The 71,474-nt window shown below is 37.8% G+C and overlaps 5 protein-coding genes and 1 pseudogene across 15 annotated transcripts; 3 read left to right on the top strand and 3 right to left on the bottom strand.

Moving 5' to 3' along the window:
• The first annotated feature begins 531 nt into the window (after positions 1-531).
• Positions 532-13,853, top strand: foxn1 (forkhead box N1). 2 transcript variants are annotated; one of them, XM_027148167.2, is made up of 11 exons: positions 532-768; positions 3,220-3,298; positions 5,624-5,774; positions 6,087-6,215; positions 6,819-7,154; positions 8,103-8,207; positions 8,948-9,075; positions 10,001-10,097; positions 11,404-11,611; positions 12,141-12,578; positions 13,361-13,853. In XM_027148167.2, exons 3-11 carry the CDS (start codon positions 5,769-5,771, stop codon positions 13,645-13,647), a joined length of 1,734 nt encoding a protein of 577 aa, XP_027003968.2. In that variant the 5' UTR covers positions 532-768; positions 3,220-3,298; positions 5,624-5,768; the 3' UTR covers positions 13,648-13,853. The 2 variants fall into 2 exon arrangements, with proteins under 2 accessions (XP_027003968.2, XP_047676786.1); XM_047820830.1 differs by lacking the exon at positions 5,624-5,774.
• A 633-nt stretch (positions 13,854-14,486) lies between these two features.
• Positions 14,487-28,088, bottom strand: unc119a (unc-119 homolog a (C. elegans)). Of its 2 annotated transcripts, none has more exons than XM_027148169.2 (5): positions 27,663-28,088; positions 17,411-17,524; positions 17,147-17,249; positions 16,570-16,742; positions 14,487-15,704 (listed from the first exon to the last, which is right to left on the bottom strand). In XM_027148169.2, exons 1-5 carry the CDS (start codon positions 27,775-27,777, stop codon positions 15,592-15,594), a joined length of 618 nt encoding a protein of 205 aa, XP_027003970.1. In that variant the 5' UTR covers positions 27,778-28,088; the 3' UTR covers positions 14,487-15,591. The 2 variants fall into 2 exon arrangements, with proteins under 2 accessions (XP_027003970.1, XP_027003971.1); XM_027148170.2 differs by having other exon boundaries at positions 27,597-27,730.
• Positions 18,247-18,341, bottom strand: LOC113643777 (annotated as a pseudogene).
• A 1,080-nt stretch (positions 28,089-29,168) lies between the features above and the next one.
• crybb1l3 (crystallin, beta B1, like 3) lies at positions 29,169-31,278 on the bottom strand. The gene is made up of 5 exons (XM_027147888.2): positions 31,185-31,278; positions 30,919-31,037; positions 30,636-30,768; positions 30,115-30,257; positions 29,169-30,027 (listed from the first exon to the last, which is right to left on the bottom strand). The coding sequence occupies exons 1-5, from the start codon at positions 31,248-31,250 to the stop codon at positions 29,859-29,861; spliced, it is 630 nt and encodes a 209-aa protein (XP_027003689.1). The 5' UTR covers positions 31,251-31,278; the 3' UTR covers positions 29,169-29,858.
• Positions 31,279-33,982: 2,704 nt separating this feature from the next.
• On the top strand, positions 33,983-36,485 carry cryba1a (crystallin, beta A1a). Of its 2 annotated transcripts, none has more exons than XM_047820831.1 (7): positions 33,983-34,056; positions 34,383-34,431; positions 34,556-34,626; positions 34,711-34,829; positions 34,975-35,116; positions 35,365-35,507; positions 36,029-36,485. In XM_047820831.1, the coding sequence occupies exons 3-7, from the start codon at positions 34,588-34,590 to the stop codon at positions 36,174-36,176; spliced, it is 591 nt and encodes a 196-aa protein (XP_047676787.1). In that variant the 5' UTR covers positions 33,983-34,056; positions 34,383-34,431; positions 34,556-34,587; the 3' UTR covers positions 36,177-36,485. The 2 variants fall into 2 exon arrangements, with proteins under 2 accessions (XP_047676787.1, XP_027003563.1); XM_027147762.2 differs by having other exon boundaries at positions 33,993-34,047.
• Positions 36,486-37,550: 1,065 nt separating this feature from the next.
• On the top strand, positions 37,551-50,432 carry dhrs13a.3 (dehydrogenase/reductase (SDR family) member 13a, duplicate 3). 8 transcript variants are annotated; one of them, XR_003440732.2, is made up of 9 exons: positions 37,551-37,814; positions 37,924-38,042; positions 38,137-38,260; positions 38,822-39,148; positions 39,589-39,855; positions 41,930-42,033; positions 43,069-43,238; positions 43,817-49,653; positions 49,746-50,432. XR_003440732.2 is itself a non-coding variant. In XM_047820835.1 (6 exons), the coding sequence occupies exons 1-5, from the start codon at positions 37,688-37,690 to the stop codon at positions 39,846-39,848; spliced, it is 957 nt and encodes a 318-aa protein (XP_047676791.1). In that variant the 5' UTR covers positions 37,551-37,687; the 3' UTR covers positions 39,849-39,855; positions 49,746-50,432. The 8 variants fall into 8 exon arrangements, 2 of the variants coding, with proteins under 2 accessions (XP_047676791.1, XP_027003150.1); XR_007144414.1 differs by having other exon boundaries at positions 43,069-49,653; XR_007144415.1 differs by lacking the exon at positions 43,817-49,653.
• Positions 50,433-71,474: the final 21,042 nt, after the last annotated feature.

Genomic DNA, 71,474 nt, shown 5'->3' on the forward strand with positions numbered 1-71,474 from the left:
ATGTTTATATTGAATATTATCAGGGATTGTATGTGATTTGGCAGTCATGACATGCTTTTTATACACAGTATTCTTTGTATCAATGTTGGCACCAGTCATGTCAGTATAGCAACATGCCTTTCAGACTTGTCTCCACCTGGGTAAAAACCTTGTGCCAAAATGCACCATGGAGAAAGCAGAGAAACCTTCAGATGAAGCAGAGGATAGTGTGTAGATAGAAAAGCAGGACAGGTGAAAACAGCTACAATCACAATGATGTTTAAGCAAGGTGACCCCCTTAGGCTGCATTTGGGTAAAGGGCCTTATAGGTAGAGTAATGGGATTGTGATTAAAGCTATATCCAATGTCATATATAAAAATCCAGAAAAATGTGTATATGTGTGTGTGTGTGTGTGTGTGTGTGTGTGTGTGTGTGTGTGTGTGTGTGTGTGTGTGTGTGTGTGTGTGTGTGTGTGTACGTGCATGTTGAGAAACCTGTTGCAGCAGGTCTTGCTCTCCTATGGCTGTGTGGCTCCTGTAGTTTGGCTCTGAGCCAGAGGGAGAGATATCTATTAACACTGTTTCAGCTGAAACTTCATCATTTAGCACAGTGACTAAGAGTAGAGAGTTAAGCAAAAAGAGGGAAAGAAGGACAAGAGCCCTTCCTAAGCTGCTTTAAGGGGTGTTTATGTTTTTGGGTGTGTTTATGAATGACATGCTTATTATGGGATGAAGTGTTTGAAAGTCTGAATGGAACAAGATCTCAGGAGGGCATTTACTTGATATAAGGTAAGGGATATCAGTGATGGATTTTGAAATGCATGATAAAGTCATGATAATCATGAAAGTTTTTATTATTTCATATTTATAGTTCATTTAACAACAAATAATGATTGGTCAGTCTGTCAGATGTTGTTGTTGTTATTATATATAATATTATCAATATATTAATTATACATAATATTAATCTCCATAATGAGAGATTGAGAGAAACAGTCCTTGTAGAATATGTTTACGTAAGTGTTTATTTTGTGGACTTCTTGTTGTCAGGTAGAATATTTTATAGAATATTTTTTCTCTATCTGCTTCCTGCAAGATTTCTTAAATGTTAAGTCAAAATGAGGAAACTGAGTCACACAAAAGGGCACAGGAAGGGCAAACCCACCGGTAGGTACAGCTGCTGTAACATTGATGTAGAACGAATTTCTAGACTTGACATCGGGGCAGTAGAATCACCCAAAATGAGACTTTAACCACAATTTATTCATACCCTACATTAATAATAGACAGTTGTACATTCATGTCCCTTACTATTAATTCTTGTAGCATACAATATACAAATGTTAAATTTGTGCTGCATATGCCAATGCATTACTATGATTCTGATATATGGATTATTATCTAATGTTTAAACTGAGGTTTAATTCTTGATAACATATCTTTTTTTAACATCCTGGTTCTTTTTGGTAATTTTAAAAGAGCACTTGTCACAGGTGTGTGTGTGTGTGTGTGTGTGTGTGTGTGTGTGTGTGTGTGTGTGTGTGTGTGTGTGTGTGTGTACAAGTAGATGCATGTGTAGAAAAGAGACTGTAGCATTCCAGTAACGTGACAAAGCACTGAGCCACTATGAATTAAATATAAGATATACTCCTATAACCGTTCACATAAATGTTCTCAAATATGTGCAAAATAAGGTGAGATTTTAAATATAATACTGCACACTGTCAAACCAAATAATTATAGTATTCAACTGAGGAATAATCAGAGAGATGAACTTTTCACACTATTGTATTGTATTGTATTATAAAATGCATTGAGGTTGAAAGCCTTTGTGTTACAGTGTAAACAACTTGTTTGGCATCATTTTGTCATTTTTTTAACGCGATGGACTGTAACCATAAATGGAAATCTCAGGATCTAATAGCAAGGAGAAAGCTAAACATGTTCCACACATGTAGGTCTTGCCAGCACAACAGCAATAACCAGGGCCTCTTTTTCTTTGCCCTATAAAACCATAAATCAGTTAACACTATCCTGTCAAATTATGCAATTTAGCTCCCTCTTTTCTAAGATTATTGTTTTTAACTGTTTACAAAATTACACCTCTAAAGCCAAATGATGCACGCAAGTAATGAATGATTTGTGACATATTAAATGGTAAAGAGTTGATTACTCATCTGTCATATAGATTTATGAAGTACAATGTTACAAAAGTTTGATATCCCTCTGTGCTGGAAATGCTTTACAAGTGTTTGGTATGATACAGTAAACAGTGCATATAATGTTATGCATAGTTCAATTTAAGGTCTAAGTGGAACAGCAGAATAAAATTCCCAGAAAAATCACTTCCACCAGCGGAGAATACTTCATTTCATGACACGTCCAATATTATGTAAGAAAGAGTAATTTGACTATTATTTACTGACAGACGAACCACAGACCAGTCAGATCTGCAGGTAGAAAGAAAGACATTTTCTCTGATGCTGATGACATTCACTCTCAGTGATTTGCACATCAAAAAGCAACACTAACAGCCGAAGTGTAGAGGAGGTAAAAAAAAAGAATTCTATTGACATGATGAATGACACGTTAAAGGGGAAAACACAGCCCATTAAAAATGTCAATCAAAACTGTACTGGATGTTGCATTGACATGCATAAAACAAGCAAGAGATCACTGAGGTAAATACTTTTAAGATTTACTTTGTACTGTGGTTAAAGTCCAACTATGTGCACTGATACATGATAGGGTCTGCAACACACTGCATATATTAGGCAAGTTCAAAATAGTAACTTTAAAACATATTAATGATATTTTTCTAAAGATTCAAAATTCAGGAATTCATACAATATAGTTAGATAAAATATTATTAAACAGATTAACCTCAAACTACTAAATGTATAAAATAAAATTGAAATTTAAAGCAAGTGACCTTATAGACAATGGATCAGATATCATTTAACTCAAGCAGGACGTGAGCTATTTTGCCTGCTCAGCCTTTTACTCTTTACACACCAGACTGCTTTCTTTTAAGTCACAGAGCTACTGTAAAGAGATAAAGCATAAAGACGTCTCAACTTCCTCTACAAGTCTCAGTTACACTGTCACTATGTTCTGCATGAAGTCCAACTCGCCCATCTCTCTTTCACTTTGTCTCCATTCTGCAGATAAATTTGCCTTTCTGTGACAAATGCTTCATGGTTTGTTGGTTATTTTAATGAGTCTCTTTTCCCCTCTCAGGCTCTTACTGTAAGTGACCGGAGACAGCATTTCCAGTAACTCACCTGTGGACACGTGTCTTTCTTGTTCTGTGTATCAGGTATCAGAAGTCTAAAATCAGTAATATATATTCCCTCATTGCAAAATTGCAGTCAGACAGTTTCACTGTGAAGATGCTTACTTGAGAAAGAAGATCAGTGTCTGTTAAGACGTTACACAACAATGAACATGGGAAGAACAACTGACAGATCTAGAGATTTGAAGTCCAGCTCAGAGACAATAGCAGAAAAATATAAGCGGTGTGAATCATTATTAAGATGAACAAAGTTATTTAAATGATAATTATATTTATAATTAGCTAATATTGTTGGCTTGAATTAAATGAGTTTAATTACAATGTCATCAAGAATCTGTGGTGTTCTGCTGCTAAAATCCAGGAACAAAAATCTTTAATGAATAGTTGACTTAATGAATGAATTTTTTATGTTATTTTACACATTAATTATGAGCCTAATATTTGAATACATGGGTTATGGTTGAGAACACATGAAAAGGCATGAGAACCCCTGATCTAACTAATTTTAACTGCAACTGACTGATAAAATGTTACCCAACTCAAGTAAATACAGGAAATTTAGTAAATGTATTTTGTCACAAGACTGTGGGTGTGAACACAGCTTATAGACATGTGGTGATGTTCTTCTACTTCAAGTTTATGAAAAATCATCATACATTTTCAGCCAAACAGTAAGACTGCAGTCTGCAGTTAAATTTGATAAGACACATCTATCTTTTTCTCTGCATAAGCTTGAAAAAGAAATAACACTTTCTGTATTCAATATAATTTATCTGAAAGTAAGTGACATAGCCAGCTTTCCTTTTAGTTCATCGCAGTACACTCAAATGCATTAGGCACAAGAATTGCAGCATTATTGTGTAACTCTTTTTAATAATGTTTTTATTTAATAAGGCCTTTTGTTTGGTCTATTTCTCAAAGTTCAAAAATTATCATATTTTTTTTTAATCTCTAGTCCTGATATAAGCAGTGTTTGGGTTTTGTATTTAATACATTTAATATTAAAAAATTGAAAAAGCATGATATTTGTTATTCTGTTTTAGTGAATGAAGGCATATTCAATTCCTGTATTATACATTTTTCAGGAATTACATACTAATATAATATAATATAATATAATATAATATAATATAATATAATATAATATAATATAATATAATATAATATAATATTATTAAGTTTAAAAAAAGCTTATTGATTGAAGGAGCCCTGGGTGAGGTTACAGCATTGAACCTGGACATGCAAATAGTGTAGATCATATTGTGTTTCCACAAGCCATGACTCAAAGGTTGGGTCACTTACAATATATGGCTGAATGTAAATAGACACCTAACCATCACACCCACTTGTGGTTCTTTTCCAAACTGTTGCCACCAAGTTAAAAGCTTCACATCAGTACTTTATGCCACTAATACTCTTGTGCCTGAATGAACACAAATCCTCACAATCATATATAATAAACTTATTATAAGAGCAAAGTGGGCCTAAATCTGGATTTATTATAATAATAATAATAATAATAATAATAATAATAATAATAATAATAATAATAATAATAATAATAAAAAACTTATTTTCTATAGCGCCTTTAAAAGTAGCATCTCAAAACGCTGCACAGAAGAAAAAGGAAACATACAATTATACAAATAATACGATAAAATAAGTAAGATATAAAAACACACCAAATAAGAACATGCTATCAAAACAAGTAAGGTAAAAAAAATCAATTTCTAGTAAAAGCTACCCTAAAGAAATAAGATTTAAGGGAGGATTGAAAGACACTAAGGGATTCTGCTTGCCTAAACTGAACAGGCAGGAATTCCAGAGTCTTGGAGCTACTTTAAAAAAAAATTATGGGTGTAATGATCATGTGTTTTTGGCCTTATAATGTATAATAATGTATATCGGTTCACATACAATGTATTTTCAGCACGTTTTACTATTGTATTATATTCATTGTATATAAATTACTACAAACTAGTAGTATGTGAACATGATTTAAGAGACTGGATTGTAAATGCACTTGCTTGAATATTTAGGATTTTTTGTAACCCATAAGAAAGTGATCTGAGCAAAATTTCAAAAGCATCTGATATTAATGTACTTTATAGGACTTTAAAGATTTAATCCTTAAATATTGATTAGGTTCCCACATAATGTTTTTTTTTCAATAGTTGCTTGTACATGTTTTGCACAAAAGGCCAAAATCACCAAATCTTCAAATCACCATGTATTTTTGTGGCAATCAATATTGTGTTCTTAGTATTTAAACGATTATCACAGTTCAATACACTGCAAAGGCAAAAGCCATTTTCAAGATTAATTACATTATTTTTCTTTTTTATACAGATGGTAACAGACTAAAGGTAGATACCCTGCTTAAGTAACTCAACTACAGTCATCAATAGTTAGTAATGACTAACAACACTATTTCTGAGAGGATACACATACCCAATGTGTACAAAATTGATTTAAATACAATACACCACCACCAATGAAGGTAATGTAAAGGTTTCAATGGAGAATGTTTTTTCTATCTTCTTTATAGTTGTTATGTAGTAAGCCTGGGAGTAGAGGTGTTCCTCAGGAGTTCAATCCCATGGCATTTTTTCATTTAATGCAAATAGCAGCAGGTAGATGCAGAACTTGACAGACAAAGAAAGGTCATGTTAATAATATGGGACCAAAGAAGGTTATTGCATCTGGTTAATTATGACATTCTCCTGCATACATTAAATGGTTACAGTGTTGTGAATTTTGAATTGATCTGAACAAATGCAATAATAAATATTTCTAGGTTTATGTTTCGTAGGGTTGCTCTTATCAGGGACAGATGTCTACAAATCCAGTATCTTTTCCACCTGCAGTCAGCAGCAGCCCACCACAAAGCGTTCAGGCTGCACTGCTGGAATCGCCCAGCCTGCAAATGCCACTGTCACAGGTCTGATTTCTCTAAACCAAGTAAAAAAATAAATTTGTTTAAGATGCTCCCTGTATGCTAAGAGGTTACTGCTGCCAGGCAGCTGCATGCATGAGTATGCACATGCTTAATGCCTCTGTAGCTTAAGGAGGCCATGAACCTCAACACAAGGCACCATCTAAGGACAAGGTGCCCTGGAGGCACAGTGCCTGAATTTAACCTTGTCAGGTTTATTTCATCTATATTAATATGTGACAGCTCATATATCACATCAAATGCTTCAATGTAATCATTATCAGATAAAGAGGCCATACATATCTTTGCATTTTTATACTGTCTTTTAAAGTAAAACTAGGACAGCAGGTGATGCCCTCTCAGTGTTTCAGAGTAAAATTTCTGGCTCATATGAAAGCTGAAAAATATGTTTCCGATTTGAAATAGAAAAAAAATTAGAAGCTGTTTTTTTTTTTTTTTTTTTAAAGATGTTTAAAGTTTTATATTGAACTGATTATGGTCCTAAAAGTACACTGATGTGCTTGCTGATGATTAAGATCAAGAAGCCTCAGATATCAAGTGATATGTGGATAAAAAGGTGACACATTCATGTTGCTGTGCCATGTCTAGTGTCTGAAATCCAGCAGCACACAAGCCTCTGTCTCCAGCTCTCAGAGAGACAGCATCATCTACAGGTTGAAGAGCGGAGCTGCAGAGCACTTCAGAAGGCACAGTGTTGATGGAAGCTGTGCGGATCTGGAGCCCGAATCAGGCAAAGACAAGCGCTTTCACCCTTATGGGAGGCAGTACAGTGATGGACAAGTCACGGGATCTTCACTGTACTGCTGCCTTAGGGAGAGTAAACTACCTGAATGGCTCACTCCAGTTAATGTTGACATTGCAGACGTACAAGAGCAGAATAGCTGGACTTCACTCAGCACCAATGTACAGTCCTCGATGTTTATGGTAAGAAGTTAAATAGATAGATTTTTTTTTCTTTATTTTTGAAGATGAATATGATTTGGGATAGAGAATGATCCTTATTGAGTATGAATGAAAAACAACTGGAGGCAGGACTCGTGTGTTGCAAAATAGTTTATTTTCATTCATATAAAATGAATATGTTGCAAAATGTTAAAGTCGGTCATTTCAAGACAATTTGTAAATTTTATGGTTTAATGTACTATATGTAGCATTTTAGTCAAAAACTAGTTACATAAAATGGAGAATGATTTATTCTCCTGTGGTGTTTTTTATATTGTAAAACTCACAGATGGACATTTTATAAGGTTTTTTGTTGGCAAAAAATGTCATCCAAATATATGTTGACAGAAAATAGCAGATTTAAAGATCTCTTAAGATCTCAAAGTGGGTCTTCTAACCTTATCATCTTTATATAATGAACTACTAGCTCAGAGCCAACATCCAGATCAATCCAGACTGTTATTTTTTTTTTAATTTGATTTGAATATTATTCAATCCTAATATAAATACAGAATTGTTTTCATCAAAATAACAAGGTCAGACGTTCATGTGATATTTTGCATTTTCGAAATAACCAACATTCATTCTGGATTGGCTCACCACAGCACACATTCTAATAGCTCCCTAAAGGAAATCCACTAATAGTGATGACCCTGAAGTAGACAAGGTTCAAGTTGAATAATAAAAAAAAGACAAATGTAGCAGTTTTAGGAAGGCATAGGTAGATAGATGATGAGCCTGTCAGATCTTTGAGAAATCTAATTTTGCCAGCACAGTTGCATTGCCAGGGGCTAGGCTTCTTTGAGTAGAGGAATGTTAGACAGGCAGATGTGATTGCAGATAACTTCTCTATAGGGCAATATTAACATTAATGAACTACTTTGTATGCATTTTCCAAATGATCTTATGGGCTTTTGGGGGGGGGGGCAGGGAGCTGAGGAGAGCACTGATCAGATACAGAAGCCTGAGGATCCACCGAGTTACTCCTCATCTACCCACAGTGTATACAGCACCCTCAGCTCCCTGCACCAACAGGTAAACTGAGTGTTTTTGTGTATGCGTTTTTGTGTGGCTCAATATGCATAGGTTTGTACAGGTAAATCCATTTATGTGCAAAGATATGTTCCAGTTCTAGTTATGCATTTTTATTTATCATTCCTGCAGCTGAACTCTGTACATGTGTCAACAAGAAATGCAACGTAGGATAACAAAAGGATAGTTTGGAAGTGTTTCATACTTGCAATCAAAACACTGGCAAGATGTTCTCCTACATAATCTGAATGACAGAAAATGAAATAAGAAAAAAAAAGTACAAGACAGCAGAAGACTTTAATTGTCACATACACTCTACAGCATAGTGGAATTCTTTTCTTTACTTATCCTAGCTTGTTGGGAAGCCAGGGTCACAGAACAGGGGCTGATGCATGATGGAGCTCCCTTGGAGCAGAGAGGGTTAAGGGATTTGCTCTAGGACCTAACAGTGGCAACTTGGCAAAGCTCAGGCTTGAATACTCACCCTTCTGCCAAACCAGAGCCTTAACCATTGAGTCACCACTGCCTTTGAGGCATCTGAACATGTGTACAGTATCTAAGGAAAAGTATGTGTGGTTTTGTAGAAAAGCTAGGCAAACCTTTTTGTGATTCAGCCATAGATTTTAAAATTGAAATGTACTACAAGACCTGAACGCATCTTTTATTATACTTGTGCAGCTCACAATTTATAAAACTGTTAAGTGCAACCATAAATGGCATTTATTTGAATGCATTTTTTACAGTTTCCTGACGAATATTCATCGGGAGGAATAGAAATCAGCTCTCGCTATTCGTACCAAAGCCTCTCCCCACAAACCAGTCGAGATGGTTCAGTCCAGCCGCAATACCCCAAACCTATCTACTCCTATAGGTAAGCACACAAGCCTTCTTCATCCTGTGCTGAAGTAACACACCTGCCCTTAAAAAATCACTCCCTGAGGCATGCAGGTGTGTGATGAACTCTGTACGTTGTTTAAGACATCTGAGCTTTTATATTTTCATATAGTGCAGACTTTTAAAGATCAGACGATCATCAATTTATTTTCTTTTCAGAGACACCCGTAGTAATTCCTTCAAGCTGTCTGCAGCAAAGAAATGTAGTTTTATTTTATTTTATTTTAAAGTTTACAATTTCTGATTACTTGTACAGTATTTGTACATACATGCACATTTTTGCATTATACATTTTAGATTGTTTACTACTACATATGGTTATGTGGAGTCAATTGCAATTCCACCTAAAGGACGGCTCTAAAAGCTGATTATACAAGCATTATTATTATTATCTTGGTTGGGGGTCACTTAACTAAACTTAATATTTATTCACTATAACTACTGTTAACCAAGTATAAAAGTAGGCTTACACAAGGACTAATATACACTTCTTTTAATGTTAACATGTTTATTCAATCCATGGTGAAAATGAATTACAAAATTTAGAAATTTGGTCTCTGTGTGTAAATATTGAGACTTGTTTCATCCTCGGTGTTGAATTTTGCTAGCTAACTTAACTTAGCTAATAATTTATTGTAGATTTAATTTTAAGATTTGTATTTGAATATTTAGTTTAATTATTATTTAATCACTGCATGTAATAGTTACTTTGTTAATGTTACTTATGGTGTTGTTAATTAAAGTCGTTCATGTTAGATAATTAGTGAATGTTAATTAAAATGTTTAAATGTTTTTAATTTTTAAAATGTAAAATGTTACATCTTAATTCCAGAAAGATAGAACTTTAAATATAATAACTGATAAAGTATTAATATATATATATTTTTCCTAATTTATTTTAGCATTCTTATTTTCATGGCTCTGAGGAATAGCAGGACTGGGAGCCTCCCTGTGAGTGAGATCTACAGTTTCATGACAGAGCACTTCCCCTACTTCAAGGTACTTTCATAGGCTTAATTTCTTAACTCCTGCAACACTGCTCTGTCCCAGGATTATGTTACAGAAGGATCTCGTACTTATTTTCAATTCTGACACACGTTTGCATTCATGGAAAAAAATACATTTCTTTCTGAAAGTGATACACTAGATACTACTGCCTGGAAAACCTCCTGGGGACATTAACCTGGCAAAGTCCCAGTCATGATCAATTGTGAGGGATTCGAAGAAGCAATTGGTGTTTAATCCATGAGAGGGGTTTATTAGTGACCCAGAGCAGACAGTCCAATATCGATAGGCAAAAAACACATTTGGGAAATTAAAAAAAAAAACAAAAACCAGAAATTATGGTTCCCTCTGGTGGGCGGGAGGAGGGACAGCTGGTAGAGTGGTTGCATCAATGATGGCGAATCACAAACCCAAGTGGAGCTCTGAGCTGGAGCTGCCTTGGGCTATACCAGTTATAGCTTGATTTCTATGCCTTCACCTGCCGACTGGGTTTGGCTTCTAACAGCCTTATCTAATGAAGAGATTAGCATGACCCTGTGTTGGTTGCCATGCGTGTGAAACACAAGTTCAGATCATGAGTAGACACTGACTTTACAGTAAGGAGCAGCTGAGGCATATACACATCACACAGGTTACCTCAAGTAAGGCAGAAAGATGAAATACCTTTCAAGACAATGGGTGGATTTGTAGAAGTCATAGTATGTTTGTTTTAATTTTGACTTAGTGTGTGAATGACATAATATTACTCTTCTGTGTGAAAGGCACATTCTTATGTGATGTCAATACTTACACTTTATTAAGTAGTCTTCTTTATAGCACAGTATTATATTAGATTATATTTATGTTCTGTGCATCTTTACTAAATAGTTGACATGCCTCATGATGACACATTTGAGTATTTTTCCTAGGAGCTGCCAATCAACAGTCACGAACAGTCTGCAGGCATAAGTTAAATTGATGCAGAGGTTAAATTCCTTATGTATTATCTCAAGTTGTCTTTTGGTTGTCAAACTAAATCTGCCCTGAAACCATTGCAGGTTGGATCGTTATAAAAGAAAGTGAAAATTGTTTGCGTAAACTTGATAAAAAATGATGAACAGTTACTTTTACTGTACACCAATATGTCAAACCATGACTTTTCTTAGAATTAGACATTGTAAAGTTTTTCAAGCACTTTACAGACACTACTTTTCCAAAGACTTGAGCCATTGAAAGGGTTTGTACCTTTACATAATTGTATGTCCTGCATGTACACAGCCAATATTCTTCTCAGTCTTAAATTTCATTTTTGTTTGATCAGACAGCACCTGATGGCTGGAAGAACTCCATTCGTCACAACCTATCCTTGAACAAGTGCTTTGAGAAAGTTGAGAACAAGAAGGGTAACTCTTCACGGAAGGGCTGCTTGTGGGCTCTCAACCCAGCCAAAGTGGAGAAGATGCAAGAAGAGCTCCAGAAGTGGAGGAGGAAGGATCCTGTGACAGTGCGAAGGAGCATGGCCAGACCAGGTGAGCACAGCTAAGCTAATAAAAGGTAAACAACACGGGTTATTATTAATAACAGGGTTACTTTATTACTTTTCCTTTGAAAGAAAATATGCTTGACACTTTATAAGGAACACCAATACAGTGGGTGTAGGCTCACTGTAATGGGACAGCTGAAGCCTGGAAAAACACTAGATAATATCCAATGATAGAGAGTATGTACTCAATGTTGCCTCAGATTCATGTTATGAGCTGACAGCAGGTGAACGTGATGTGGTCTTCTACTCTTCTGCATGAAAATCCCATCAAATCAGCAGTTTCAGAATAATTCTATAAGTTTCTAATGATTTAATACAATCCCGTGTATTTATGTACATGCAATGTTTTATAGTCTTGCAAATTAAATGCCACTTACTGTATCATGTTTTGATTAATTCAATTCTTTACACACGTACACTTTCACGCAAGTGATGTCTGTTTGTATAAAATTATTCAGAAAAGTTAAATAACTTTTGTACACATTCCAAATCAATCTCCTCTGTCAATCTTACAGAGTTACTGGATCATCTTCTGGGTGATAGACAAGAGAAGCCCAGGTCCATCTCTGCCCAACTCAACAACCACACACACAATCATTTCCACAAAGTCAGCCTGCCTCCTCCATACACCACCAAGACTCACCAAGGAAGACCCTACTACAGTTATTATAGTTTACCATCACAAACTGTCTCCCAGCAGGTCCCATACCTGCCCTCTTGTCCCCCAGGTTTCTCATTTTACCCCTCCATCCCCCAGCAACCCAGCACACAGTTGCCACCTAGGACTGGCAGCCTGGACTCACCTTTACCTGCACACACACCACCGAGCTACAGTGCTGCACAGCAGGCCAGCCACAGTGCTTTGGGAAGCATGCAGGAGCTCCTCATGGAGGGGGACCTGAGTAGCGACATAGACATGCTAAATCCAAGCTTAACAGACCTGCAACTCCACGGTAGTAAGTCAGATATTCAACTAGACAAAACATACTCTCTAAGCCATTCTTGGAGGGAAAATATTTTCATTTGAATGTTTCTCTAAGGGTATGGATACCACCAAAAAGTCATTATGTCGGCATAATGAAGCAGTTCCAGGGTCTGATCCTGACCTCCAGCTCCTGTCTGTGTCAATATATCAAAATATATTGATTATAGAAAAAACACATTATTTCTAAATGCAGTGGGCCATGAAAATATAGAACAGAGTTTGTAATACAGGCTCAACATCCAGCCTGTAATAAATGGAACATGTCATAGATTGTATCTGTATAATCCAAATGAACTGAATTTGAACTTGTAACAGAAATAGGGATTAGTCTGTATAATGTGTAAAATATGCCAACCACATACAGTTGTTTATTGTTTAGTTAATTTTAGTTATTGGAACCTTCATGGTTAAGTGTCTATATTAGATGATTCTATGTGTACTGAGAAGTCTTGATTAAATCTAGAATAAAAAAGTGGTATAAACCTTTAACTATCTAAAGAATAATACCAGAGAGATATTAGTAATAGGGGTAGAACATCAGGAATGTGGTAGGTCAGTGGTTAAGGTGTTAGACTACTGATCAGAAGGTTGTGAGTTTAAAGTCCAATACTGCTAAGCTGCCACTGCTGGGCCCTTGAGCAAGGCCTTTAAATTCTAACTGTTCACTTGTATAAATTTAAGTTGCTCTGGATAAGGGATTTATTCAAGTTTGTTAATATACAATCTGACATGTCATATTACTCTCTGCAGGTTGTCTCTGGGAGGAGCTTAGGAATGACAGTTTGGCTTCAGACTCTCTGACTCTCATGGACATGTCCATCACATCTGAGCAGCTCAGCCCTGATCATGTCAGTGATTGTGGGAAGGGCTGCGGTTCACGAAGTGAGGAGGTGAACACATCTGGATCAGCAGCAGCGCTGCAGGCGAGTGTTTCTGACATCTACATCACTGGACTGTGTTCAAGCGACTTCACCGGCACAGACAGCATGCCAGGTCTCCATTCCTCCATGACAAATCCTCCAATCGCTCTGCTCTGAAGTGCTGTTTTACATGACAAAACCTGTTCTACACTAAACATAATAATCAGTGAAATTGTATGCTGAAAAACAGTTGGACCCAAAACCTTTCTTTTAGTTTTGCTTTCTTTTTGAAAAATGTTTTGCTTATAACCAGTTACATACCAGTTTGATAAGGCAGTGCATTAACTAAATGCTGTGTGAAATAAAGCTTATCCAGACTGTCACTGAAGATGCGTGTTTTTGCATAACCTTAGCACTGGTTATCAAGTTACATTACTAAAAAATATTTTGCACCACATTTGTCGGCTGTGATGGGTTTCATCTCTTGTCTGATAGCAGAAATTTCTACTAAACCGCTAAACCAGTCTACATGAAATAAGCCATTCATCAAAAAACATATTTTCATCCCCATCTCTCCTGTCAGTCATTCTCTCCTTAGTAGATTGCTTTTGCTTTAGACATGCTGATTTTTACAGCAGTGTTGATAATCCAGATAACATTTTATCTCCTGGATTAAGAGTTTATTCCAGTGCTGTTTTTTTGCACAGGGTGGCAGTAGAGAGCTCCTTCAATATGCCAAGGCTACCACACACTGGCAGCAGCACAGCATGTACCAACAGTGTGCATGTCAACAACAGCAGAATGAACTGTGGGTTCTCATGTGTTTTATGAGACTAGATGCCTTTAGGAGGAAATGGTTCAGTGTTTTTAACACAAAATCTCTGTCGATTTTGCAAGAGCTATTAACCAGAGCAGTGGGGAAATTTATGTTCTAATAAAAGTGTGAAAAGTAAATTGAAATTCAGTCTGTGTACTCTTCCTTAATCTTCTTGGTAAATGATCGTTTCTCAGTGGTGTGGAGCATTTAATAAAGAAACAATATTTATTTCAAGAATATAGAGTCAACAATGATAACATTAATAAACACATCTAACACTTAATATAGATCTCTCTCTGAATCTTTTTACATGCCTATTAAAAAATATACTTCAGATAAAGAGCATAAATAAATCAATGATCGACCAAATCATCCATTTAAAAAAAAGGGTCTAAGGGCAGAAGGTTAACCCTTTGAACTCAATCAGTAACTGCACAGAGCTTATACACAGATCTTATACTCGTGCACACACACACACACACACACACACACACACACACACACACACACACACACACACACACACACACACACACACGGTTCCAAAACTACACAGTAGGGAAAGTTTATAAATGTTATGTATGTGTCACCTCAAAACTATACACTAGGGATATATTGATACCAGATATCGTTCTAATACCAAGCACATTTACTCGTATTCATATTTGCAAAAAAAGTGATTTAAGCATAGTGAAAAGAATGTCTACAGAAACCACTAGGTGAGTGAAAATAACAGCTCTTGAAAAACTCAATAGATCATTCTTGAAGATCAGCTTACTAAAACCTTACTCACTTTCAACAGAGTTAAGTGTCACATTCTGTGCCACATACTGGTTTGTGTAATTCCAAGTAGGTTACTCTTTTCTGTTTCATTATTGATAAATATAAAAAAAAAATGAATAAAAACTCAGAATGGTATCAGTGTGTCCCTACTACATACTGAAGTAAAGAGTGCATATTGAGAGAATGAACGGCATCTAAAATTTAGTACACACAACACACAAGAGCACAAACAAAAGACGTGTCATGCAACCTATTAATGCACATGAATGTATACACAACTATACACTCACATACATGCAGGCACACACTCCGTTCTAGCCAATAAACATAAATAAAAACTGTTCTAGGAATAACATAATATGAGGGTCAGCAGGTTCAACTTTTCAGTACACACACACACACACACACACACACACACACACACACACAAACCCTGAGGATGGGGTGTTTTTTTGCCAAACAAATATTCCAAGACTGGATTGGGAGCCTTAATTCTTCAGTCCATGTTTCTGATAAAGCTCCTATGGGCCTCCGCTGTAGGAATAATCCGCTTTATTGTGCATCACCAACTTGTTGTCCACAAAGTAGAAGCTGTCTGACTGGGTCTCGTACGGGTACCGGATCATCTCCTTCACTATAAAACCAAGTGAGGAAAACATCAGCTATCAGACATCTACACTGACTAGCAGCACAAGGTGCAATTCAAGAAACTCCATTGTTCATCTTTCTAATTGTTACAATCCTGTGATGAACATCCGTCTGAAAACCTGAACTTAATTGAGGAGTACACTTTTATGTATTTTTCTTTCATCATTCAACATTCTGGATCCAAGTAATTATTCGTTCCATCAGCAAACAGATTGTTCCCGTGTATGAATGAGTGTGTGAACATGTGCATCATGTGCCGATGGACTGGTGAGCCACTAAGGATAAAGGCTGTATTTCTGCCCCACACCTAGTGATCCTGGGATAAGTGCCGGCTACATCATGATCTTGACCGGGATAAAACAATTAGTAAAGATAAATGAATGAATAAACACTTATTACTCATTTATTACGTTAGAAATATCTGTCGGATCAGACCGATTTCAGATTGTAATTGTATTAGAATAAACTTCCTCACAGCATAGTATAAAATAGGTGAAAATAAAAAGCAGTGATTTCACAAAAACAACTGCCAGCAAGGTTTCTTCTTAAAACCTCATTGAAAAGCTGTTAAGACTTTAATAAGCTGATACATTTAACAAGGTTTCATGATTGATGTATTTTGATTTAGTGTATAGTGACACTAGTGGTCTGTGTGGTAATGGGTCAAACACAACTGACTTAACCGGATAGTGAGATATTCTTACACTACAATAATTAGTATGCACAAGAACTGGACCCAAATCAGCCCTTCAGAAGGTGTTAAAAATTCTGTGAATGTGGCCTCTAGTGGCCTTTTACATGGAAAACAAGCTAATAGGGTTAAATGGTGGTGCAAGTGAAAGGGCACTTACTGAGCTCCTCAGAGATGGGAGGGAATTCATAGATGTGCTCGCATGTGTTCTTGCTGCTGGGGATACAGAAACCAAACTCAAAGTCGAAGCTCTTTAGTAGCTGTCCTCGGAAGTAGTGCCTCTCGATCATACGGAAGTTGTTAATGGGAATGTCTCCTACTGTGAACTCCACCCTGCAGTGTTAGGGAGCAGGATAATTACACTTCAGGAAGGATTTTTGTTAGCCATGTGCTGAGACATTTGACTTCTAGTTAATAACTTAAATAAGACAACATATACCTTATTTATTCAAACGTTATTGTTCACCACTACTACACTAAATCTTAAATTTGTGTAATATATCCTGAAAATGTAATGAATGGATTGATCAAATTGTATGAAATTCAAAAAGTCATTTAGAACAAACTAGCAGGAAGCCATCACCTTAGCCTCTTGGGATGTTTTTAATGTCTGCACTTTCAGTTTGGATTTGATCAGAGAAATGAACCAGTGAAACGTGACGCCATGGACAGCACACATCGCAGGCTCAGAATAGGGTCAACTAGAACCATTATTGGTTCCTGTGCCCCGCACTTACGTAGCTCCGACTTGTCGTAGCCGCAGAAAGGCTGGAGTGAACTGGTAACGTACAAAGCGCCCTGCGTTGGGGTCAAGGTCCTTTCTTCTGTCGTCTGCGCTCTCTGTGTAGCACAAAGGAGGTGATATTACTGCCTACTGATTCTAAAATGTGCTTTTTAAGCACTGTATCTATATGGAAATCAGAGCAAGCCTTTCACAGTGTCTAGGTCTTGTGGGTAGAGAATGAAGAGCTGGAGAGGCAGGGGCTACAGCAAAAACTCACCCAGAGCAGGAGGCTTAGTGATCTCGAAAAGAACTGTCCCCGTCTCCATGTCGCGGATCTTGAACCTGGTGAACTCGATCTTATAGACATTATCCTCTGGACTACACAAGTAATCTGTGGAAATAAAATGAATCGGCCGTGAGATATAAGGAGTTTCTTTCAACAGTGTTACAGGAAATATTTAAAGTCATTAACAAAATTTTTATCATGCAAGTTATTAAGTCAATTATCACTCATAATAGTGTTAGAATGCATCACTATGCAACACTGATCCTTGTACTGGTGCCCTAGTAATGTTATAGTTATTAGTACCTGGCTAGTGTAAGTGTTCACCAGGACAAAAGGGTTGTGTTGATTTTATAGCATAGCATGTTCAAATTCTCAAATTCACAAAATCTGTTTGTTCAGTAACATAAGTTATGTTTTTATTGGAAAAGATGAATACTCATACCTGCTATTACTTAAAGGATAACAAGAACTAACTTGTTTCGTGGATGTTCCACACCATTAAATACAAAGTTTGAATACATTAACTACCTGCCCTCAAAAGGTACTTAGGGTTTTTTCCACACACTTAAAAAACAAAAAGAAAAAACAAAACTGTTTATCTGGGTTTGGTTAAATGTTTCCTACATGGTCCTACTTGGGACATATTAAGGCAAACCATAGTCGTATGGTCCTACATAAATCTTATAGGTTCTCCACAAAGGACAAACTACTGCTGGGGCCTATTTCAGGGCCCCAACAGTAGCAGCTTGGTGGTGCTGGGCCTTGAACCCCAATCTTCATTTCAACAACAACCCAGAGCTTTAGCTACTTGAGCCACCACAGTCCCTATAAATGTGGTACCACTTCACAGTTTTGTGTGTCATCCTTGTGCAGGGGCCATGCTAATCCTCCAGAAGTTCAAAGAGTACATAGTTTAACATGTGACAGCAAGGAACAGATGGGTATTAAGATAGTGTGTGTTTCCCCTGTGGTCCCTTGCTCTCTGGTTCTCCTCCCTCCCCAAAATGTGCTGGTAAATGGACTGGATATTCAAAATTGCCTCCAGGTGTGAATGGGTTTATGAATGATTGTGTGAATGATGCCAAGCAATGGACTGGAATCTCATCCGGATTGTGTTCCTGCTTCAGGCCCAGTGCTCCTGGTATAGATACCAATACCTCAATATGGTGTCATGTAATTGAAAATGTTACTCTTAATTGAGCATTACTCCTTACTTTTCATATCCGAATCCTAGAACAAAGTCAGGAAAACGACAGTGATCAAAACTGTGACACATTTTAATGTGCCAGACTTCCAAGACACATGTCTCTGCTCTTGTCAGCTCTCCCTTAAAGACTGAATCTAAGAAGCTTATAATCTTCACATGGGTCACATAGGGGGATGCTAGAAATAGCACACACTAGCACACACACAAAGTGATGTTTACTTACGCTTTGAGACATTTCTACGCACCATAATGTTGGTAGTCAAGACCTACGCCGTTATTTTAAACGCTTGACACGGATGAACACAGTACGAGTGATTGAGGAATTTGCAGTGTAATGACCCCTGACCACACAGCAGTAAATGAGATTCCAATGACATAGTAACAGAACTTCTTCCATTATCCTCTCCAAGAAAAACAGGCTTTATAATGTTACTTGATTATGGCTTACTGCCTTCTGAGTGAGCTGGGTACAAAAAGGAGGCACCAAACAAGCTAAATTTATCTAGCCTGTCTATACTAGCTTTAAACATCTCTTTGGTTGTTGTAATTAACACAGTGTGTACTACAGTACATGATGCACACTAAAAAAGAAGCAGTCATGAACTTCTTAGAATTAGAATTCATTTGCATATTTTGTGGCACACTGATTATTGCAGCAATGTACTTTGATACAGTCCATGCTAAAGCTGAAGCTAAAAACGAATCTTCCTTTTCAGGAGCTGCCATCATTTTGTAAAGTTTCACCCACATCCTAGCATCAGCAGATGCTGATTCAGCTCTAGCAGAAACTGTGTGTGGTGCAAGGAAATACGTGCTTCCTCCAGCAGCATCTTTACAAACTTCTGCTCAAGCTGAGCCACAGCTGAACACACGGAGAGAAAGGTGTCATCAACCTTCTTCCACATACATGCACTCAAGATGGGGAATGTGACCAGTTTTGCTCTCTGCAGACTCCCAGCCATGACTGGCTGAAGCAATACAACTAAACTTTTCTCAAAATCGTTCATTATAATTAATTGCTAGAAGACTATAATTGATTGTTCAGTGAAATGAAGGTGTTTAGAAATATGCCAGCTACAATAATATGGGTTTCATTTAGAATCGTTTCCTATTGTGTGATTTTGACTGGAATTGCACCTCAATTTCAATCAAAATAAAACAAAGAAAAGGCTGATAATAGGATTTTGAATCTAGATTTTTAAATGGCGTAACTGGGTTTGGTTGTGTGGCTGGCAAGGCCCAGGAATTAAAAGCTGTACGAGCTAAAAAATAAGCCCAATTTCTACATATTTGTTGATTTTTATGTTGGAAGGAGTCTGAAAACCCATGCAAATGAAGAACTAAAGTGCATCAGTCTCAGGATTTATAATCAGGAATAGTCAGGGAGTTATACCAATGCAACAGCAAAATCTGTCACATAACTAAAGAAGTAAAGTGTTCGAGTGAAGCCGTATTGTGGTTAATTTTTAAAATGTCTGTGTAAAGATATCAGAAACAAAACACAAGGTGAACAAATAAAAAGGAACAATTTCCCTACACAAGGCTTAAGGATTTGATCTTAACAAAAACACTTGCAAATCATCTCATCATCAATATCCATGACAACTGTTATGGGCATGACATTGTTTCTATGGCAACCGAGGCTTTTCATCAGTCCTCTGAGCAGCTGCCTTACATGATAAGACAGAGTGGTTTATTTTCTCTGGAGATGATTTGTGTAGTATGCTGCTCATAAGCGTTTGGCTTTATTTTGAGAAGATTCACAAAATTGAAGCTCAGTCCAGGAGCAAACTGTAAGGTAAAAACCCCAGCAAGTATAAAGACGTAAAATACATAGGAGATTTCCACTGTGGCTCATACATGTTTGCTGTTGTGTTAATAAATTGCATGAGTAAATTACAGAACTTGATGGAATGTTTTGAAATCTTTGATTTCAATCAAGCTTTTCTCACAAATTAATCACTAATGGAAAACATTAGTAGACAATATTGACACTTTGCTTTCAATTGGGTCACAATAGAGGTAATTTAGAATAAATGGCAAGCCCCAAAAAATGTCAGCTTGATTTTGATTTCAGCTTGATTCTGCAATCGAAAAAAAAAAAAAAAAAGACTGTATTTCTTATCTGGACACACAGAAACCTAATGTAGTTTCTAAAATAACAGGAACTATGTTTTTGCATCACAAATATTTTCTGAGAAATAATCAAGTTTATTTCCACTTAAGACTTGAAATGTACTGAAAATTTTAATACAAATTATATAGAAGGAAAATTTAAATGCAAACATCATTACTTCATGATGAGGTTGATTTATCAACCTCCTGTGGTGCCTCAATGTGTCCTAAAACAGACAGAATGAGGTAAGATGCAAGACGTCTTGGTACTTATTCCTGTCTGGCTGGCCCATAGATGCTGACAGCAGCCACACTTCATTTCCTCTAATACAGTCACCTAGCAACATGCCTTCTGATACCAATCCAAATTAAGTATCTGCTTTTACAGCCACCTGTAAATTCCAGGTAAACGAAGGAAACTATGAGCTGAACACGAGGCACCATTTACCTGTGCTGTAGGATATATATTATCTAACCAGAGTTTATGTGGATGGTGCTTTCCCCCATTGGCTTCTAATTCATTTTAGGATTCAGTTTAAGGTGTCAGTAATTGTTTTAAAGCTCGGTGCTTCTTTTTACCCGAATGTGTACATCAAAATTTGGCTAAATGATATAGACAGTATAAAATCGCCTCATGAACCTGATACTGTGGGTTCCACCGCTCCATGGTTGCTCATTTATGTGATACTAAAATCTCCATTTTATACCAAATCTTTATTTTTACACACATTTCTTTGATAAACACCTTAACCAAAAATATCCAACAACATATTTTTTCATAAAGTCTTCAAGCAACAAGAGAAAATTAAAGAATTTCCTCATATTTCACATCCAGATTCTCTGTTCCAGGATATTTTAGCTCTTCTGGACTTTTCTTTTGTAATTGCAATACTGATGATCTTCCTTCTTCACCTTTTTTTGAAACATTAATATTTTTTCATTCATTATCTTGTGGGGAACGCCTAATTTGTTTCTGTTTGATTTGGCATAAGCGCCAGATAAACGATAGCACACTTTCCACCTTTCTGTGCTTATCTGCTAAGTGTCAAACATTTATTACAGACATTTTACTACAACAAACAAACGAAGAAGCATGCTTAATTAATCACAGGCTCTGACTTAAATCAAAGCAGTCTGTGTTTTCTAGACAGGTGGTTTTAAATGAACGTGATCTAACCATTTGTTCTAATCACATTTCAGTCAGAGCTGTCAAATTGATTTACAGAGCGAAATAAAAGAATGTGGCATTAATTTCACCAAAGTGGTTGTGTTAAAACAAACTGCAAGTCTCACTCCGTTCATGACTCAGTCAGCAACAACCACCGGAGGCAGGATTACATTTACATTGGTGTTCACTACATTTGGCAGGCACCTTTATCTTGAGAAACTTAGAAATTTGAAAGCACTTCTCTATCAATGAAAACATCAATGTGCAAATTCTGTGAATTTAAGGTAGGAATACATCATAATGATGCAAGCATACGAAAAATGTCTGTTTTATACATCACAGGCATCGTTCATAAATGACATTTCCAAAAACCCAAAAATGACATAATGTACGGTTATAAGAAAATAATCCATGCTTGGGTGGCGTAATACAGTTTACTAAGGATTAGGTTTTTTTCATTTATTCATGGATGATGCATCAGCTATATCTAAAGCTACATGCATCAGCTACATCTAAAGTTACGGAACAAATGTGAGACAAGTTATGGCCCATTTCCTCGCAATCCTTTCTTTGTTTTTCTTTCCTGAAGTTAAGAATACAAAAATCCTGATGTTTTACCAAGATGTTTACCTGAGTCTTTATATTATGCGTTGGTTGTTTTCTCAAAAATATGCCTATTGTTTATTATTAGCTTTAGAATATGTGGTGTGTCCAGAGTCAAGTCCATATTAATGAGTTAGTAACTACAGAAATGATAGAATATCATGAATGAGTGCAATAAAATTAGCCCGTGCATTACATCTGCATTACAGCCACAACCACGGTCAGATTCACTGTTCTAACTAATTAACCAAAACCTTCTTATCAATCAGTTTTGAGATTCAACTGTGGTATAAGTAAAAAAAAAAGATTAAGTGATTACGTTTTGTTAAACAATGATTTATTTCATCCAAAATCAGTTAATCAATCCAAGTGCAGTTTAAGGTAGTTTAAAAAAAAATTCTAGATAATGGTAGACATTAACTAAACCATCTAGAAATTCATCTAGACAGCAGGTCAAATAATTCAAATGAGCACACCGAGTGTCTATGCTATCAAAGGAAAAGAAAAAGAGATAAAGAAGAAAAAAAGACAATATTGCTTCAAGCTCATTCCCATTGATCAATCTGTGTCAATAAATCTGAACTGTAAGGACCGGGCCAGAACCTGCCCCTCTTATGAAAGAGAGGATATCAGATAATGAAGAATACATGACTTGAGGAGTTCCATGCCAACTAAGAAGACAGGATGATGAGGTACCGCAGATACGAAACCATCAATCTGCCTTAAGTCAAGCAGTTTAGTGCTTTTCAGTTGAACTAAGGCCAGTTTTGTAAATGTGCTTCCAACACAAGCTACTTTTGTTCTAGTAGCATATGAATGATGTCTTAATGCTTTAAAATTTAGGAGAAAAGGGTTTCCTGAAGGTTCTTTGGATGAGTCACAGGAGTAGTTTCTTAAAGGGGTTTTACTTGGAACCTTTTCTAAGCAGGATGTGAACTGTTGAGAGACAAACTCAAGAATTATTTAAGGCTTCTCAACCCTGCTTTGGAGAACTTCCAGGTCCTGTACATTATAGTTTTACTGATCAAACACACCTACTTCAACTCAGGATTAACTAAAGTTAGAGCAAGTTAAATGCTAAAAATGTGAAGACTCTCCAGGTTCGGGATTAGTATCTGTGTTTTATGGTGCTAGATGCCACTTACTAAGCGTGTGCTTAAAGCAACATTGCAGTATTGATAGGCTATATGTTTTAGTGGTAATGTGGTGAGCTTATGAGCTGCAGGTTTGACCTACAGGAAGGAAAGGCGTTCATAGCCTGCTTTTATGCAACATTCTCACAGTCTGAAATAGACATAACTTCACTTCTCTGCTAGAGAAATTAAAAAGCTATTAAAAAGTCATCCTAATCAAAAGGATAGGAAAGATAGAAGTTTGGCATATTCTTTTATAGAAAGAAACCTTCAAATTTTAAGCAAAACAATTGAGACAAAATCAAAGACAAATGCAGCTGAGCCATCACGGTTTTAAAGGTTTCAACAGTGACACTGTGTCATGTGCAGTGTTGTATAAAGTGCTAGAAAGCAATACTTGAGTAAAAGTACAAGTACCGTACTAGAAAAAGACTTTGGTAGAAGTGAAAGTTACCTTTTAGAATATTACTCAAGTAAAAGTCATAAAGTATCTGATATATACTGTATTTAAGTTTTAAAAGTAATTTTCTGATATTTAATGTACTTAAGTATTTGAAGTAAAAGTAAAAAGTAAAATTTCAGTGATTTTCGGTAGGCATAAGAGCAGGGGCGGTTGTAGGATTTCATCTTTGGGGTTTTAGCCCTCAGTGAGAATTTAAAACAAGAAGAGTTTTATATTATATATTATATGACTACATCGTAAACCAAAAGTTATGGTATTATTAAATGCCAAAAGTGGACACCAACATTTTTATGCATGATGTAATGATGACTTGAATCAAATCAGTTCATGTATGTGTGTATTCTCTACAAACAGTGTGTCCAATGAATGCAGTCATTAATAAACAAATATTCACAAGACAAAGACAAAATCAATAAATGTTATTTTTATTAAGTATTGAATGGATTGTTTGCATTAATATTTTGTTTGTGCTATCAACTCTGGTAATAAGAATAGTGACATTTCACTGCTTTTAGTTGCCATCTTTGCAGGATCAGGATCATTATACTGGCATTACTGTACTAGGATCCACTTAGTCCCTTTTTGAAGAAAGAGTCACTGTTAATCAATTCAAATTTCTTCTGAATGATCACATGCAGTATGTACTACTGATGGGAGCAGTCATGCCCAGAATGACCATACCCCCCACCCCCCGGGGTCACTGAATGGTTTGATGAGGACAGAAATAAAATGCATGATATGTCCTTCACAGACACTAGAACCTAATCTAATTAAAAAGCTAGATGGCACTTCCCAGATCCATCATCAAAACTTATGCACCGAAGTGCTGTTACAGCTGCTTTTTAATTGGTCACCCTTTTAGATTATATAATATTAGACACTACATGCACCTTAACAACAGCCCTGCACAACATTTTCCATAGTCTATGTATAGAGACCAAAGCGTGGTCCTCTGGTGGCCAGTATGTTGCTCTGACTATGAAACTAACAACACATCGCTGAGCTCAGTTAAAAAAATATGACAAATATTCATATGAATTTCTGTTCTGTGTTTTGGAGTTAATAAAGAGCAGTTTAATTAAAAAACTCTCTTAATCTTGTTGCCAAAAATGTACAGATACAAACATTACCTGCTGAAAGAACTATATAGAAGCACCAGGATAAGATTCTCCTCAAGTAAACGTCATGAATTTAGGCAAGTATAAACAGGGTGGCTTGAATTTACATGAAGACTCCACAATGTCTGCATCCAGTATGTACTGTATGCAATACACACTATAAAAGGTCATCACAATATTTATACAGCAGTTAAATATTAAATATGAGGTGGTGTGATTTATACGTGTAGCATCTGTAAAGGATAAATGCAGAATCTGCTTGTATGGCAAGTAAGATTAACTGATTTTGTGCTCAGTCTAATCCTGATCTTCTTAGCATGTTACTCAAATGCTGAGACCTGGAATTAGACATATAACTTCTTTAATTAAACTTGGGCCAAAAGCCAAAGCAAAGACGGTAAAAAAAAGGTTCCATAATGAAAACACCAATATGAGAAAACATTCACAAATGAGAAATGTTAACCTTTTTCCTTAAATTATGGAATTTTTTCCTATTTAATTAATTCAATTAGTTTAGATTAATTGATGAAAAAAATGCATGAATAAATCAAAGTTTAGTCAGCATCAGTGAATCAATGCATTTTAATCCTTCAAAAGCTATATCAGAAAGTTCATTCATGCATCTCCAGTAACTGTTCAGGGACAAATAAGAGCTAAAGCCAATGCCAAAAAACAATGGAAACAATGCACGAAAACACTCTGGATGAGAAGCCAGTTTATCATAGGACACCATGCATACACACATTCACACCTAGGGCAGATACAGTATAGACAATCCACCTACATTAGTGGTTTGTTTTTGGCAGGAAACACAACCAAAATTTCACACAGTGAACTAAGCTCAGGGCTGAACTGTGAGGTAATGGCAATGCTAACTGCTGCGCCAACATGCAACATACAAAATTGTTACCGAATATTGTACAGAAATATGTTTGCTGATATCCAAGAAAATCTTTTCATCTCAGGGAGTTTTTTCCTTGCCACCGTCTCCTCAGGCTTGCTAGTTAGGAAAAGATGTTAGACATAACTCAAATTTAAACTTTCATTTTTTTTATTCTGTTTCATTCTGTTTTATTTTTTTTATTCTTCTTGGGGCCTTGCTCAGGGACCCAGCAATGGAAGCTTGGGGGACCAGAGATTCAACCTCTCAATCTTCCGATTAGTAGTCCAACACCTTAACTACTAAACTAACACACTTGCTAACACACCACCACACAAGTAAACCACAAAAAAAGATTTATTATGCTGTAAAAAACTAATTTTCTAATCTGATTTCTTAGAGCTCCTCTGAACTTAAAAACCTAATTTGCCACAATTTCAGCATCACGTACCTCCCATACAACTCATCAATCATGTAGCTTCGTTGATAGTTTGGTTAACAAACAAAATAAATATCATCAATAGTAAAGATTAATAATAAGGCTTAAGGGTGTTAAGTGCTCTACACAGCAGGGTTCCTGTGTTATTAGCTTATCTAAAGTTGAGTAATCAACACGATTTCAAACTGAAACATGTCGTGGTTTATTCATGCAAGTGCTGGGTGCCTTGTGGTTTAATGAGCACCTCCATGTCAGAACAAAACCTGACTGCTGTGTCATTAGAAATCACTTTCATGTAAGGTTTATCTTTAAACCCGGTGTGCACATGCTTGAGCTGATGTTTAAGGGGAATTAACTCTAACTTGAGCACATTTAAAATTTGTAATAGTCTACATAAAACCCTGTATAGAGCAGTGTAGATTATTCTGAATTAATTTGACTTACTGTATGCTGATGCACACTAAAGTGTTCAGTCAAGTCAAGAGCTTCTATTGTCATTTCAACCATATATAGCTGTTGCAGTACAGTTACAAATTACTGCTGACATTTTCATCTGTCATGTCATGATTAGTCATTTCTTAAAAAAAAAAGAAAAAAAGTCACATATATGCCACAAATCAATCTCTCTCTCTCTCTCTCTCTCTCTCTCTCTCTCTCTCTCTGATATATATATATATATATATATATATATATATATATATATATATATATATAAAATCTCCCACATACAAATCCCACAAAAATCCTGGACTCTAAGGAAAAAAAATCCTCTTTTTTGTTGTATATAATTTTTTATATTACCTATTTTTTTCTTTACCTAAGAAACTGAGTGTATTCCTGACTGTTCATGTGTAACACAAACAGTATTTATTACCAATACACTATAATATACTACTGAGACCCGGAGGACCGTTTGAGTCTGACGTCACTTCCGTGCGTCCAGTTTAAAGGCTGTTTACAAGCTTGACAGCTAAAAGGTTTGTTTGTATAAAGCGATAGCTAAAACGGTCACACACTTATATGTTTAATTCCTGTAAATAAGCTTTTTAACCTGCTACTGAAGGGAAGTGTCCGAGCCCAGGAGTGAGATTAGAGTTGTTTTAGCTGCCACACTTACTGTCGGTGATCCTCTGCAGGCCGAGGACGTCCTCCGGCGTTATCACGGGCTTCTCCAGCAGCTCATCTTCTGTACTACACGGCTGTCCTCCCTCGGCCCCCTGTTTCACTCTCATTGCCCAATTCTTCTCCGGGTGCAGTGTGTGTGTGTGTGTGCGGTATAAAGCCGTATGGATCAGATCATCCGCTTGATTTACTTTACCAACGGTCAACACGGGTTGCCAGATTGTGATAAATGTATTTTATGGAGTATTTGTCTGTAATCCGGGATTAACAGAAATATTCAGTAGTATTAGTATTAGTGAGTCTACCAACGAAACACCATGTTTACATGATGCAAATCCAAACGACTCAAGTCCGAGTTCAGACGTCCAATCTGGCAACACCGGCTTTTGTAACACTAACGCTGTGCATTTTCTCCTCATCCACTTACGGGGTTAAGAGTGGATTTATCCCGCCTCCAATACTCACTGGCTGTAGTGATTGGGTGATATTTTCCATATCGATTTGTGATTGGACGTTATTTGGTTCAGGCTCGAGGAAATGGAAATGAAATGTGGATCAGGTTAAAATTAGTTAAGGCATTTTAAGACAAAATGTTGGGATTCTAAAAACTTCAAATCACTTTAAATCACGCATAGGAAATATTTTAATATTAAACACTAACATGTATTTCCCCAGCATATTTACACTCTGACACCCCTATAGTGGATCATACCATTTTTGATTGTAAAAGGAAAACTACAAAAGTTTTGAAACTTAGCTAGCTAACCTGTAATTTAAATGAAACTGTAGTTTAATTAAAAACAAGTGTAGTGTAAAAATCCTGTGCAATTTACTCTATTACCCAAGACATACAAGTACACATAAAAATGTAATTTGTGCAGCTTTTGGAAGAAATGCATTCAACAGAGAACCATGTGAAAACACACATGGGAATGGCTAAAACTTAATAGTCACTTGTAGGTATATAGCAATATTCCATCCATCCATCCATCCATCCATCCATCCATCCATCCATTCATTCATTCATTCATTCATTCATTCATCCATCCATCCATCCATCCATCCATCCTGTAAACTCAACGCAGAGAACACTGGACCCCATCATAGAGCACAATCACATGCACACTCACACACCCATTCACACGCTACATACATTTGCAGATGCCAAGGTGTCTAGAAAACATGTCTTTAGACTGGGAAAGTAAACTAGAATACATGGAAGAAACTGCAAAGCACAGGCATGCAAACTCAAGGCAAACAGGGCCGAGAACTGTAATTTTGAGCTGTGCATGGAAATTTAATTATTATTTTTTATTTTTATTTATATTTTTTAATAAGCTGTATTCCACCTAGCTTAGGGTTGCTTTGCAAAGGATTACATCAAAATGTAAAACATGACACACAGCATACTTGCACACTAATATGCCACTATCACTATCACTATCACTATCACATTTACTATCAATAACTCTGCTGTGCTCAGAATGGTCCATCACCCATATAATATATAATCAGGGGTGGTTCTTCTTCTGTGTTTACCTATAAATGATTACATGACCTATAGGTGCAACTACAAGGTTAGGGAACTTAATAAAGTGGTCATTATGTGTACACTGCAATCTAAATAAAGAAAAAAGCAATTTTTTATAATACTGAGGTCTGAGATCTTTATTTGTCTTTGTGGGAAATATAATTTCCAAATGCCAGCATCCCTGAGTGAGATATGTGTGACAGGACCACACAGTCCCGTCATCATATAAAACGATGGGGATGTGAATCTTGTCCACAAATAACAGCAGAAAATGAAATCCTTATACAGTTAAGCCTATTGTACATAATGAGCCTTTTCTAAAAAGATTAAGAGTCCAGGGTTTATGATTTATGCTTCAGTAAGAGGTCGATGCTCATTTTTTGGAGATATAGCTAGTGTGGATTTAAAAAATCTTTCATTGTTGGGAAAGTGCTCAATTAATTAAAAAAGGGCAATTTTATATCTATCTAACACATTATAAATAAATATAGGTGAATGCAAGAGAAATGGTCTGACTATGTGAGCTTTAGCTTCATGTAGGTTCTTATAAACCAGTCAATCTCTTCATTCTGTGCTGAAGTGGTCTATGTAAATTGAGGGATAATTTTATTCACCCCAGAGCCTTTCCTACAACCTGTCCATCAGCTCCTGTTGTGTCATTTACGCAGTCATTTCGAAGCAGCCTCGTCGGTGTGTCTGCATGTCTCGCACTCGGCGGATGGACTGGATCTGTGGATGGTTGGCTCCCCAGTCATTCCAGTGCTTGTAGGGGCCATATTCAAACAGGTACTGGTATCCACGATAGCCAGGGTACTGGTACCCAACCCACCTACAACACAACAATTTGAACTGTTCATTTGTGAAAGTAATCTCTCTTTATAGTACTGACGTCGACTTTAAAAAACAGTTGACATACGTTCCTCCGGAGACCTGAATGCTTGCTACTCTGTCATAGAAGCCATAGGACCACATACTGGGGATGTCCTCATCACAAACCTCCATCTTACGACCCTCAAAGTTTGCACACTCATACAGGCAGATCTTATGATCCTGGGAATCCTGTAAGGAAACAGGAACAGATACATTTTTATATACGTTCTCCTTAATCCATTGACTTGTTAAAAGGATATTTATACTTCTCAAGCTTCTATAGATTAAAGCTATGCTAAACAAAATTCAAACCAAAACTAAAAATGTTATTTATCAGATCAATACATAATTTGCTGAGCTAATCTGTGCAATATATTACATCATGTTGTCCGGCATCTGCTGCCCAAAGAAAACGTTGTAATCGTAAATCTGTCATACAGCAAGTTATACCAGCATTTTTGAACCTGAATAGATATGAATCAAAACATAAAACTGAAGTTATTTGCATCATCAAACTAGTGACCAGGTGAAAATTAGCTGATAATCTTGTGCCTCTAATTCACCCACCATGCGGACTGGCCTGAGTGACATGAGACAATCACAACGGTGGCTATTGGACCAGGTGTCCCAGCGAGGATACTCTCCCTTCTCCAACATGAACATCTCACCATGCATGTCTTGCTGTTCGTAACCCACCCACCTGAAACCATTGAAAAACATGCTGTATATTCAAATACACTAAAGAAAAATCCAGAGCCACTAGGACAAAGTTTTTTGTTTTTTTGTTTAAGTGTTTGGTGTACAGCTCAGTACAACACTGTGTACGTCACTGGTTTGGCTACAGACTTACGGGCCACACTCCACTCTGATGGAACGCACACGATCAAAGCCCTTATCGCAGATATTACGACACTCGCCGTTCAACTCCATACAGCGACCTTGGAAATTCTCACACTCGTACAGATATATCTAGTCATACATGTAATATGACAGAGATTTTCAACTAAATTATTTGGCACACACTTTACATGCTTTTCAGTATTCAAGAATATGGTGAAGTGAAATGAACAACGTATTAATCTCATTTACTGGTAATAAAGAAGAGTGTTGACTTACTTTGTATGTGTGCATCCCCATGGAAGAACGGCTCCCAATACTCCCCTGCACTGCGGTATGAGACATGACTGAGGCTACAGAAACAGAGGACAAGTGAAATAATTAAAGCACTGTGATCATTTTGTTACCCTGTTAAAAAGGGGAAGCTCTCTATTTTTAAGGCAGCAGTAAACATTGTTTATATCACTAGTATTTTCCAGCCCTTGTGTCTCATAGGATCTCAAAACACATACTTAACTACTTGAAACCTACAGTAGTCAGTCTTAATTAGGTGAACCTGTCAAATGCCATGAAGATCTAGTCATTTTTCAGGTTTTTGGATATATATGAATATATAAGCTATATTCTCTGTTGTAAAAAATATTTTAACAGAACAACAACATTTAACAGAACAGCGTTCATCTCACTGTAGATGTCATTATGATATACATGTCAAAGGACTCGCATACCACACCAGACTTTGTAGAGTGAAGACAACATGAAATTATATTGTACAGGTTCATCCAAATTTTTAGGTATTTCATTGGATTAGATTTTATACTAAAAAAATAAAAAAATAAAAAAATAAAACAGCCTGTGTTCTCACTCATTTTCTACTGCTTATCCGAACTACCTCGGGTCACGGGGAGCCTGTGCCTATCTCAGGCGTCTTTGGGCATCAAGGCAGGATACACCCTGGACAGAGTGCCAACCCATCACAGGGCGCACACACACACACTCTCATACGCTACGGACAATTTTCCAGAGATGCCAATCAACCTACCATGCATGTCTTTGGACCAGGGGAGGAAACCGGAGTACCCGGAGGAAACCCCCGTGGCACAGGGAGAACATGCAAACTCCGCACACACCAGGCGAAGGCGGGAATCAAACCCCGACCCTGAAGGTGTGAGGCAAACGTGCTACCCACTAAGCCACCGTGCCCCCCATACAGCCTGTGTTGTCATCTTTATAAACTATTAAGAAAGTATTTTCCAATTATTTCAGTATTTTTTCTCTTAAGACTGTCTTCATCCAAAGACATTTTTTTGACAATGACATCATCCAATGACAAATCCATATTTAAAAAAGTAAAAGCCTAATTTGCATGAATAAAGGTACATTGTTTTAAGGATCAATACAACACAAAGGTGTGAAAATAGGTGTGACAATGTTTAGCACTCAACAAAGATTCAGATATCTATTGTAAAAAAAAGTGCAGTGCTTTACTTTAAATTATATAGTAACTAGGATCACTGTTTGAATTCTACACTCAGCACCTTAAATGATATTGGATTATATGAGCTTCCCATGAGACGGGATCCTCTTTAATCCCAGTAATGGTATCTCTTTCATTATCCATTTACCCCACCCGAATCTCACCCAAACACTGCAGTCAAGAAGTGAGCGATGGAATGTAAGAGAGGTGCTGGCACAGGAAAAGATGGCAAGGCCCAAATGAAGCTCTTTCCAGCCACAGGGAGGGTTATATATATATACAAACACACCCCAGTGATGCTACTGAGCCAGAATGCCACCAGGCCATTGGATAAAAGCGTTGGTTTTTAGGAGCTGACCTTGCTGACTCTGTATGATGCTTTGTTCCAGGACTCAGCTGGACACCCACCAGTGTCAGCAAAAAGCCAGTCCACACCATAATTCCCACCACCCCAGCTCACTCTGTCCTGCTATCCCAGTATCCCTTCATTCCTCTCTCTCTCTCTCTCTCTCTCTCTCTCTCTCTCTCTCTCTCTCTCTCTCTCTCTCTCTCTCTCTCTCTCTCTCTCTCTCTCTCTCTCTCTCTCTCTCTCTCTCTCTATCCATGTAGGATTTGAGTACAATGTGCTGACTTTAGTAGGCTAGTCTAGATTCAGCACACACAGTGGTCTGATGTGTTTTTATGTGTACTACTGGACTGTTTACTGTGTTTTTGGCTTTTGGATTCTATGACCTTGACTTAAACAGAGAATCCAGAGAATTTGACACGAATCAGTTCGAATTGCTACTTGATTCAAATAGATAAACAAATTTTGTGCCACAATAGCAGCATTTGTTAATGAAATTGAACAGACTTGTCTATATCACAATTATCTTCATGTTTAACAAGATATTCCAAAATAATGTTCTTTAGATTAAAAAGACTTATTTACTGCACATCATCTCACTTTTCTTTCCACCATGTCACACTCCTCCTCGTGGTCCCCTCTAGCCTTGTCCAGCAGCCTGCTTTGCATAAAATCAAAAGAGTGGGCAGGACACGGATGTTGAATGGATAGACATGTAAAGGCTTATGTGTGTGTGTGTGTGTGTGTGTGTGTGTGTGTGTGTGTGTGTGTGTGTGTGTGTGTGCATGCATTTATGTGTGGGTGTATGTAAGAACAGGAGGTCAGTTGAAGTGCTGTGTGTCTGAGGGTTGAGAGTAATGAACAGATGGTTCCCAAAGATGGTCTTTATGATCATTTTTTTATTTCCGCAATTAAAATGTAAACATTTGACAAATGACTTAGCTTTATTTGCTTTGGTGATAAAGGTAATATGTAAATGTGATGCAGGAAGTAGCGTTGTGTAGAATGATCTCTAACTAGGACAGACTCCCTCTGTGCGGATGTGGGTCTTTCTCCTGACAAAACTGTCATGTGTAAAACTATGTATGTAAGCAACTGGCCTGGCAGGGTACCGTAGTGGGCACGGTGCCCTCCTGGCAGCCGGTAATGCGGGTTGTGCAAAGCCAGTGGCTCAGGTGTGAACAATGAGGCCTGGAGCAAAGTGCTGACCGTTGGTTGGCCTGTGGCCTAGCTTTCCTGTCAGCCAAGCCATGTATAAATAGATCCCAGTGTGAGGTCGGGACACCGTTGTGTGGAGCCCCTTGACAGCCGTTTATTAGGTAGGTCAGGTAAGCTGTACATATCAGTCCTTTCAGTCACTTGTGTCATTTTCTATCCGTCTTGCAAAAATCTTTGGTAGCGAGGCACCATAGCACAACATACTGTAGTGTTCCTCATGGACCAAAATAAACACAACATGCATGCATTTAACCACATACTGAACATTGCACATTCACTCAAAGGACCATGCAAATTTGTAATGAAATTTGTCATATTCTGGATAATTTATTGATTCTTCTGTTATAATTAGTTAATAACAGATTATGTTTTGATCATTAAAATGCATTGTGAATGTTGATCCTGTTTTGTGTGTTTGTTCTTTTTGCATAATCAGTGAAAGAAGCAGTGAGCTTTGTGAAATCTGGCTAGTTAGGGCAATACTGGTATTGATTCTGATATTCTTTCCATTTTGCCTTAATAAATGCATTTCTAGCTTAACTGCCAAACATACATAGCCCTATGCATGTTTCCATTACCTTATTGTGTGTGTACGTTTGTGTTTCTCAGGTCAATTACTCAGTATTGAGGTATTTATAAGCATGGCTCAGACAAACCCAATGCCAACAGGACCATGGAAGGTGAGTCTGTAGTTAGTCTGCAAATATACTTAAATAAAAACAGACTTCATTTTTTTTTATAAGCTGTTACACTTTACTGTCTAGATCACAGTATATGACCAGGAGAACTTCCAGGGCAAACACATGGACTTTACTTCTTCCAGCAAGAACATCATGGAGTGTGGAATTGACAATGTTCGTTCACTGAAGGTGGAGTGTGGAGCGTAAGTTCTCAGCCATGTTGCCGTAGTTGTGAGGGGGAAAAAAATGAAGACTTATGCTGATATTTGTTTTCCGATAAGACTTTCAAATTGCTGATGTACAGTATTGTGCTCCTTAACATTGTTGTGCATGTGTGTGCTTGGGTAGCTGGGTGGGTTATGAGCACTCCAGTTTCTGTGGGCAGCAGTTCATTCTTGAGAGAGGAGACTACCCTCGCTGGGAAGCATGGAGTGGCAGCAATGCCTACCATATTGAGAGACTGATGTCCTTCCGCCCAATCTGCTGTGCTGTGAGACTTATATACTGTTATATGCTGTTATAAACACCTAATTTATTGTTCACCATTCATAATGATACAGTAATCTTATAGAAAACAAGTATACTTATATATATATATATATATATATATATATATATATATATATATATATATATATATATATATATATAAATAAATAAATAAATAAATAAATGACATTGTACTGCTTGTATTGGATTGCATGCACAAACATGAAAAGACTGCTCTGATATTTGCAGAACCATAAGGAGTCAAAGATCATAGTCTTTGAGAAAGAGAATTTCATTGGACGCCAGTGGGAGATAAGTGATGATTATCCCTCTCTTCAGGCCATGGGCTGGCCAAACAACGAGATCGGATCCATGCAGGTCCAAAGTGGGGCGTAAGTATCGTGCATTCTATTTCTTCTATACTCTCTCTTTTTCCTTGTGTATTGCCTATTATTTTTTTAAATAAAAGGCTTTTCACAGTGTCACACCCTTATGACAAGAAACTATGAACGTAATTTATAGCAGTGTAATCCCTGTTCCTTTATTATAACAAATAACAAAAAATGGTAAAATAATGTATGCTAAGCTATTATTGGTGGGGAAGTCAGTATGATATCTCTTCAAACGTTTGCTTTGAATGTTCTAAATGTGATGAAGTATTCGGTAATAACTTTATCAAACCAATTTTTTTTGCTTTAAACAGCTTTTAATTCCTCTTAATGCTCTTCTATATTTAATGATGGTTAATATAATTAACTCTTTCACCTAATTACAGTTTAATCCTGAAGTCCATAATGAATATATAGTAGATTACTATTTTAAAATTTGGAACCTGTTTAATCCTCCCAGTCTAACTTTGAGAAAGTCAGCCTATTGTTCTACCTCACTTTCTCACTTCCTTCTCATATTCTAGCTGGATTTGCTACCAATACCCTGGCTTCCGTGGCTACCAGTATCTCTTGGAGTGTGACTGCCATGGAGGCGAGTATAAACACTACCGGGAGTGGGGATCCCATGCCAGCACCTTCCAGGTGCAATCGCTTCGCCGTGTCCAGCAATGAGGACTCCCCTCTTCACCCTCCCATGCCAATTTCCACCTCCTTGCTCAACTCCTCATCCTCCCCCTCCTTCTCATCTTCATCCTCTACCTCCTCCTTTCCTCTGCTCTTCCATTTCTGCTATGACCAGACCAGTTATGGCACAAGCTTGATTTCTGGTGCTACATGGCAAAGTGTTAAATGCTTTGCTCTTGCCATTTCCAAAAATATGGGAGTGACAGATCACAAGCATGCAGTAGCCATGAATAAAGCAGTGATGGGAATTCAGTACTTATCATTGTCACAGTGTGATCAATGCTAAAGTGATCAATAAAAGCAAAGAAATAAAACATAAAAATATTTTGAGTATTTTTCCTCTTTCCAAAACAATGACAATAAATTACCTGCTGATTTGTTGTGAAAACAAATGACTTAAAAATGCAGATCTCTGTATTTTAGTGTATTTAAACCCTTTTTAGTGTTTTTTTATTAATATGTAAGAATGGGTATTTTACATAGTCATTATTTTTTAATGCTTAAACTTGTGATGGAGTGTCCGTAGTTTCAAATGAACAATTTAAAATTTGTCACCCCATCCTAAAAAAACCCCACAACAACAAATATACTACATATACTATATATACACACACTATACTATACTATACATATATAAATAAATATATTTATATATTTATATAAATAAATACATATATAAAAGCAAAGAAAAAACATAAAAATACCTATTTATATGTATTGGGATTGTAATGATATAATAGACATCCTGTTGTGGGAATTTTTATACATACACACACACACACACACACACACACACACACACACACACAGATAGTCTCTCTCTCTCTCTCTCTCTCTCTCTCTCTCTCTCTCTCTCTCTCACACACACACACACACACACACACACGGGCACACACACACACACACACACACGGGCACACACACACACACACACACACACACACGGGCACACACACACACACACACACACACACACACACATATATATATATATCTATAATGTCTATAATTACATTGTAGATACAATCCATGGATTCAACATTTCTTTGCAATACATACAGATACACATAGAAAACAATTGGTAATTGTCCATAACAGCTGATTTTTTTTTTAGCAAGATCCATTCACATTTAATTCTGTTATTCTTGTTTGACTACTGATGTTATTGTGCTAGTTTACTAAAAAGCCAAACTGGGTGTGGAAACATTTTGCCAAAACATTTTTGTATCACTACAGCAGTAAAGATAAAAAAAACAGATCCAGGGTTTGTATCAGATCAAGAGCCTTGAGGATGATGGCAGGGGAAAAACAAAACAAAACAACACGTGCGTCACCTAGTGGCCTAACGGGAAGTCTGCGGCGGGGAGATCCGGAAGTAGGGCGGTGACGTCATCTGAAACGTTGACGCTACGAAAACATAGAACTTCAAGACGATATCGAAGTTTACCGAATATTATTCTAATTGACACCAGGACTGTCCGAATACAGCAGAGACAATAATGTCTGTCGTGTTGGCGATAATAACAGCTGCTGTTGCTGCATATATACTTATTTATTACAATGGTTTTCGATGTGCCAGGTGTAAAAGTGCAGAGATGCTGCAGGGAAAGACAGCTGTAGTCACTGGTGAGTTATAACACTGCAAAATCACCTCGTTTACAAGTGTCACCAAATGCAGGGTTGCTGGCAGACTGCACGGTTTACTGTGGTTATAAAAGAAATATTTGTATTACAGGTGCTAACACTGGCATTGGGAAGGCAACAGCCATGGATCTGGCCAGGCGAAGGGCAAGAGTTATTCTGGCCTGCAGAAACAAGGAGAAAGCTGAGGCTGCTGCATATGACATCAGAAGGGTGAAGTAATGTCATGGTGTTATGAAAAAGTCTGAATCAGGGCTTTGGTGGTGTACAGTGCAACATAGTCAATATTGGTGTCTGTGTTTTGTAGGAAACTGGTAATACAGAGGTGTTGTTTATGCATCTGGACCTGGCCAGTTTGAAGTCCGTGCGTGATTTTGCTGAGACATTTCTCAAGACTGAGCCCAGACTGGACCTGCTCATCAACAATGCAGGTGACTGTTGCATGTTTTGGTAGAGAAAGAGGAAACTGGAGGCAGGCTATGGGATAACGACTTGATTTATCAGAGCTACAGAAAACAAAACAGAACTGAGAACTAAGTACTACAAGGTTCTACAAGGTCTTCTGTAGCAAAAAGATGCACGCTTGTAAATATTAAGAGTTAGCAGCAGATTGTTTGTAGCTTCATTTAAAAGTAGTAGGCAATGCAGTGTGTGTGTGTGTGTGTGTGTGTGTGTGTGTGTGTGTGTGTGTGTGTATGTGTCCGCAGGCGTTTGTGTGCATGCATGCATGTCAGTCAACTCTCTGAGAATTATGGAGCCCGGGTGTCCATGGGATCCACACACTAAGACATAGTGTTGGTGTGTACAAATGAGTGTGTGTGTGTGTGAGAGTGTGAGAGTGTGTGTGAGAGAGAGATGGAGAGAGACAGAGAGAGTGTGTATGTGTTTGTGAGTGAGGCCTGGGCTTTGTCTTGCACTGTTTTGTTGTTTATTTAAAACACACAATTTTGAAATATGAGCAAAGTAACATAAAATAAAAATATTTTATCAAGGAGTGATGGCAGGAGGCAAAACCGAGGATGGCTTTGGCATGGCGTTCATGGTTAACCATCTGGGCCACTTTCTTCTGACACTGCTACTTCTGGATCGGCTGAAGGCATCAGGGCAGAGTCGAATCGTCAATGTGTCAGCTAAGCTTCATTGCCTGGGCTCTGTGGACTTCAGCACTCTCAGCACACACAAGGATTTGGTGTCAGGAGAGTCATTGTGGCACATCTTCATGGCCTACTGCCATAGCAAACTCTGTAATGTTCTGTTTACCCGAGAGCTGGCCAACCGTCTAGAGGGCAGCAGTGTGACCTGTTACAGCTTGCATCCTGGTTAGTGATCAAATCAGATATACCATTTTTGTGTCTTTAGCTCTCAGAGTGTTGACTAATATGATGACGAGCTCCATGCCATGTTCAAGTCGCATCTTTGGCACAGAGTGTTTAAAATATCTATTATATACTCTTGGGCAAAATATAAACAGGCCATGGCTCTTTTCAACACAGCAATGATGCAGATCAGTTAAAGACTTAAAGACAAAGTTAAGACTCATTCCATGTTAGTATAGCATCTATCTATCTATCTATCTATCTATCTATCTATCTATCTATCTATCTATCTATCTATCTATCTATCTATCTATCTATCTATCTATCTATCTATCTATCTATCTATTTACACATTGTTTCATTGCTTGGACCCTTGTTTGCTCTAGTGTGACTGAGATAAGGCTCACTGCATATATTCTCCCCATATATCTCTTTCATTTCAGGAGTTGTAGCTACAGAACTGGGACGCTATATACTTTTTTGGATGAGGCTGCCGATGCTGATCATCTCCAAGTTCTTCTTTCTGACCCCAGACAGCGGTGCTCAGACTACGCTGCACTGTGCCCTCCAGGAGGGCTTGGAGCCTCTTAGTGGCCGATACTTCTCTTCTTGTGCCCTATGCAATGTCAGTGACATGGCCCGAGATGATGGGCTGGCCAAAAAGCTGTGGGAAGTGAGCGAGAGGATGTGTGGCCTGTCATGAGTGAGAGGTATGAGAGCTTCAGGGGTTTACTAAATGACCACCGGGTGCCTAATGCCAGTGTGGTGATATTGTGTGATTATAGATTAAAATGTTCATTTTACATTAAACTGATGTTGTTTGGTTTAAGGAAGTAAACTGCCATTGGAATACCCTGGAATTTGTCACTATAACAGGAATTCCTGTGAACCGGAATATATAAAGGGAAACTTAAGGGCTGTTTGTATCTGGAACAATAAAAATGTCATAACATGCTGATTTATTACATGTATAACATGTAGTGTCATATTAATTAAACTAAGCTTCTAAATAAAGTTTGAAGAAACTGTTACAATATACGGTACATTTCATAATATTTAGGTTTTCTAGCAGCACTAGTGTCTTTTCTTAACACAGCAAAGAAGGAAAAATAAAACAATGGGTACAGTATATACATGAAATGTCCGCGTTAATACCCGGTAAACTTGCACTTTTCTGGTGTCATCCAAACAGCCGATCATGTGGGAGCAGCACAAAGCCTGAAATCATGCTGATACAGGTCAAGAGCTACAGTTAATGTTCATAACAAACATAAGAAAGAAGAAAAAATGTGATCTTCATGACTCTAACTGTGGTATGCATGTTGGCACCAGATAGGTTGGTTTGAGTATTACAAATACTGCTGATCTCTGGAGATTTTCACACTCAGCAGTCTAGAGTTTACACAGAATCATGCGAAAAGCAAAAAAGCTCTGAGTGAGTGACAGTTCTGTGGGTGGAAAAGAGAAAGGGGTCAGACAAAATCGCCAGATTGTTTTGAGCTGCCAAGAAAGATGCAGTAACTCGTATAATTACTCTTTACAACTGCGGTGAGCAAAAAAGCATATCAGCATGTACAAATCATCATGTGGACGGGTTGAAGCAGCATCTACATAAAATCCATAAAAAGGTTCCACTGAAGATTTGTCAGCCAAGAACTAGAATCTAAGGCTATCATGGGCAAACACTTTTTTTTTCTGTGCCCATGGTTGCCTAAGACTCTAGTTCTTGGCTGACAGGAGTGGAACATGACTTGGTCTTGTGTTTTTCTAGCCCATCCACATCAAAGTTTGTTGTTTTGTGCATGTTACAGGAAGATGTTTTTCTTCTGACCACGTTTGCAGAGAGTATTTTAAGATTATTTGAGTTACTATAGAGTTCTTTTCAGCTCAGATCAGTCTGCTCATTCTCTTCTGATCTCTCTCATAAATAAGGTCTTCCAGCTGCAGCTCCTTCACACACGGGATGTTATTTGTTTTTCCAGCTATTCTCTGTAAAGTCTGGACACTCTTTTGTATGAAAATCTCAGAAGATGAGCAGTTTATGAAATTTCTAAAAATGCCACACATTAAAGTCACATAAATTCCAACTTTTCTACATACTTATGTTTGTTATGAACATTAACTGAAGTTATTGACGTGCACCTGCATGATTTTATGCTTTGTTCAGCTGGCATGTGATTGTCTGGTTAGATAGCTGCATAAATGTTCATGTGGAAAGGTGTTCCTAATAAAGTGGACGTTAGTGTATATCAGTTATTTGTTAGTGTAGGTTCAGCTCAGAGAAGTGTATATTTATTTCTTTATCAGTATTATATCTGTAAATGTATGACTAGATCAGGTTTATCTTTATACCTCCCAGGCTTTCTGTTGCAACTGATATCAGATGTATTGTATCTGCTTCGGTTTCATCACTAGGTGGCACAAGCACGCCACTGTACCACTCCAGACCTGCCAATCATCAGCATGAGTGTGAGGGCAGCATAACCCTAACTAAAAAGACATCTGTCGAGATGACAGCCATCGGGATACGGTGCTGCAAAGCTTTAGAGAATACTGAGAATTTGAAATCATTTCCTGTAATTTTGAAAGTGTGTTGTAGTCCTAATCAGTTCCGTTTTTATGGCTTCATCTGCTTTTCACTGGCCTCGCTTTCATTTCCTGAGAGGGCTCCGTGACCAGACCAGACCTCAAGTCTTTCAAGGCTGAAAAGAAATAACGTCTTTAACAGTCTTTAAGGTGTGCTATGATTATGCTGTGATAATTTAGAAATCTTGGTGTTCACAGCGTGGCTGGGATCGTTACAGACAGAGCCAAGACTCAAGGCTGCCAGGAGGTCGATGAGAGCGAAGGTGTGCAGAGTGAAACCCTTTCTCACACTCGCGCTTGTGGTATGATTAGTCTGTTGCTTATAGACGCTACTTTATAAGTGGAAGATGTTTTTTTGCTATGTGCAATCCATTGACTGCTTTAAAATGCACTCTTTTGACTCTTTGAGCTTTCATAGCATTCTGTAGAGAGACACACACTGTTCTGAGGACAGCCATTGAAAACATTTCAGTGCTCACATGCATCTTTAAAAAAAAAACTAGACACTTATATTAGCAGTGGATACTATAGTAAATAATATATCACCAGATTCATAGACATTTTTTACTTTCCATGATGTGCATCATGATGTTTAGGTCTGAGAACAAATCGATGTATCATTTGTAACGTTTTCTTGTAACGTTTTTATATTTATATTTTCTTTAGATAGTTTTTATATTAATTTTCGTTTAGATTGGATAATTAAATAGTTAGATAACCAAACAAGCAGACATAGTAAATATACAATTTTAAATAAAACTTTACAGTTTTAGAGAAAGGACATGGCTTTCACATCAAACAATCTGCTTCCAGTCAATTTATAATTATTTTAAATAAAAATACATATAAAAAAGGATGTACCAAGAAGGTTTGGTGCAGTTTTAAAGATAATGGATGATCATACAAGTTGTTAGAGTTCAGATATTTCTAGATCAGATTAAGAAAGGAAAATACAAACCTTGGAACTGATCTCATTTGTATTTCGCTAATATCCCAGCATGCATTAGCAAAGCAACATTTGAGAAGGCTGACACACTAAATGCTTTCTCGTTATGAATTAAATATATTTTTGAACTGTATATTACTTTATCTAACAAAAATACAATCTTGATTAAGAATTTCTCTTACAAATTTGCATGCCCTCTACAACAGCAGTTGTTTAATGGTGTTGGTGACTTTGTTGTTTGTTTTGTTTTTTTCTTTGGCTAGAAAGCAAGGTTAGTTCAAAATTTAAGATTAAAGTAGTGTGTGATCCTCAGTCAGTAGTTCTGTATGAGACTCGTTTGCGCATGTGTGTGTGTGTGTGTGTGTGTGTGTGTGTGTACATGCACCGTAAGTCTGCTGTTCGATCCGATCTCTAGATGTGACACATCGATGAGCGATGCCAGGTGTTTGCCTTGGACACACTCCCGAGCTCATGGGCACAGTACTTAACCACTGGATTAGTGCATCAATTAGCAATCGCTGCATGGGAGAGCCCTGATTGATCGAGAACTCTGATGGTCGGGTGAGTGTGAGACAAGCTGGAACTTGTGTTTGTGGAGAACAGCTGACTGTGTGCTTCTGTGTACACTGCCTTGGGTTAGATCTACTAGCGCCTAATACATAGGTAATACCTGTGCTGTTCCCAACACCAGTTTTGTCCCAAACACAAATCTTCTATATAATCATTCGCACTAGAAACTGATCCAAACATTTTCTAAAAATCATCTTTTTTAGCCATTTCTTGATGATGTATAAAGAGCATTCACAGCATCTACGAAAGTTCCGGCCATTTCATCATTCTTATCCTGCACAAACAAAGCTACACCAACAACAGCTACAAATGGAGAAGAGCTTAAAAGAAAAGATATACTAACATGTCATAGTGCACAATTGGAGACACAGCTCATACGTGTCTAATACAGAATGCAGGATATTTAATTTAAACGCTACAAACTTTGTACTGTAGTGTAATATATGATATTTGAAGTACACATGTTGTGTACATGAGTGATGAGTCTCGTAGCTCCAGCAGTTCATTCTTGGGTTGTGTGGATTGAAATGTTCTCCCTGTCTTTGCACTTGTTTCTTTTATCTTCTCAGATTTCTTCTGACCTGCTAAAAAACATGCTAGGTAGGTGGATTGGTGACGATAAACTGGCCCTGTATGGGGAGAAGTGAATATGTCCCTGCTTTACACATACTGTTTCCAGGCTCCAGATCCTCAACAGTCCTGACCAGGAATAAATGAACGAATGAACTGTGTAGGCAATAGAATCAAATGCCATTCATTTCCATCTGACATTAAGCAACTTAACACGCAACCATTATATTGTTCACATATGTTTATTATGATTACAGTTTGGAAAGAAGCTATCGATATATTTGTATGTATATAAAATCGTTTCAAATGTCAAATGACATTTTGCATAATGGGAAGTATGATGCACAATCTCCTGGCCTTTTGTTTGTACTTCTCACTACACAAGACCGTTAGGAATGCTCCATCCTTGTGCAGGCTATAAGTCGCACCTACATTACTGATTAACATCATGCCTGGGGGGGGTTTAGCAGGTGCTGAGGGTCTGATGTTCAGGATGTTGGTCTGTTGGGACGTGGTGTCTCACAGTTTAGTACCACGTTAGTGTAGAAGATGGAGCTGCCGATTCTGTGCACACTGTATGTTTGTATGTTTGATGGGTGAGGGTGTTAATGTGTGTGTGTGTGTGTGTGTGGGGGGGGGGTATTTGGTGATGACAATTTGGAGGCTTCAGATCCAGCTTATTAATCATTTTCTCTCTCTCTTTATCATGGCACGCGTCATGGAAATGCCGGTTGAAGTCGGTAAATAGAAGTATCCTTTGGGTCATGTTATTTCCACAGGTGCAATTAGCATCTCCATCTGCTAATCTGTGATTAATAATGTTTACAAATACACTAGAGCACTCCAGAGAGCAACTCTCACCTTTCTTTCTCTGTGCTCTGCTCTCTCTCTCTCTCTCTCTCTCTCTCTCTCTCTCTCTCTCTCTCTCTCTCTCTCTCTCTCTCTCTCTCCCTCTCTCAATCCCTTGTGTGAACAGACATGGCTGATTTCTCCAATGTCCTGTTGTTTAGTGTGAGGGAGAATCAAAATGCTGAATTTATTTGTAGGGGAGGGGGATGATAAAGGCAAAGCCAGCGCTTCACGTCACTTCTGCCGTCTGAACAATACAGAGGGACTGAGTGATTGATGATGTTGGAGCGTTGTTCCATGTTGGTGAGAAGCTGCTGGAATTATGCAGGGTCATTCTGTTACCTGTTTCTGTTGCTCATTGTTGGGTTTCTTTTCTCATTACCCTTTTAATTTTGTAGTACCAGGTTTATAAGTGTGCACGTTTGCATGGATTTTATAGTGGCCTGAATTGTTTGGGGTAGTTTATAGAAAAATGGCCTGTGAGAAAACCTGCATAACTTTTATGCCGAGCAGCACAGATGCACTGCAGTTATTGGATCATAACATGCACATGTCGTATATTATGAAACATGCAACCTATACATGTTACTGATTCTCTTATTTGATTCCAGCAAAATAGATCTGGAAAATGTATGGAAGAAATGTTCGGAGTGTGTGAGTGTTTGCTGCACTTATTCGCCTTACGAGAAACAGAAGATTTTTTTGTAAAAAAGACAACGAGTACATCCCTATGTAGTGCACGGTGTGACCCATTCATGATTCAGCCACAGATAAATGTGACAGAAAATGCAAAAGCCAGAAAGGGAAATTTTCCTGATGGCGGACGTTAGGGCTATGAGAGGAAGCGAGGAAACGATTGTCTGTTTCACGGCAGTGGTAGCTCAAGTGATTAAGGCTCTGTGTATTAGATTGGAAAATCAGGGTTCAAGCCCCAGTTCTGCCAAGCTGCTGCTGCTGGGCCCCTAAGCAAGGCCCTTAACCCTCTCTACTCTAGGGGTACTGTATCTGGATATGTGACAAAATAAAGGCTTCTTCTTCTTATAGCTGCTGTTACATTAGTGATAACAGGAGCTAAGTATTTTTGAGGAGGTTCCATGATATTAACTGCTTCTCTGTTGTTGATTATTTTCCTATAACAGCATCTTTTATTCCTCAGTGTATGTGACATTTGAACTGTGTATTTTTCTTCTGTTTGAAGATCCCTGCCTCTCCACAGTCCTAATCTAGTGATGGGTCATGGGCTATTATTTCTAAACAATATTAAGGTTGTCTTTTTTTTTTCCAGCCCTTCATAATTTGTTTATTAATATGACACTGAGGATAAGATGCAACGAATCTTGCCATGTTCCTGATTGATGCTCTGTAGGATCCAATAATTCATCATCTGCTTTAACTGTATTGTAGGCACTTTTTTTTTTTTTTTTTTGCAAAAGGGCCTCACATTTTTCTGTGATTATGTGCTGGCTTTAATTGTACACCTTCTCTTCTTCCGTTTCTGTCTGAAATAGACTTTCACCCAGAAGTGCCAATTTGTGTTAGTTTTCTTTAAAAAAAACAACAACAAAAAATTGATGAACATACATTCAGTCACACTATTTAGGTAAATGAGCCCATTTTGCATGTCTGGCAATTTAGTGTAATTTTACGAGGAAGCATAGCTCGCTGTGTGCCATGCAGTGTGCTGCTGCGTTGGGTCGTGCAGGAAAAGCTGTCATTTAGACAGGAGCTGCAGCATTCGGCAATTGTTTTACTAATTGCCAATTAGCTACCTTGGAATAAAGTGCCATCCTTTGTTGTATTTTAGTGATTTGCTGGCTAACCAGTCATTACCGATGTGTTCTGGATGTTTACAAAAACATTAAGTGTCACAGGGGAGCGATTGTGTTTTCTTCAAAAAAAACAACAAAAAAACACAAACAAAAAAACCCCACCACCATCCCTGGAGGTGCCGGTTAAACCAGGGGAGGAGAATGGAGTATTATATCATTTACTATGAGGTGCATTTCTGTTTGTACCCTAAAGAGGAAAAGTCAAGGTGTAAGTGTGTGTTTCTGATCAATTCAATCAACATAACAAAAAATGTGTTAACAAAACACATGATTTTTTTGTTGATAATGTCTTGCGTGTGTTTTTTCCCCCTTTACATCTATTCCATTCTATACATTTTTGACTAATGGATTAGCGAGTGGAAGGCAAGAGCGATGGTGTTCGAAAGGAAAACCTAAGGAGAAATTATGCTTTGTTTGAAACTTAAGAATGTGATTTAAGAATTAAGAGCGATTTAAGAGCTTTAAACTGTGAACAGTATGTCAGTGAAATGTTAAGTGGCATTCTACTACTATGGTGTGTAAAATAGCTGTGTTTTTATGTGGAAACTGAAATAGATTATACACACCAAACAAAACACAGATTTTCTTTCTATACGCTCATCTCAGACACAACTGAGGTCAAACAGTAAACAAAGCACTCTTTTGACAGCTCAAGGTTTGTGTTTTGTGTGAAGTTCATTGTAAATGGCCAGAGAAATACAGAGAAAGCACGATTATTGATCATGTTCTGGTTAAACCTGGGTGTAAGATGGAGAATAGACGGATTAAAAGCAGTCATTGTGTTGCACTAGGCCTTCATTCAGACCACGATGAATGAGCTATGTTGATTTTTTTAGAGGATGTATGTGTTTGCATTTGTGCCTTCTCCACTAACATAAGGCCCAGATGGACAAATATCAACAAGACTTCGGCGTTAGAGCTTCGGCAGTGGTGCTTTTGTGCTCTTTTCTCCGGGGGGCTAAATCTGTTAATTAATGAGAATGGTTAACTAACTCCTCTTGGCTCTGACAATTGCAAGAGCGTGCCAAAGCAACAGCACAGACAGATGTGTGAGCCAGTCGGACGGAAAACAAAATCGACACCGGGCTGCTCCTGTGCTGCAAAATGTGCAGTAAGTCATGTCTGTTAAACTTATCATGCCACTCCGTGTCTTCCCTTTAATTTGCTGTTAATCAGCTGTAATTGTGGCAGCTGCCATGCTCTCACTCTCTGGGTCAGTGTGTCTCACCGTGCCCACTCAGCCACAAGTGCCTTTATTTATAGGACGGATGTGAATCAGCAGCACTGCTTTGTTAGTTCAAGTCATCACAGTAGAAAATCCTTAAGCACATGTGTACATGGGACGTACAGGGTTACCCAGCTGAGGCATATACAGAGAGGCCCATCTCGTGTCAAGAGGAAAACTCAAGCTCAGGTAGGGATTTAATTTGGTTTGTCTATTACTCAAGGCTCTTCAGCTACCCAGGACTTGGAGCTGTATGCTCGTCTGCAGGCCCTCACAGCTGAGCCTCTCGATTGTGACCCTAAACCTCAGCTAATCCCAGAGAAATCCTGAGAGCTGCTCTTAGATCAGAAATTTAGATGATGGTTTTGAGGTTCTGATCAAAATCAGATCTGGTCAGCCCTGACTGATTGGATTTGGGATTTTTGTAGATATTTGTGTGTTTGTGCACTTATGCTGCTGTTGGTGCACTTTTGGTAAGAGAGGGGTGATGGACAGGAGAGTTAGTGATAGTGTAAACATTATTTTTGATTTAGACCTTGAATGTAAAAACGACTCAACAAGTGCTCCAGGAGAGTCCACTGCCACCCTTCTGGGCAGCTGTCTCAGCTCCGGAGGAGGCAGTAGAGTCATCAATATCGACTGCTGGCCATTGATCAGCTTTATTGATCAGGATGGGCAGCAGGGCCAAAGGAAGGAAAGGCCCGCTGATCCTCATCGCAGCAATTGTTTAGGGTCACTGACAAATCCAATTGCCTATCAGGGAGCGATCATGAGAACAAACGGCTGATGTCGATGCTAGGGCCGTGCCCTGTGGTAGCTGTCACTCAGCATTACTCCTGATGTGTGTATGTGTTTGGTTGTGATGCCAAGGGGATGGCACGCTGCCTTTTCCTGCCCTGCTATATAAAGTTTCAGTTTTATTCATAAAGTGCTTTACAAAGCAGCTTTACAGATATCCAACTCTATTCTATGTCAAACTTATGTTAAAGAAATGTTCATTCTAAGCTATACAGTTTTTATGATTTACCCCAGAAGATTCTTTTGCACACGATCAGTATACAGTATCCTATACGTTCGTCACTGGCTTTCCCATGCTCACTGAGATTCTGCTTTACCTCACAAACAGGTACACACCAGCAAAAAAGTGAGAAAGGCCTGCATGGCAGTGTCCCGAAACACAGCTCAATCCCACACCACTAATGTGGCCGGTAACAAAACAGAGCTTCTTCGAGGCTATTGAGGCTGGTTTGCTTTGCCTGGCTGCTCTGGGTGACAGACACAACACCTGGCTGCCGGGGTTCCCAATCAAAAGTGTGACTCGGGGCACTTTGCTAACTAATTATGGAAAACAGGAGCAACCTCACTTCATCCAGCTCCCCCCTTTTCAACACCCCAGTGCCTCTTTTTTGGGGGGTGTGCCTTTGATAAGGCTTGCTCTCTTGTCAACAAGCGTGTATTTAATTAGTGTTGATTGTTGTTAGCGTGTTCAATAGTTATTAATTAGGCCTGGGAGGGGCCCTTCATTTGATTGCATGCCTGGAGCAGTGACATCTTGTGTTGTTTCACACTCCAAACTATAAATGTGAGGGGCATAAAAAGGAGAGGATTTTATTTTCCTTAAGAATGTAGGTTTTCTTTTTCTTTTTTTTGCCATTAACTGCTTTCCCATAGTTTTAGAAGAGGCAAGTACAATACAGTTTGACAAAATTGATTTGCATTCATTGCCAGTGCTGCAATTTGGAACTTACCCCCTGTTCACTTAGCATGAGCATCACAGCATGCCCATCTGTTTACTATCGATGAAAGTGATAATACTATCAACATTATGGCTTTGCATAATACACCTCTCTATGCATTTCATACCTAGAAACTCCGACACTGTGAGCTGAGATGATCAGCCCAGGTGCACATATCTAGAGAGGAAAGGATGAGTGTTGGTAGAAAATTATTTCTATATGTATGTATATTTTACAATATATGTGTGGACGGGGTCTAAAAATATAATTTTCTGTCTGTGTGCACCAGGAATTGTCTTGGGGTTCATTCTAAACTTCTGCTGTGGGGTGCATTTCCCGCTGTTCAGCTGAGCATATACTCTCATTCGAAGGCGGCACAAGGAGCTCTGCCTATTAAAATGTAAATTCCCTCTCGGTGCACCAGGCCCAGACTGTGGAACTCAGCAGGTGAAGTGTGTGTGTGTGTGTGTGTGTGTGTGTGTGTGTGTGTGTGTGTGTGTGTGTGTGTGTGTGTGTGTAAATGCGACTGTGTGTTGTGAACCCATTTTCTAGCATGGTTTATTTTTGTAAGGGCAAAATGTGACGGAGTAAAACTCAAATTCAAAATTTTCCATATGTGTGCTTTAATTAATGCCATATGAACTGGTGAAAACGGGCTACATGTAAACATTTAGCACAAACATTAGCCACAGAAAACCAGTTTATTTTTATTTATTTATTTATTATTTTTTTAAAAGAAATTATACTTATGACACGCAATTTTGGAGCATCTTTGTGCTTTGTGGTTTTTGTTTTTTAAATCCACATGACCATGACAACACATTCAATGTTTTCTCCTGCCAGATGAGGTGTGTGTGTTTTTTTTTATGTTTTCTGTTTGTATAATTTTTTTAAATTATGGGCCCAAGCACAAAAGGTGTTGTGAGAATTCTTCTTCTTCTTCTTCTTCTTCTTCTTCTTCTTCTTCTTCTTCTTCTTCTTCTTCAGAAAAAGCATACGCTCATAATATTTTTAGCGGCGTATGTGTGTGAATACCTGCATGTATAGTTTTGCCTAGTAACTTCATGAAGTCGAGCATCATTTGTAATGGTGATGTATCTACTCTGATTTCAGAGAACATGTATATTATAATAAACAGCTACGTAACATATACATTATAATCTCAAAAACCTTTGTTGGAGGATTTATAACCAATCCTTATTTAGTTAAACAAGTGCATTTTTTATGTTCATTTTGACATATAGGCTTCTTAAATTAGTCTAAATGTAGAAGGTTTTCATTAATGATTATTACTTGGATTAAAACTTATATCAAACTCTCAAGGCTTGTGTAAATCCTTCAGCATTACTTTATAAAAGGTTCATATCTGAATGTGTAAGTTCTCCGTGTAGGCAGCCCTAAAAATATGTTTTTAGTCTCGGCCGACTCTCCAGAATGAGACACTAGGTGGAGCTGTGATCTTTTTTTAATGCAATTGTGTGTGTGTGTGTGTGTGTGTGTGTGTGTGTGTGTGTGTGTGTGTGTGTATGCACGTGTGTAAACCTGGGAGTGTATTTTTCTTATACAGGTAGGTGATATGCTGTGCACAATTGGACAAGCGTATTTCTGAGACCAACCTGATAATTAGAAATAATAGAGCATATAGTGAAAGGCCCAACACAGAATTAATCGATTTCTCTTGTCGGGTTAATGTATGACTGGGATTTGTGCTGCAACTAAATCAAGAATCATTGCATTGGATTCAATGAAAAATACATTAAATGGTTCTAAAGTCGAGGAGAACAAGAGTTTTTATTAGCTGCTCATTGGTCAAGCTGTCTTTCCCTTTTCCAATATTTCAACATGTATTATTTGGTTCATGCAGCTGTTCATATTTAGGAGTTCTGACGGTGTCAGTTCTTTGAATCTGTTGTTTCCTGACTCTGGGATCAACTCTGTTGCTGTATTTGACGGTTACACTTGTAATGACCCGTTTCTCGCAAGCTTGAAGTGGTATGATTGACTGTTTTTAGCTCTGGGAGATTGGTGGTATTGTGGCTTGTTTTTACTGCTACAGAATGCGAACAGGTACTGGATATTATCAGGCAGTATAATGTAGCTTAACTTTATAGCATTCGTCCCAGTAAATAAACATAAACCAGAAAATTTTACTGCCGGTGGATACCAATTCGATCTACTAAAGCGAACCATTTAAGTGTCCTACATGCATAAGTCTTTGTTGAGAAATGGCCTATATACTATATGCGCGCTTCAAAATGAATTGCTGTCAATTGTTTCAGAATAATTGGCATTGATTTGGCAGTTAGGATCTGATTTAGTCAAGGCCTTTTAAAGCCACTAAGCCTAAAAGTCTGGCTTTAAGTGTTGCCGCTTGTCCTCTGACTTTGGTGGTAATTAACCCATGAATATATTTTTTGTTAGAATAAGTTTGACAGAGAAAGAGGGAGGAGTATTGCTTTTTTATGCTAATATTTTATAGCATATCGTTTGAAACTCAATCAACATACCGAATTTGATAATAATTTGCTGGCATCAGGATTCATAATTGTCCATGGTCTAATGGTTTTTCTGCCTGGTCCATGACCTTGAGCTGAAGATTGTCCAAGAGGAGACATGAACACTCAGCACATCAGAAATCAACACAGCAATTAATGGCACATTAGGTGCATGCAGGCTGTGTGTGAAATCTTTTTTTTCTTCTTCTCTGATCCTATAGAAACAGTTAGGAACGCTGTGGACTGCAGTACACTGAGGCAGGGAAACTGATGTGGAAGTTTTTCATGTCATTAAAACGATTGTATTTGTTCTTGGGGCATTGTTTAGGAAAGTGATTCATATTCATTAAACAGGTTTGGTATATATCCAAAATGTCAGTTACATTTATATGGTATTATTTCCTCTAATTGTGCACATTGGAATGCATTCAGATAATAGCTGAAATGTCATACCTTGACCGTGTGATGATATGGAGAAGCTGTGAAAAAATGTTCTCTTAAAACTAGTGTAGTAAGGCCTTTGGTTTTGATAATAATAAAGACTGAATTTTAACTCATGTTAATAAGCTAGTGAAACTGTTTGTATACTTTCCTTGAGAGGAAAGTAAAGTTCATGACAATGCCCTTGTAATATAATAATTAAACCAGAACAGGAAACATTCATCAAGTTGACTTGATTAAACACTTTACAATTTTTTATAGTCTTAGTAATTAGTTAAAGTTCTGTTTTAACCTTTAAGTGCCGTATAGTATGGAGAGGATCACGGAGTTGTCATCTGTCAGAACGTACAGTTTCTATACTCTGTACTATGTAGTGGGTCTGTTAATACTGTTAAACATAACGACGCTAAAAAAAACCAAAAAAACGGGCAACTCAAGATGAGCCTTGGCTTGAAGAACAAAACAACAAAAAGGACAGTGGGTTTAAAATGACAAAAACAACGGTTAATGGAAGTTTGAAGAAATGTTTCAGTCTTGAAAAAGCTGGTACATTACATAGTTCTAGCCACAGGTAGGATATGATGGCACAAGGAAGTGTAATGTGAGGTTAGTTGGGACTATTTTCCTGTCATGTATAATATACTGAATGTTATGCAACAGTGTAGGTCTATGGGAAGAACAATGTTCGTGTGAGCTGAAATGTCATTTACTGAGCGTGGGTCATAAAAAGTATGAAATGAAATATTTGGATGAAATAAGAATGGAAGTAAAAAAGACCTCTTACTTAGTAGATTTTGTGTTTTCTATAGATATTACCTTGAGCCATGACAGATGAACATGTCCTTCAGTGGCTTTAAACAGTATATGAAATATGATTACTGTTGACTGAGTAACAAAACGGCTGGCAAAGTTAGATAATTTAAGGGATGAGAGGTGAATTATTTTGTTACACAACACCAGGGAATTGGATTTAATAAGTATTTTAAGAAGAATGATATTACAGCACAGTATTAAATCAACAAGATGCTCGAAGGCAAGAGGTCTCCAACCTTTTTTCAGTCAGGAACCTCTTTAACTGTAAAACAAATTTCATGGACCCCTTTAGCACAGATTTATTTTATGAACTTAATCCTAAGAAAACTATTAAAATCTTAGGCTCCTAATTTAAATGTGTCCTTTAACATTTTAGCTTTTTATTGGAGCAAGAAAACTTTTTATGCCTGAAATTTCCAGTGTGTTTGATTGCTGTTGGAATGATTTTAAACTTGTTTTTGATTTATTGTAGTTTAGATTAAACTCATTTTGTATTTAATAGGCTAATAATAATAATAATAATAATAAGTGGTGTGATTACCACCTTAAAGAAAAATAAAATCACAGACAGTGAGAACCACTATTCTAATCAGTTGCACACATAAAACATCATGAGTACATAACATTATTCGTTCTTATTCCCACGGATGGTCATTCTTGTATTTTATCTTTGTAATGCTGCATTAACTGACATTATTTTATAATTTAGCCCTTAACTTTTTCCAGGTCATACATTAATCTGGCTGTAATTTAAACACATGCCAATGTAGAGCTTCACCATCAGCATGGTGTGTGTGGTGTGGTATAAGAACCTTAGACCAAAGTATTTTGTAGTCTAAGCACCTAAAACGCTTCAGTTTACATGTTATTCTAATGAAAGGCTTCACAATTAAAATGTGCAAATGGATCTTGAAGTCAGACGGTTTGATTTTAAGCATGCTAATCTGCCGTTTGAAATGGGCTGCTATATTTCCCATCAGGATTAAAGGAATAACATGCACAAGCTCACCGTTCCACCAGCCTGAGTAGAAAACTGAAATTTTGAACCCTTTTCAGCTGGACAGAAGCTGAAGAGATTTAAAAAAAACCCCAACAAAATAGCCCATTTTTTTTTTGTCTGTAAGAAATGATTGGAGTCGAGTCGGATTGTAGGATCATAATTTGGAAAGAAAACTGAAAAAAAAAAATTATGTAATAAGGTGTCATTTTAACAAATACGTGATCGGTCTGCTTGGGGTAAAAAGGTCTTCATTCTCTCTCAACTGGTGAAGCCTTTAAGAGATTGAACATCCAAAACCGAAAAAAGATGAGGCTGGAAAGCTGTTTTCAGGCCTTTTGAACCAACAGTTCAAGTATTGCTGTTTGGGGCTCTTGTTGAATGGTGGACATCAAAGACTGTTGTTATTGCTGATTGAAAAACTACAAGGACTCTCATAAAAGGTAAAAAAAGTGATATAAAACACTCTGCTGCCCTCGTTGTTTGAAATGTTAGACATTTGTAGCTCATGGTAGTATAACGCAATTACTTTATGTACAGAAATGAGAAACTTGTAGCATTATTAGAGCGAGACAGTGATTTACTGAAGTAACACCAACTGTAGCTATACATTTCTGCTTCAACTTGAAACGTTTTTGGAGAAAATGGATATGTCATAACCGTTATTCTGTCAGAGGTTTGCTGCTAAACCGAGTTCTGAACTTGGTCCAGACGATCAATTAATGAATTAATTATTATTCATTAATGGGGCCAGTTGTGGCAAAAGCAGTTAAGGTTCTGGGTTGTTGATTGTAGGGTTAGTACTAACCCTAAACCCTAACCCTAACCCTAACCCTAAACTCTAACCCAGTACTGCCAAGCTGCCACTGTTGGGCCCTTGAGCAAGGCCCCTAACCCTCTCTGCTCCAGCTGTGCTGTATTCTGGCTGATCCTGCGTGCTGACCCCAACCTACAGAGTAGGGATATGTGAAGAAAGAATTTTACTGTGCTGTAATATATATGTGACAAATAAAGGCTTCTATTCTATTCTTCTATTAACTGTAGATCTTTAGAATAACTATAGATGTGTAGTGTTCACTAATATAGTTATAGTACAGTGTATTTTTTGCTTTATTTGGTCTGGTAGATCGGGTCTAAAATGGGGTGGATGATGGGTAAATCAGCTTATTGGGGATGTAGATGTAGACCTGAATGAGAACTAAAACACTGTGCCAAGTTTTACATTTGGAAATTTTCCTCTGTGGTTGTTACAACTAGCAGAATAAGAAGTGAAATTGTGTGATGATCCAGTGTAACACACTTGGAGGAAAGCTCTATCTGCCCTCTTCCACATACATGACCTCATAGATGTCCCTGATTGACAGCTGATAGAGAAATCACAACCAGTTTCACTCTCTCGCTCGTCAACCCCACTGATTTGTTGTTGTGCGACACGGAAATGCAAATTCCCATTGAATCGAATCCATCATTTCATGCAGACTTTCGAAATGACAAATGAAAAATATGCTTTTGTACAAAATTTCAATAATAAGACTAAGATGCCTAGATAATTATTAGTACAATGAACTTTAAGTTACCTGAATTATTAGTGTTAAAAATTACATCACGTTTTTTTGTAACGTTATCTCTGATTATCAGCTAGTACTGGGGTTGAGTTAATTAACCCTGCGTTTGATATTTGTCGCTCATGATATCAGGAAAAGTACATGGATGTGGTTTACACATCATGTGGAACAGAAGAACACTGCCTGAAGGTTTGTGATGATGTTAAGCGTTTTACATGACGTGCATACTATAACAATAACAACTCGGGTGTCTGCATCAGCGTAGTTATTTCTACACAAAAATTGGCTAAAAAGACAAGACAAGACAGCATGCTGGACAACATCCTGGGTTTTCATATTGAACTATTTATTTATTATATACTTTTTGATGTATTGGTGTTTCTTAGTCATTCTAAATGAATAATGAATTGATTTTCTAAATGTTACAATTTTTTTGGACGGTGTTTAGTTTGTAATTTGTGTAAAGGTAATTTTACCACTACTTACTGTACACATGTACTAACCTTTCCCCCTCCATTTCATGTCACATTTGGCTTCTAGCCACAAACTGAATTATATTTGTTAATCATATAACGGCTATTTTTTTTTCATCGACATTTTCCTCATGGCAAAAAGAATTTTGATTCACGTTGAAAGCAGAATGTTGAATGACAAAGCCCAGGAAGGCAAGAAAATAATCATTTCTATCGTCCAGTGTTTGTTTACTCAGATGCCGTTCCTGCTTATATTCCCAGGAAACCATTGAATATTTCTGGCATGTTATTTTCAAGAGTGTGGTTGACACCAGTTTGAGGTGATTTCTACAGAATGGCTCTCAATAATGATCTAAAATTTGAGCTGTTTTCTTTTCCTTACGCACAATGCTCTCTACGGATTTCAGGCCTCTCTATAATCTCTGCTTTTCTCCTTTCCAACACGCAGACGTGTGGTTAAATAGAGCAGACGAGACTCTTGCCTTCTCGGTGCAGTTAAAGACATTGTGATTTATTTGTACTTTAATTTGGATGTCCTCTGTTGTTTGCAGCTTGCAGAAGGTTACCTGCTGACAGTAATTTCTGTGGTTTGTGTGGATTCTGTTGGCTAATAGCGCTCTCTTTTACTCCGTGTTTAGCCTCAATACGACAGGAGGAAGTAGGAAATAAACAGCAGTTCCTATTTACCCTGCCAATTTCGCTTGATGTTGCATGGTGTATTGAAATGAACTGGGTTGTTTTCTAATACCGTTGAAAGGCAGGGTCCGACAGTGGCAGAGATAGATTGTAACAGGCAATTACGGCGGTCCAGCCTCTGATTAGAGAGCTGCCCGCTCGTCCAGTCAACCTGACTGCAGCCTCTTATCATGATGAGACTGAGATTGGCCTGGACATTGTTTGATTGCTTTTAGACATATTTACTAAAACTAGCACCTCTGCCAGTTTTACACCTTCCTGCCTTGCATACTGCACAGATTATATTGTTTTTCTATGTGTCTTTTTTGGTTGTTCATTTTTTTTTTCTTTCGAAAAAATCCTTATACCAGAAAATGAGACAACACATAGGGTTACATAAAACCTCATGCCAACTGAAATAAACCTTCATAAATACATGGCAAATGCCATAAATGCACCTTTGCTTGATGTAACAATCGAGTTTAGTGACATAAGGGTATGGGGCTTTTTGAGTTACGTTGCAATGTCAAGACTATGGACTTTGTTGCTGTAGCTTTACTTCAAGTCAAGTCAAGAAGCTTTTATTGTCATTTCAACCATATATAGCTGACGCAGTACACAGTGAACACTGTGACAACGTTTCTTCAGGTCCATGGTGCTACAAAAAAAACGACGTAATGCTACATAAAACAAAACATAAAACAACACCGAGCTAAGGGCTTAAGTCCTAGCGACATAAAGTGCAACGTGTGCAACCAAGTACAACAGTACGAGACATAAGACAATACAAAACACAAAACAAACACACAAAATACACAAAATAGCATCTATTGTGTCAGATTCATACAGACATAAATATATGTTCGGAAAATAGTAGTTGCACATAATGTACATAAATTAATCCTTAAGATTCAGAAAAAAAAAATCGTAACACTGTGTCAAGAAAGGAGAATGTCAGTTACCCAGATGTTATATTAACTTCAAAATCGACAAGTGCTTTTTGTAAAAGTCTATATAAATATTTATTTAAGTTTATGTCAGTTGTCATAAAGGTCTTATGTAAGATTTATGTAGGTATCTGGTAGCACTATTTAGTTACTAATGTTTACCGAATAAGTGTTTACATAACTAAAATGTGACCTTTGCTAGGAATAATAGAGTCATATTGAACTGCTGAGGTGCTCACACTTGTTTAAACATGACACCTCATGCTGACAGGATGGTTATAATGCAGTGTGTTTTAGCTGAGAGATTGTTACAGTCGGACCATTTGAGACTTACTTGTGATGAGCTTCTCCTTTTAAAACTTGTGCGCTTAAGGCGAAATCAGTTGAGAACGGTTGAAAGCATAAAGAGCATAAAGGCAGTGCTTGTTGGAGACAGAATTCCAAAAACGAGGGGAAATGACTTCGAAATGGGAAATGTAATTTTGCTGCTGTTGCCTTTTAGACTCCCTCTATCACATATTTGATTTACCCCCGATAGTTGTGCTTGTGGATATTATCTCATGGATCTCATCACCCACATAAAACAATACCTGACTGCAAGCAAGCTGTGGACTGCTCAAGCATGTCCGTAATGAGAAGTCATATAGCTGATGACACGGAGACTTTTTTCCCGAGTGAATGAAAGTGCAAACACTGTCATCACCATTAAGGAACAGATGTGGACAGATGATGCATCAACTGCAGACTGTTGTTCAAAGCCCACTGTCCACTCCTGGTGAAAGTGCGCCGTGGTCAGCATGAATCAAATAGAGCTGTGCTGTGGAGTGCTGCTCCATTAACTGCAATATCCATCCACACCCTGCTAAGGCACTGTGCTGGACCGAGAAATAAAACCACCACAACCTTTATGATGTTTTCAACTCGTTTATAGACTTTAGACCAAAATACTCAGTGTACAGTTTGTGTTTTCCTCTTGAATGTTTAACATAGATACAGACACTATAAAACGGATAAAACGGAGAACTAAGCAGCTCAGAGGGTTCGTTTCCCTATCACATTACACATGTTCTTAAATGTGTCTTAAATTTCACCGCCGACCTCGACCCACAACCGAGCCGCTCAGTAGGAATCTGGTAACCACAAGCAAGTGCACAATAAAATCTCGGCACAGAAGAACCGGTGCCCTGATCTCAGCTGTGTGTTTATTGCTACCTAAATGAATCCTGAGCTTTTTTCTGCACCACTTGTATTGAGGAATAAAAAACATTCAAATTGCTTGCTGATGCTCCTTGTGACATTAAGCCCTCAGAGTAGTGTTTGCAGGTAAACCCGCAGCGTGTGAAGAGCACTCGGCTCAGACCCCGCAACCTATCTGCTCACTTAGCAAACAAAACCAAAGAATGTTTTCCTGTCGATGCCCGTGTGCATCTGAGATCAAGGTGAGCTTTAAAGCTCTAAACAAAAAACCTTGTTCTATTATTCCTGGCTGGTTCATTAATATGTCTTAATTAACACCGAATCAACAGAACAAGCTCTCCTTTTCAGTTGTGTTGGCTGTAAAACTCGAACTGGAGAATTAATAAGTATGCACTGCAGTGTTTTGAGGCAATGAGGTAGAAACTCTGCGCAGGCATTGATCGGACTCTTTTATGTGGATAATTTGAGTCCCAGCTTGTAGCCTAAGAGCATGGTCAAGGCAACACACACCCACACTGTGGATATCCCTACTAGCTTGGTATTATAAATCCATTTAAAATGATGAAATTGGGATATGCAACATGGTGAACTTACACAGAATAGTTTAAATCACACTCCAGTATCCCTATTAAGGCAGCTATCATAAAATAGTCATTTTTCATGTCCTGTTTCAGAGCTATGAATCTTATGAAAGCCAAGACTGTGGAATCAAACAATGTAATGTAGAATAAGGGAGATTTGATCAAGTTATAGTCCAAAAGTCTGAGATTGAAAATGCTTAAAAAAATAAATAAATTTAGTACAACAATTCTCGTTAGAAATGATATTATTAACAACAGCATGCAGGAAAATCAGAAACGTTGAAATATACACATGAATTTTTGTGTATGTGGTTTGTCTCCTTTTTGATTTAATGACGGAGACAAGATTAGACATGAGAAAAATCAGAATTTTTGTTTAAAACAGATAATATAATCAATATCTTGGACAGTATAAATTTGCTTACTTTTAAATTGGGATCTAGAAATAGTGCAGGATATTAATATTCAAGATATTTAATATTTACTTTACAATTTTGTTTTTAAAACAAAAAAAAAATCTGATTTAAAAAAAAAAAAAAATCCAAAACTTCTGTTTATTTCCAATTTTACAAGATTTTTAATGAGGTCTCAGATTACTGGACCCAACAGTTTATCAGTGAAAAACTAGTAAATAAACGGATTGTAAGGTACATAAACATTTTAGAATTATATTGTGTGAATACATATTCTGATACAAGATTTGTACTTATTTCCTGTTTTGTTCTTGGAGGATGAACGAGGTGTGTTTTAAGATTTCTAAGAAAGGACTATAGCCACATGTCTGAGCTAAACAATAAGCGTGTCTTGAGTCTCGAGTTTAGTACTTTGTACGTTTCATGTACATGAACAGCTGCCATCTTTATCAGACTTAACATCCATATGATGAACAGAAGTATTCAGTTCTATCTTTATGATGGTTGTAAACCTTCTTTCAGAGCAGTTGTATAGAAGAGAGCTTGTATATTGTAATTATGCAGCATACAGATGTTTTCGGCTCATTAATTCACAATTTCACAGAAAATACATTCTAGGAAGGCAACCTGAATTTGTAATTTGGATTACAGGCATCATTTGGTTTCTAAGACTAGTTAAATGAAGGCAAATAATTTGCAATGTTATTAGAACAACACAAAAGTTGGAGTGTAGAACTGATCCCTGTGGAACACCGGTTATAAAGTTATACAGTGTTGAAAACAAGATACTATAAAATCATACATATGGGAGCCGGTTTCTAAGAGTGTAGACATCATCATTTGGTGATTCACTAGAACTAGTGGTTGTCCAAAAGATTGAACTCCTGTGGCTGAGATGATACTCGTGGCCAGACAGAAGACTAACAATTTCAGCTGAAATAATTTTCAGTGATTTTGAGTTGCAACAAGACATATGAAGAAAGTACTAACTTAAGTCAATTTGTAGACCGCAGAGACTTGTTTTATCACTGATCACTGATCACAGGAAGTTCAAATGTTATGAGGAAGTTACTCCCAAACGGCCAACTACTATAATATGACAGATACTGATCTCACAGATCCCTATGATTGGCTTGTCATGCTGTGCTTGACAGGGCACAGAGAATATTTCATCTCTCCCTCCTTGAGATCATTTACTCTCTTAGACTCCTGGTCGAGGATAGCTGTGGCTTCATAGGTAATTCGAAGTCATGATCATCACCACTCAATAGGGCAAAGCATTTTTAATTGTACAATTTGCTACCCTGATTTCATCATTCTTGATCTTGTTGTTGTTTCCTTAACGATACATGTTGGGTTCAGGGGTCAGAGAATGTACAGTGTAAGCTTAAAAAAACTAGTGTGTGCATTTTGACGTGTTTACCACTTCTCCGTGCTGAGAATATGCCATGAAGTCTTTTTTACGGTGTGGGGTTAGGGTAAGAATTTGGGAAATTTAAAACAAGATAAAGAATACTTTACAGGGGTTAGAAAAGCATACACTAATCTTAAAATAATAAAAAATGTTTTTTTTTTCTCTGCTGTGTTGAAAGTTTGGCTGGTTTGCTGGAGAGTTGGATTTCCTCTATGTTCTCAGTGTGATATCGTTCTGTCATATTAGATAGCATGTGAAATCTGCCGTCTGGAAGATGAAGAATGGGATGATTGCGAGACAAGATCGCAGAAGTGAGTTTAGAGATGGCGAGCGTCTGGATGAGGGAGGCTTGGGAGACTGAAAAATTGGTCACTGAAGGTACTGTAAAGATGAGAGCACTGTTGAATAGAAGGGTGTAAAACGTCTGTCTGAAGTAAGAATCTGATGAAGAGTTAAGTACATTCTAGAGGGAAAAACTGACCAAATGACCAGATATATAATCAGCGTTATTATTCGACTAGAACTTTTTGTTGAAAATTATTTTTCTGAGGGGGATTTAATTGGTTTAAAGAATGGGACGTTATTGTTGTTAAAGACTAAAGATCTTCTTGGGTTTTAATTCTGCTTAGCAAATATTTATATCGTTATGCATTATGAAATATAATTAACCAGATTATTATCACATATTCTGTTTGTACAGGGTTGTGCACGTTCAGTCAGTGTTTCAAAAAGGACTTCTTTTTATTTATTTTTTTAAAAAAAAATTTCCTCCTAAAAACTCCATACTGTTACATTCAAGGTTATACATTATTTTATCCCTTGGCACTAACCTCTGTAACTAGAATGATATTTAAATGTTCATGGCAAATTTATTAATCTCTCCTGGCATTAGAGTGAAAATGGGACAATTTAGCAAGGAATCTGCAGCAGCCCTTAAATAAATGTCAAATGGAAAACAGTGGAATCTTTTGCAAAGCATCTAAATGGATGGGTTGAAGGTAACACAGATGGCCCACTTGAGAGAGAAGGAGTAAGATAATAGTAATAGCACATCGATTCAGGCATGGCCACTGTGTGCTGCAGTGATTGCTTAGTCTCAAGTAACAGAATCAAACCAGGTTTGGGTCATTTGAACCACATCTAATTACATTTCTTCCAACTAACCTGTCTGCTGTGGATATAGATGCCAGACACTCCAGGAGATGTCTAACTGGCCTTAAAAATATATCTTATTCTACATTGTTGAAATACAAAGTCACACTAATACATATGACATGCAGCACCAATCTGTTTAATGTTGTTTTAAAAACTGAAAAAAAAACCCATGGTGAAGCGATTCATTCATTCAGTTGAAGTTTTTGAAACATATCTTACTTAGAAAAGCTAAATCAAGTGTGTTTTATACTGTATAAGGTTGTGACTGAATATGAAGACATTTTCCTGAATGAACCAAATGAACGTGTTCAAGCAGGAGGTTTAACTTTAAAGACCAGATTCATACTTGATTTTTTCTCTGCGATCAATAACGTATAAATTTTTCATATTCATATTAAATTTAATATGAATATAATTTTTTTTATATAGTTTGCGTATATATTTTATACTTTTTTATTTGTCTATCTCCTTTTGGTTTTGGTTTATTTTTTTTTTAATCCTAAATTGCATTCCCGTTTATTCTTATACCGGACAGATGCATAAAGCATTTCACTGCATGTCGTACCCTGTATGTATGTGTATGTGACAAATAAAATTTGATTTTTGATTTGATCCATCCATCCATCCATCCATCCATCCATCCATTTAGGTAAATTCATTGCAACCCATTATAGGCAGATAAAAGCAAAAAAAACCCCAAACAATCAAACAAACAACAATATATATAAAAGGTGATTAAGGAACTATCAGAGCCAGAATTCACAGACTATACAGACAGACATGGTGTTTCTACCACAAAAAAAAAAAAAAAAAGCCTTCTACTTTGGGTTAAAATCCGAATACAGATCCAGTGGCTCTGATTTCTACACCTGGTATAAAGTATGGATAGATACATTTTCATCAGAAGCATAAAAATGCACCAGACCCACAGTATGTTTCATAATGTGTAGCATGCAAAAGTGCAAACACTGACGGATCAAAGTGACGAGCAGGCCGGATGAATCGGTACAGGAAAGCCGAGCAGGTTGCCTGGTTAGAATAATCTGCATGAAAAAGCCTGCTGTGGAAGCCAGGCTTTGACAGAGAAGCCCACCTGAATGACATTTACAAATTACCCCGCCAAAAGTGCTCCATCCCCTGACCCCTGTGCCTGTGTTCTGCACCCGGTGAGATTTGCCAGCATTTTGTCATATAATTATAGTAAATCCCCTGAAAATACACCCCCCATCTCACCCCCTGAACACACACACACACACACACACACACACACACACACACACACTTGTGCTCTCTCTCCCTCCCTCTCTCTCTCTGTGTCTCTGTCTCTGTCTCTCTCTCTCTCTCTCACTCACACACGCACACACACCTACACACGCGCACACACGTACGCACACACGCACGCACAAAGCCGCACTGAATAGTAATGTCTGGGTGCTGTCCACACAGCCGCTCCTCTTGAAAAGCTTGGGGATTCAAAACCCCTGAAAATAAAATAAGCAGTGGAAGGAGGGAGGGAGGGAGGGAAGGAGGGTGGGAGGGAGGGGAAAAAGAAAGAGAGAGAGAGGTTGAAGAGGAAGGAGTGAGTCTTTTTCCTTTAATCGTTCATTTGGTAATAAAACAGTGAAATAAGACAATATGGATGATTTTGCTATTATGTAAGTGTGTTACTATTTCAAAGATACAACCAGCAGAAGATAGGAAAGTGTCATACTTCGGAGAGATTGATTCAGCTTCGTTTGCAAATTGAGGTCCCTGCTTTCTGACAGTGATCTGTTCTTCACTCAAATTCTTTCTTTGTTTATACGCTTGTTCTTTTACCCTCATTCTCCTTGTGTGTATTCCTAGCATATTCACCAAATAGTTTTCTTTAGTGCGTGTGTGTGCGTGTGCGTGTGCGTGTGTGTGTGTGTGTGTGTGTGTGTGTGTGTGTGTGTGAGAGAGAGAGAGAGAGAAAGAGTGACTGAGGGGTGCATTTGATTGCATGTAAGTCAGAAATTAAAAGGATAATGTAATTGAACAACTTTAAAGTGCTGTGGCTGTTTCATGTACTCCTCTACAATGGACATAATTTGAGTGTTGTTATCCATCCAAGCGTGGCTGTGCTGAAGGTCAGCTGTCTGCTGTGAGGTACATGCAGAAAATGTAAAACGAGTTTTTTCACTCTTTTCTGCTCTGTTCCCTCTCCCTGCTCCGCCGTCTCCGTCCTACGCTAGACATTCGCATGAAATCGGCACATTAGTAAGCAGTGACGTGATAGAAACACGCCACTGGATTTGACAGAAATGACTTTTTAGAATATCCCTTAGAGTCAACCTTGAAAAAATTTGGCAGTTGTGCTCAGGAAAAAAGGAATGCTAATTTTTTTTCTCTTTAGTTTCTCTAGAATTGATGTAATTAAGATATTCAATGATAGCCAAGATATCCAAATGTACCATGAGTTAAAAAAGAGCTCTTATTACAATATATGACTCAGTTAAGCCAACATTAATTTCACTCTATAACCTTCGATTAGCCTCTGTGTAAGGCTGTTACTCCACATTAATCATACCCATGGCCTATCTTTTTGACCACTGGGCTTTTGTACAGTAACAAGCTCTCGCTGCTGCCAGAGGCTCAGATTCCATCTGCTTTTAAAGAGCTTAAAAACAAAATAATGAAAATACATTGCCAATGAGGCATTTGGGTCTTAATATGCAGGGCGAGTCATTGCCATTTATGTGTGCAATGTATCACTGTACCTCTCTGGCCCTTAAAGTCCATTGAATGACACTCAGAATGAGGTCACTGTGCACACTAGGTAAACAAGATCATCCTGAGAGACAGAAGTGTTTAGACTAGAGAAATCTGCAGGACAGAAGAACAAAACTATTTCTTCTTCATTAGACACCAGTCAAATTCAAAGTGGATGGGACGAAGCATGAGGTCGGCACCGTCAGCTGGGCTTTGCAGCTATAAATTTAGCACTCTATCTACAACCCCAGTCCTCCACACACACACACACACACACACACACACACACACACACACACACACACACACACACACACACACACACACACACACACACACACACACTGCTGTGCATCTTAGTCCACAGTTCAACATGGAAGCCAGTATTTCTTAGATGTTCAAGCAGAGATGCACTGATTCATTTTTTTATTCTATTTACAAATAATAAGTCAATTATTTTAATAAATGACTATAAAAGACAATTATTATTAACTCTTACATCTTCTTAAAGTATGAAATGCACAAGAGCGATTCACAGAACACTCACACTCACACTCACACACACACACACACACACACACACACACACACACACCGGCCTTATATAACTCTGATTTTGCTTACTGGTGATATGTTAGAGCTGCTTTAAGAAACATGGGAAAACATTAACTAACTATCAACAGCTTTACCCCTAATCTCTCAAATATTAGCCAGCATGATAATAACAAGCTAGCTGAATATTGATAGGAAATATTCTAATATAAGTGTATTAGATACTGATCCAGTACTGACACAACTGAATCTCTGCATGCTTCTGTTGCCAAGTCATGTGAAATGGGAAATATTGTGTAATACATATATTATATAAACATATATGTTTTATCAGTTCAAATTTGAAATCATTATGGAAACAATATGGGCTCAAATCATAAAATGTAAAATTTGAAACTTTACACTTTCAGGTTTTCAGGCCAATAACAACCCGATCTAATGTCAAATATATAAAGACTATAAATGTATAAAGATTCAGATGAAAGAATGGGGTTTCCGCACCAACTTCATGTTTGAGTGAAAGGTTTAAGCTTTAACCCGATCCCTAACACTGTAAACCTTTAATCTAATTTCTCCTCAGGTGTGCAAAAAAAACCCCCAAACAAACCAGAATTGCACTAGTGGTAAAACAATCTAGCTAATCTAATCATGAACAGCTAATTCAGAACAGTAATAACGGCTTCAATGCAAAAATTAGAACTGAAAGGAAGAGTCTTTTTCATCCTCAGTTCATTTAATCTTTTCAGTTCATTTAATCTTTTCTTCCCCATGTTGTTTAAATGCTTTTGGTCTGTCTCACACTGATGCATTTAAATTCTTTGATCGAAGTCTGTTCTCAAACCCATTGCCTTTTTCCTCAAAATAAAATACACGAAAGCCGCTTTGCCGACGAAACGTATTATTTGTTTTTAGTTTTTTTTTAAACATCAGAAGTTTCATTAATTATTTCATCAGGTGCAGAGCAGGCATGGTGCAGAGGGCTGAAGCGAGACAGAGGACTGAGAGATGGACTTGCCCAGCTCCAGGGGTTTCTGGAGTGGCTAGTTAAGGCCCAGGAGGGGAAAAGCATCAGCAAGAGTGAGAGAGAGAGAATGAGGGGAATATAATATGAAAATGAAAATGTAAATGTGGGGGAAGCGGCGAGCGGTTTTTCCAGCTGGCCTAATCTTGAGTCCACGGGCTGCCGATAGCGATCACTAACAGGAGGTCCTTTGAAATGCAGAGCGGCTCTGTGTGTAAATTGGAGCCACCGTGATGGTGCGACAAGATGACACGTGGAGCCGTGACCCTCTCGCCTTAACGGGGCCAAACCCAGCAAAGGTAAATCTTGCACATCAGACAATTTCATTTTCAGCACAGAGGGGATGAGTCGCACAATGACAGGATCTTTTTAAATGATAATACCCCCTCTGAGGCATAGCATTATTTAGGACTCTTTTAAATCCCACATGTGAAGTCAAAGCCAGTGGGAAAGCAGGAGACCTAAACGTTGGTCTGATATGTTGCTTTATTCTTCTCCAAATTTCTTTCATTGCTTTTTTATAATATTGTTTTAATGTACATATCCAGTGCTTTTGTGGCTCTCTGTGCCTCACAGTTGCTTATACAAACCCATAAGCAGAATTTTGTAATCCATTGATCCGATCCCTTCTTGCGTTATGCCTCATATGGTGATTTTGCATTTGGCACTTTGTAGCAGATCCCCTCAGAGCCACTCTATTTCATGGCAGCTCACGATATAACATGTTACTTGTAAGCATGCTTATCCGTGTATTTCATACTAGGTTATGTTCTTCCACACACAAGTGGCAAGTCTGTTAGCAACAGTGGTGCAACTTACTGATACTGAGCAGGCAGTACAATCCAGTCCCCTGACTTCCTCCTTCCTCCACTTCACAATCATGTCATTGACTTCTGCTTTAGTGTTTCAGTGCATTGATGGTCTGAGTCTTAGAGCTGACAGTATGGATTGGACATTGCCAAATATAATAATGTGTTATACAAGATAAAAAAAGACTAGATAGAAGTTACTAGTATGTGGAAACAAATGAAAAAATACCTGTTTGAGTTTCTGTCTCTCTCTGTCTCTCTCTGAACTGGAGTGATGTAGCTGAGGTTGAGGGACTGTCCCAGATTCAGAGGCAGGATTTTTCCAGTGTCTTCCAGTGTTTCAGTTTCTCCTTCGTCTGGTTTAAATCTGACACATACATATACAGCTACGAATATCTGGAACATTAAACAGATACAGACAATGGATCCAGATAGATACAGATAATGGCAGCTCTAGTGTATGATGGTACCTCACAGCGTATGAATATCAAATTGGAATTGAATAAAAACACTTAGTTTGCATGTTCTCATGCAGTAGAGGTTTCCTCCCTCAGTTTAAAGACAAGTGCTGTAGATTGGCATCTCTAAATCATCTGTAGTGTGTGTGTGTGTGTGTGTGTGTGTGTGTGTGTGTGTGTGTGTGTGTGTGTGTGTGTGTGTGTGTGTGTGTGTGTGTGTGTTTGAGTCCTGCGATGAGTTGGCACCCCATCCAGTCTGTCCCTTGACTTGTGCCCCGTGTCCCCAGGGATAGACTCCTCTCCAGGTTCCCTGCGAAGGATAAATGGTACAGAAAATGGAAATATATTTCACTCTCTCTGGTAAAGGACATCTGCTAAAGGCTCAGAATGTAAATGTAACTCATCATCACTATTCATCTGCCACCTAAAATCTCTAATGATAAACTTTTTATTTGAAGGGCATTTGGTCCACTGATAAACGTATTCTGACATCTTTACACCAGCATCCGTACAGAGAAAAACCTAATATTTATATTCTTTTCTTTTCTTCTTCAAGCACCACATGAATCCACGAGCAAATATTCTTTTCTCTTTTGAATAGTTCACAATTACAAAAGAAAAACTTTTTACTTTTTACAAACTGAATGGCTGAAACTGAAAGTAAAAGTGAGAAAAAAATGGGAAAAATACAAATTTCTATTTCTGTATATATTACAGTATAGGATAGGAAAAGAATAAAACACATAATGAATAATTTACCTTAAAAAACAATAATTCAATTCAATTTATTTGTATAGCACTTTTAAAAATCCACATTAGCTTAAAAGCAGCTTTACAGGAGAATAGAAACAGAATAAAAAAAATAAAAGGTTAAAATCAAGTTACTATAAATCTCTAACATCTATCCCTAATGAGCAAGCCGAATGCGACGGTGACAAGGAAAAACTCCCTGAGAGGATATGAGGAAGAAACCTTCAGAGGAACCAGACTCAGAAGGAGCCCATCCTCATTTGGGTGACACTGGACAGTAAATAGTGTAAATGTAAATAATGTCCTTTCTACAGCAGAGTGGAATTAAGCAACCAAGAGCTCCAGAGGAACCAATGGATCAGCGCAATTTCCGAGCTCACCACAGACCCAACACTAATTCTTTCCTGCCGAAGTCTTCAAATGATACGATGCACAATAATTTGCCCAGTATCTGTTTATTTTTTTGACATCATACTAACAGTGTGAGAGACTTTCTTGTTAGTAGAGGTGGTAAAAGTGCCATGATACCTGAAGACATTTTTACAACACATAGAATACAAACTATGTTATATGGTGCTTTTTAGTGGCAGCAAAATAGTAAGCTGCACTGTACATACGTCAGTGAAGCTTTTATGTTATTTTTTAACAGTAAATTATTTAACAAGGAAAAGAAACAAGCTGAAATATTTTTTTATAGAAATACACACTAACATCCAATCAGTTAGTTGTTAGTGTAAAGAACACTGTTATCAATGTCGTAAATGAAATACCGAGGTACTGATACAGATATTTTGTTATACAATTTATTATTATGTTATAATGTCATATAGGTCGGCCCTTCTACAGTCGACTGATAAAGCAAGCACTTAAACAGCAGGTAATTATTTCACACTTGAAATGGCAATTAAGTGAAAGACTTGATAAAGTGAACACAAGCACAGAGTAAAGCATGCATTTCATTAACTCTGAGTAACAAAGCTCCAGTCTAGTCATTTTTGTGCTGGTTAATGGTGATGTTTAAGCTTTTCTGGACTGGATAGATCCCCTTTTGATATCTGCAGCTTCTCAATAATAATGAGATCCGGTTATATCGATTATTAGTTGATATTTTTATCATTGGTCAGCTGATCCAGAATTCATGTAAGGACCAGTTCATGGGAACTATTCCTTGCTTCTCCGTCCTTGAATCGATGGAGTGAGCATTAAATAAACACTTTATGACAACATTTACTTCAGTGTTGTATCACCACGGTTACAACCAAAATATATTAACATAATAACACACACAATCAAAGAATGATTTGAGGAACTGGCTGGTGTGACACTGCAGCGCACTCTGCATACTAATGACTGCGTGTCTGCGTAGCTCCGGACTGTGCCGTACAGGAGAGCTGGGAGGGATGAGCAAGATCGCCTCTTCGGCATCTTCGACGAACCCTGCCCTTCCCCCCTGGCCGCTGCCGCATGGTGATAGAAAGTGACACTGTGATTGTGTGTGAGGCTCCACCGTGCTCAGATGAGGGTGTCACTTCTGCCTAGGCTGATTGCCACTTTCGCAGCACAACATGGAGGAGTTAAATTGAGGGAGAAAAGGTCAGAAGCCAGTGGTCATCTGCTCTCCTCTCTCCTAAATTACTTGTCCTCTCGGAGGGGAATGAAAACAGACAAGGCTGGGCCGGGCTGCCGAGCCGAGACGAACCGGGAGCGGGTAGAGAGGAATGCAAACAAGATGACGGTGAGGATGAGGATGAGGACGAGAAGGATAGGGTAGGGAGGGTAGACTGAGATGGTGCAAGACAGGTCATCTCTGAAGGTCAAGCTGAATGTTTGCTATGGTTGACTGTTCTCTATTTAGTGCACTGATAGGCAGAATTCCCATAAACTTTCAGCGGCACTACGCCATATCCCAAAATTCCAGCTGTTCCAATACGATAGTCTCCACACAATAAAAATGCACATGTCACACTGTTGTGACAATATTACAGAATGTCCAAGCATTCCTGTTAAGCCCTAACATTCCCTCCAGCAGGTGGTGCTGTGAACTTATGCTCCCGAATTCACAGTGATCCGACAACCAGTGGGTTCTCTGCCTGCCCTCTGGAGACTAGCTAAGAAAGGTTAGCTGCCGGGACGTCACACAATTAAAACGGCGCAGACCCTCGTGTGACCCAGCAGCCACTGCAACAGGGCAATTAACCTGCAAATACACTGCACTGTCTCCACACCTACCCTGAGACAACAGAGAGAGACACTGGATTAGGCAAAAAATTGTGTCCTGTTATGGACAATCATACAACAGTGTGTGTGTGTGTGTGTGTGTGTGTGTGTGTGTGTGAGAGAGAGAGAGAGAGAGAGAGAGAGAGAGAGAGAGAGAGAGAGAGAGAGAGAGAGAAGATTTGGGACTGGTGTGTGGGAATGAATAAATCTGACATGCTGGAGGTTTATGTTTGGCCCATTGTTGATGGCTGTTTGATGCGGACACTGACAAAAAAGCAGACCTGCCTCAGATCTTTGAGTGGATTTATTTGGTGT

This window comes from Tachysurus fulvidraco, chromosome 11 (assembly GCF_022655615.1).
Source record: "Tachysurus fulvidraco isolate hzauxx_2018 chromosome 11, HZAU_PFXX_2.0, whole genome shotgun sequence".
Lineage (NCBI taxonomy): Eukaryota > Metazoa > Chordata > Actinopteri > Siluriformes > Bagridae > Tachysurus > Tachysurus fulvidraco.

Bases quoted from the DNA above. Each gene is read 5' to 3' on its own strand.
- dhrs13a.3 (XM_047820835.1), top strand. From the start codon at position 37,688: ATGTCTGTCGTGTTGGCGATAATAACAGCTGCTGTTGCTGCATATATA. The intron at 38,261-38,821 runs GTGACTGTTGCA...TATTTTATCAAG, and splicing joins CCTGCTCATCAACAATGCAG to GAGTGATGGCAGGAGGCAAA. The intron at 39,149-39,588 runs GTTAGTGATCAA...CTTTCATTTCAG, and splicing joins CTGTTACAGCTTGCATCCTG to GAGTTGTAGCTACAGAACTG.
- foxn1 (XM_027148167.2), top strand. The intron at 8,208-8,947 runs GTAAACTGAGTG...CATTTTTTACAG, and splicing joins TCAGCTCCCTGCACCAACAG to TTTCCTGACGAATATTCATC. The intron at 10,098-11,403 runs GTACTTTCATAG...TTGTTTGATCAG, and splicing joins AGCACTTCCCCTACTTCAAG to ACAGCACCTGATGGCTGGAA.
- crybb1l3 (XM_027147888.2), bottom strand. From the start codon at position 31,250: ATGTCTCATACCGCAGTGCAGGGGAGTATTGGGAGCCGTTCTTCCATG. The intron at 30,258-30,635 runs GTGGGTGAATTA...GTTTCCTTACAG, and splicing joins CACTCAGGCCAGTCCGCATG to GATTCCCAGGATCATAAGAT. The intron at 30,028-30,114 runs GTATGTCAACTG...GTTGTGTTGTAG, and splicing joins ATTCAGGTCTCCGGAGGAAC to GTGGGTTGGGTACCAGTACC.
- unc119a (XM_027148169.2), bottom strand. From the start codon at position 27,777: ATGAGAGTGAAACAGGGGGCCGAGGGAGGACAGCCGTGTAGTACAGAA. The intron at 17,525-27,662 runs GTAAGTGTGGCA...TTATTTCCACAG, and splicing joins CCTGCAGAGGATCACCGACA to ATTACTTGTGTAGTCCAGAG. The intron at 16,743-17,146 runs GTAAGTGCGGGG...CTAACACTGCAG, and splicing joins CTACGACAAGTCGGAGCTAC to GGTGGAGTTCACAGTAGGAG.
- cryba1a (XM_047820831.1), top strand. From the start codon at position 34,588: ATGGCTCAGACAAACCCAATGCCAACAGGACCATGGAAG. The intron at 34,627-34,710 runs GTGAGTCTGTAG...TTTACTGTCTAG, and splicing joins TGCCAACAGGACCATGGAAG to ATCACAGTATATGACCAGGA. The intron at 35,117-35,364 runs GTGAGACTTATA...TGATATTTGCAG, and splicing joins TCCGCCCAATCTGCTGTGCT to AACCATAAGGAGTCAAAGAT.